The sequence below is a fragment of the Nyctereutes procyonoides genome, unplaced genomic scaffold, assembly GCF_905146905.1.
Source record: "Nyctereutes procyonoides isolate TBG_1078 unplaced genomic scaffold, NYPRO_anot_genome, whole genome shotgun sequence".
In the NCBI taxonomy this organism is placed as follows: domain Eukaryota; kingdom Metazoa; phylum Chordata; class Mammalia; order Carnivora; family Canidae; genus Nyctereutes; species Nyctereutes procyonoides.
The window spans coordinates 48,175,975-48,228,757 of NW_026575131.1; the positions used below are offsets into that span (position 1 = coordinate 48,175,975).

At 53.0% G+C, this 52,783-nt stretch overlaps 4 protein-coding genes across 7 annotated transcripts in view; 2 read left to right on the top strand and 2 right to left on the bottom strand.

The window, feature by feature from the left end:
• The window catches only part of CLEC17A (C-type lectin domain containing 17A), a 10,511-nt gene extending 10,200 nt beyond the window's left edge, over positions 1-311 (bottom strand). The window contains exons 1-2 of the mRNA XM_055344336.1: positions 272-311; positions 49-129 (exon numbers count right to left, since the gene is read on the bottom strand). Of these exons, the coding sequence (XP_055200311.1) occupies positions 49-129; positions 272-311 (121 nt within the window). The remainder of the gene's footprint in view (positions 1-48; positions 130-271) is intronic.
• A 10,926-nt stretch (positions 312-11,237) lies between these two features.
• NDUFB7 (NADH:ubiquinone oxidoreductase subunit B7) lies at positions 11,238-15,250 on the top strand. Its single transcript, XM_055344727.1, has 3 exons — positions 11,238-11,419; positions 14,489-14,657; positions 15,055-15,250. Exons 1-3 carry the CDS (start codon positions 11,308-11,310, stop codon positions 15,185-15,187), a joined length of 414 nt encoding a protein of 137 aa, XP_055200702.1. The 5' UTR covers positions 11,238-11,307; the 3' UTR covers positions 15,188-15,250.
• Positions 15,251-15,317: 67 nt separating this feature from the next.
• Positions 15,318-40,953, bottom strand: TECR (trans-2,3-enoyl-CoA reductase). 4 transcript variants are annotated; one of them, XM_055344725.1, is made up of 14 exons: positions 40,815-40,936; positions 33,885-33,972; positions 18,396-18,446; positions 17,646-17,697; positions 17,285-17,329; positions 17,089-17,192; positions 16,897-17,012; positions 16,705-16,810; positions 16,494-16,566; positions 16,353-16,396; positions 16,223-16,280; positions 16,051-16,139; positions 15,635-15,680; positions 15,318-15,554 (listed from the first exon to the last, which is right to left on the bottom strand). In XM_055344725.1, exons 1-14 carry the CDS (start codon positions 40,817-40,819, stop codon positions 15,427-15,429), a joined length of 1,005 nt encoding a protein of 334 aa, XP_055200700.1. In that variant the 5' UTR covers positions 40,820-40,936; the 3' UTR covers positions 15,318-15,426. The 4 variants fall into 4 exon arrangements, with proteins under 4 accessions (XP_055200700.1, XP_055200699.1, XP_055200698.1 ...); XM_055344724.1 differs by lacking the exon at positions 40,815-40,936 and adding an exon at positions 39,801-39,829; XM_055344723.1 differs by lacking the exon at positions 40,815-40,936 and adding an exon at positions 34,889-34,974.
• A 6,938-nt stretch (positions 40,954-47,891) lies between these two features.
• DNAJB1 (DnaJ heat shock protein family (Hsp40) member B1) lies at positions 47,892-51,680 on the top strand. The gene is made up of 3 exons (XM_055344728.1): positions 47,892-48,160; positions 49,361-49,941; positions 50,252-51,680. The coding sequence occupies exons 1-3, from the start codon at positions 47,950-47,952 to the stop codon at positions 50,480-50,482; spliced, it is 1,023 nt and encodes a 340-aa protein (XP_055200703.1). The 5' UTR covers positions 47,892-47,949; the 3' UTR covers positions 50,483-51,680.
• Positions 51,681-52,783: the final 1,103 nt, after the last annotated feature.

Consider the following 52,783-nt stretch of genomic DNA (forward strand, 5'->3'; position numbering starts at 1 on the left):
GCCACAGGCCACACAACCCTTCTCCTGGCTTCCGAGAAGTCCTCTTACCTGGCTTGGGAGGAAGGTCCTTATAGGGTGGTGCCATGTTTTCATAATCATCACCATCATCATTGTCCTCCTCTCTGGTCCCTTCCAGAGGAAAGGCAAATGAGAGCCCAGCCCATTCCCTCCTCTGTCCCTCAGGCCCCAGGTTCCAGCCACAGAGTGGGGATACTGTAATCTGGGTCCCGATCATCCCTGGCCCCCAGCTCAAGACTAGCCAGGACCATACCTTGCAGGTCCTGGCACCCAGAGTTGGTGTACATGTACATGGCTGCAGCTAACACAGGAGCCTGAGAAGGGAGAACCAGAGCTTGGCAGCTTCTACCTCCTAAGCCTCCAGCTCAGGTGCCTGAGGCTTCTCTCAGTTCCCTTTTTCGTCAAAAGTCAAGTACATGCAAATCCACTTTGAGGGGAACCACCCAAACCACACACACACACACACACACACACACACACACCTTTCTTCCAGTTTGGATTCATACACAGAAGTGACAATGACAGTAACCCCTGCATTCTATCAGGCCCCAGGTGGAAAAGATGGATAAGCTCCTTCCTTCATGGAAATTTCCATCAATACAGGACAGACACTGAACTAGTATAAATATGGAAATAAACAATATGGTTTGGGTTTTTATCGTATTTCCGATAGTCACTAAGCATTATTTAAAACACAGTAAGATAGGAGCGCCGGGGTGGCTCAGTTTGTTGAGCACCTGAATTCAGTTCAGGTCAAGATCCCAGGGTCCTGGAATAGAGTCCCATATCAGGATCCCTGCTGAGTAGGGAGCCTTCTTCTCCCTCTCCCTCTGCTGTTGCCTTGCCTGTGCTCTCTCGCTCTCTCTGACAAATAGATAAAATCTTTGTAAAAAGTAAAAAACAATGAAATAAAACAGAGTAATGGGAGAGGTTGGGGCTAACGTATAGAGAGATAAAGAGGGAGGGCCTCCTGGAAGTGACATTTGCAACAAAATGTTAAAGTGATAGGTGCTCAGGGCTCTCTCCTTCCACAGTGAAGTGCTGGGACACTGGTTCAGTTATCCCTGGCTGAATAATGATAGCAAGCTCTTATTATCTCGAAGTCTCTCTGGCTCTGAGTTCAAGAGCAGCTTAGCTGGGTAGTTCTGCCTCAGGACCTCTCATATGCACTCAAGAGGCTCCCTGGGGCTGCAGTCTCTGACGGCTGGGCTGAGGCTGGAGGATCTGCTTCCAAGATGAAGCGCTCTCTCCGAGGGCTGATCAAGTGTCCCTCAATGTGGCAGAGGCCAAGGTGGAAGCCTCTGCACCTTTTATGATTTTGCCATGCAAGTCACAAACTGTGATCCTTTTTTCACATGAATCAGCTCAGTCATGGAGGGAGGGGACAACACGAGGATGTGAACAAGAAGATGTAAGGGTCATTGGGGGCTGGTCACCACAGTCACATACACAGAACTTGCAAAGGAAGGTTTTTCGTGTGAGCTTGACATGGACTGGAAGCTATTTAAAAAGTGAAAATTAAAGACAGAAGTCTGTCCACCCCACAGGTAAAGCAAGGGATGAGGATCTGGCTCGTAACCAAAACAGCAAGAAGCAAAAGCATGGATTTAGGGGAAGGGGCTGCAGGAGGAGTGGTTGCATGTTTCGATTCAGCACAGATGTGGGAGTTTCCTGTGAGCCAACTGAAGGCGGTAAAACAACCAGGCTGGAGCCATTTGGAGAACTCATCTGGAGGGCAGCCTGCCTGTGGACCCCAGAGGACCACCATCAGCCTTTGGGGCCAACGGCCTCAGAATCATCCATGACTCCTCTCTTCTCTCATTCCATGACTCTGGCAAATTGAATTTTCAAAAGATGACAGCAACAGTATCTCTTTCTGCCACGTGTTCTTACGTGATGTGACCTTCCCATTCCATCAGAAAGTAGAGTCTGGGGGCTTCCCTGGTGGCTCAGTCGGTTGAACATCCCCAACTCTTGATCTCAGCTCCAGTCTCGATCTCAGAGTTTTGAGTTCAGGCCCACGTTGGGCTCCATGCTGGGTGTAGGTCCTACTTTAAAAAAAAATTTTTTTTATTTTTTAAAAGATTTATTTATTTATTTATTTATTTATTTATTTATTTATTTATGGGGGGGGGGCAGAGACACAGGAGGAGGGAGAAGCAGGCTCCATGCCAGGAGCCCGACATGGGACTCAATTCCGGGACTCCAGGATTGTGCCCTGGGCCAAAGGCAGGTGCTAAACTGCTGAGCCACCCAGGGATCCCCAAAAATATCTTTTTTAAATAAAAACAAGTAGAATCCAATTCTCCTTCCCTTGAATCTGGGATGGTGTTAGTGATTCCCTTATAACCAAGAGAATGTGTCAGATGTGACAGTGGCCGTGCAGCTTCCACCTGGTTCAGTCAGAACACTTGCTCCCTGCCTTCATGTTGTGAGGAAACCCCAGCCACATGGAGGTGACCCACTCAACAGTCCCAGCTCAGGCTAGACTTCAAGTCATCCCAACCCAGGTGCTAGACATATGCGTGAAGGCACCTCCTGATGTTTCTACCCCTCAGAATAGTAGAGGCACATCCAGCCTGCTGAGCCTTCCCATCTCAGACCCCAGACATCATGGAACAGAAACCAGGTGTCCCTACCAGACCCTGTCCCAGGGAATCTGTGAGCATACTGAAGTGACTTTTTTTTTTTTTTTGCCATTAAGTTTGGGGTGGTTTGTTCAATACCGTAGAGATTGGAAATCTGGCAAACCTGTTAGAAATTTTGGTCAGCTCTACTTTCATGATATACCCAACATCTGAGCTGAGCTCACCTCCCAGTCTGACCATCAGCAGCTTTCACCAGGATTACAGTAATAGCCTCCTCCTGGTCTGCCTGCTTCTGCCCTTGCCCTCATATCATGGAACCCATAGAAGCAGAGAGGTGGTTGCCAGGGGCTGGAGGAGGAGAAACTTAAGGGGTACAATGTTTTAGTTATGTAAGATGAATAAGTTCTGGAGGCTTGATGTACAACAATGTGACTATCGTTGACAGTATTGTAGTGTGTACTTGAAATTTGCTATGAGGGTAGATCTTGGGTTCTCTCCACACAAGAAAGAAAAGAAGAAAAGAAGAGAAAAGAAAAGAAAAGAAAGAAAAGAAAAAAAGAGAAGAGAAGGGGAGAGAAAAGAAAAGAAAAAAAGAAAAGAAAAAACAAAAGAAAAAGAAAGGAAGAAGAAAGAAAGAAAGAAAGAAAGAAAGAAAGAAAGAAAGAAAGAAAGAAAGAAAGAAAGAAAGAAAGAAAGAAAGAAAGAAAGAAAGAAAGTCACCTGAGTGGCTCAGTGGTTGAATGTCTGCCTTTGGCTCAGGGCGTGATCCTGGGGTCCTGGGATCGAGTCCCACATCGGGCTTCCTGCATGGAGCCTGCTTCTCCCTCTACCTATGTCTCTGCCTCTTTCTGTATGTCTCTCATGAATAAATAAATAAAATCTTTATTTTTTTTTAATAAAATCTTTAAAAGAAAAAAGGAAGTGGTAACTATCAGGTGATGGATATATTGATTGGCTCAGTTGTGGTGAATATTTCACAATGTCCATGTATATCAGATCATCAGTTTGTACATCTTAAATACGCATGTAATATCTAATTTATCTTGGGGGCATAAAAGAAGTCCGAAGTCAAGGTGTTGGCACAAGCACACTCTTTCCAGAAGCTCTAGGGGAGAATCCTTTCTTGCCTCTTCCCCAGGCTCCTGGTTATTCCCTGGCTGGGGCCACGTCCCTCTGATGTCTGCCTCTGTGGCCACCCCGCCTTTCCCTGTGTATGTCTGGGTCTCAAGCCTCTTTCTTCTTTCTCTGAAGCTTTATACCATGCTGGTGGCTTTGAAGATGCAGGAAGTGGCCACGAGCCAAGGAATGCAGCTCTAGAAGCTTGAAAGGGCAAGAAGACGGATTCTCCCACTAGATCCTCTGGGGGAACGTGGCCCTGCTGATGGCCAGTTTGGGCCCCATCAAACAATTTGAACTTCTGACCTCGAGAATGATAAAAGAGTCCGTTACTGTTGTGTTAAGCCACTAAATTTGTGGTGATTTGTGACAGTAACCACAGGAAACGATTCCATACCGTAAGGGGCAAGACCCCAATTCTCCCTCTAAAGGGGCTTTCCTGCTAAAAGTAAAAGGAATCGCAATTCAAATTGGGCCTGAGAAACAAGGAAATCCCGCCAGGCCTGTATACACGTTAAAATATCAGGCTGGGCTGCTGTAACAAGTTTAGAATAAGAGCAGCCTTAAATAGAATTTCTTGCCTCACAGATCAATATAAGCAACCCACAGTCTCCACAAGCGGAAAATCTTCGTAAGCACGTGGGGAAGGAGTGAGGCATGAGGTAGCCGACCAGCCTCCCTCTCCAGAGAAAACTCACCCCAGGGGCTGGGCTTTCCCCTGATAACACCTCATAACATAATGTGCACAGCCTCCGCAGCCCACCTGATGGGTAGGTGCAGCCATCCCCATTCCACACGTGGAGAAATGGAGACATCTGAGAAAGACGCATCCTGTCTGCTGAGCACACACACAGGACCATCAGGCTCCAGATGGATAAGTGGGGTCAGAGGGGAGGGAGAGGACGGAGGTGGGGTTACACCAGCCAAGTGCACGGATGATGGCATCTCTGCCCAGCAAGGCCGCCCCTTGAGGTGAGTGGGCCTAGGGCAAGGAAGTGCAGTGATGGCCAGATAGTCTCACTGTGAGGGGGTGATGGCCACAGCCAAGGCCATCCTTCAGGACCTGCCACATAGTAGGTGCTCAGGAACTATAGTAGAGCAATCCGGTCCCATCAACTAGGTATCACATAAGGCTGACCCAGCTCTGACCCCAGCTCTGCCCCATTCTTGCTGTGTGACCTCAGGGGAGTAGAATAACATTTCTGAGCAAGGGCCTCCTGATACGTCCAATGGGGAATGGGGATTCAGTTGTTCATTCACCCACTCAACAGACAGGTACCGATAACCTGCTATGTGTTAAGCTACGTTCTAGGTACCAGGGATATATTGCTGAACAACGACACCAGCAAAAAAATCCCTTGCATAAAAAGGAAGATCACAGAGTGGAAATCTTACCAAGCATGTCCTCAGACTAGAACCGAATTAAATTAGAAATCACAGAATGATATCTGGAAAATCCACAGGTATTTGGAAATTAAATCACACCCACAGGTCAAAGAAGAAGTCAAAAATCAAAAATATTTTCACCAGTAAAAAAAAAATTTTTAAATATAGATATTTTTTCAACTGGGGGCACGTGGGTGGCTCAGTCAGTTAAGCGTCTGACTCTTGATTTTGGCTCAGGTCAGGATCTTGCCTTGCATTGGGCTCTTCACTGGGCGTGGAGCCTGCTTAAGATTCTCTCTCTCCCTCCCCCCTCCCCGCCCCTCCTTGCCCCCCCTGCCAGCTCGTGTGGATGCTCTTGTTTTCTCTCTCTAAAAAAAAAAAAAAATGTATATTTTTTTAATTGAATGAAAGTGAAAGTGCACTATATGAAAACGTGGCATGCAGCCAAAGCAGAGCTAAGGAAGCGACATAGGACTCTTAAGTGCTTATGTTTAAGCAGGTGATGGAGTATATTCAAAAGTTACCAAGAGTCTTAGAAGCATTTTTTTTCAATATTTTATTTATTTATTCATGAAAGAAACAGAGAGAGAGGCAGAGATATAGGCAGAGGGAGAAGCAGGCTCCCTGCAGGGAGCCCGATGTGGGACTCAATCCTAGGACCCCAGGATCACGCCCTGAGCTGAAGCCAAGCGCCCAACTGCTGAGCCATCCAGGCATCCCAGAAGCATCTCTTTTCACATGTGTTTCTCGAGGATTCTCTACATTCATTACAGAATTGTCTACACATCCATTCACAAACACAGTTCACAGCTAGTCGAATAGGGAACACTCATAAAAACATGTCTTTTCCCATGTGTCGTACACCTCTCCATGAATTATAAAATGGTCAGCACATGCATTGGCTCATGTGATGCTCCTTCTGTGTTCCCTGAACAATTAATGCTTTCAGAGGCACCTTTATTTTTTTTATTTTATTTTTATTATTATTATTTATAATAATAGAGAGACACACACAGAGAGAGAGGCAGAGACACAGGCAGAGGGAGAAGCAGGCTCCATGCAGGGAGCCCGACGTGGGACTCGATCCTGAGACTCCAGCGCCATACCCTGGGCTGAAGGCAGGCACGAAACTGCTGAGCCATCCAGGGATCCCCAGAGGCACCTTTATTTATGTTCTCAGAGGCTCCCTATGTCCGTTACAGAATGTACGCCCAACTCATGCCCTGAAATAATTCTGCGTTCAGAGACTAGATCTTAAAAATTCTTGGGCACCTGGGTGGCTCGCATGGTTTACCATCTGCCTTTGGCTCAGATCGTGATTTCAGGGTCCTGGGATTGAGCCCCGCATTGGGCTCCCAGCTCAGCAGATAGTCTGTTCCTCCCTCTCCTTCTGCCTCTCCCCCCTCCCACGTGTGCTGTCTCTCTCTCTCTCTCTCTCAAATGAAATAAATAAAAATCTTCAAAAAAAATTCTCATCACAAGAACAAAAACTGTAACTCTGCATGGACGTTAACTAGACTTATTGTGGTGATCATTTTGCAGTATAAATATGTGTGGAATCATTATGTTGTACACCTGAAACTAATATAATGTCATATGTCATTTATATCTCGATTTTTAAAAGGAAGAAAATGGTGATTGGGAACAGCCTGACAATTGAAATAGACTGAAGGAGGTGGAGGCAGGTCATGGATAATATCTGCGCATCTGGAGGAAGAGTGTTCTTGGCTGTGCAAAGGCCCTGAGGACAGCAAACTCCCGGTGTGTTCAAAAAATAGGAAATGTCTCCTTCTCCATGAGACTTTCTAAAACAACCCGCCCTTCTCCATATACTCCATTCGTTATAATTCTCCTTAATAGTTACCACCGTCTGACATTCCATATATCTCACTTCTTTATCTTCTCCATTGCCTGCCCGTTAGCAGCTCAGCTCCACTACCCGGCACACAGTAGGTGTCCAGTGGGTGTTTGTTGAATGAATGTGTGACTGACTGGCCTGCCAAGCCCTGACTAAGGCCACCCCAAGGCAAAGCCCCTCCAGGCTCACTCAACCCTCCAACACCAACCAACCAACCTCAAAGCAGGCAGCTGCATCCCACGACAGCTCACGAGCTAGACTAGAGACACCGACTTGTCTGCCCCATAGGCAGATTAAGGCCTTCCCCAGGGACTTTCTAGGCCGCACTGCCGTTGTTTTTTCTCCTCCCTCTGAGCTGAAGTACCCAGGGCTTCCAATCTCCCATCCAGCAGACCATGGCAAGGAGCAGATGCCACACAGAATTTCCTTCTCCGCCCCCAGGCCTACTCGGGCCTCTGAGGCTTTTCTGCTCACAAAATGTTAACAAAGCACCTGCCTGGGGACAGGCCAGATGGGGCCAGAGAGGACCGTGAGGGAAGGAGGAAGGAGGGATGGGTAAACTGTGAGCAGTGAACCAGGGCATGTGGCGGGTGTGGGCAGGGGACACCGGAAAGCCTCCTTGTCAAATGATTGGTAGAGAAAAAACAGGAAGGTTGTGTGGCACTGGTGACCAAGGCCCAGCCTCTTCCTTCCCACCCCGGCACGGGCTGCCTAAAACCACCCTCACCCGGCACACTTGATGGGATGAGCACTGGGTGTTATTCTATATGTTGACAAATTGAACACCAATAAAAAATAAATTTATAAAAAAAATAAATTTATAAAAAAATAAAAATAATAAATATAAAAATAATAAAAATAAAAATAAATAATAAAACCACCCTCACCCTAATATCATCTCCTCCAGGTCCCAACTCTTGAGTATGGACCTCAGGACAAAATGGGCCACCTCTCCCGACCCACCCGGAATCATCCTCGGCTTGGACCCCTTCAGCCTGTACTAAAATGACTGGTCCCAGGAGTCCCGTGTTGTCTCTGCTTGCCCTTTGTTAACCCGAAAAACAAAACAGCCAGTTATCATTCTACCAGGAAACTGAGTGTGTTTGGGGATAGCAAACAATTGCAATCCAGGACTAGCGGGCTGTGGCCCAACCATAAGCAAGTCCAGAGAACCAAGTTTCCTTTATAAAGGAAAGAGGGGGAGTCCTTGGGAGAGGGGTTGTTAGAAACAAAAGAGTCCACTTGGAAGGAAGTGGGAGTTCAAAGTGTAGTGGCTTCTCAGTGGCTGAGTCGTGACTGCTTGGCTGGGCCATTGCCTCCAAGGAAAAATCTTTCATCCTCCTGCTGGGGTGGTGAAGCCAGGGGCCCCCAGACAGGAATGCAAGGGTCCTCTTTCCCTGCAGGATCTGCAATTGACAAAAGGATGCTAGGGCAGGAGTGCTCCCCCTTCTGGCCTCCCTTTCTCTCTTTTCCTTTTTTAAAAGGTTTTTTTTTTTTTTTTTTTTTTTTTTTACTTCCAGTTAGTCTTTTGTTTTTTTAAGATTTTATTTATTTATTCATGAGAGACACACAGAGAGAAGCAGAGACACAGGCAGAAGGAGAAGCAGGCTCCATGCAGGGAGCCCGATGTGGGACTCAATCCTGGGACTTGAGGATCATGACATGGGCCGAAGGCAGGTGCTAAACGGCTGAGCACCCACACATCCCTACTTCCAGTTAACACAGTGTAATAGTAGTTTCAGGCGTACAATAGACTAATTCAACACTTTCTTTAAAAACCCAGTGCTCATCACAAGTACACTTGTTTTTTTTTTAATCCAATTTGCCAGCATATAGTATAACACCCAGTGCTCAACCCATCACGTGCCCTCCTTAATGCCCATCACCCAGCCACCCCATCCCCCGACCCCCCCTCCCCTTCTGCAACCCTTTGTTTATTCCCCAGGGTCTCTCATGGTTTGTCTTCCCGTCAGTTTTTCACCACTTGGTTTCCCCCCCTTCCTTTATGAACCTTTCACTATTTCTTATATTCTGCATATGAGTGAAACCATATAATTACCTCTCTCCAGTTGACTTATTCACTCAGCATAATACCCTCCAGTTCCATCCATGTCGATGTAAATAGGTATTCATCCTTCCTGATGGCTGAGTAATATTCCAGTGTATATATACACCACCTCTTCTTTATCCATTCATCTGTTGAAGGACATAGTGGCTCATTCCACACTTTGGCTTTTATGGACATTGCTGCTGTGAACATTGGGGTGCAGTAAATGAGGTCTCCTTATTCAGCCTCATAGCTTCTAGTGAGAGACCAGCTAGACAAGAGTAACAATAACCAGCGTGTATTGGGCCCCTACTATATGCCAGGCAGTAGGCACTTTTCATGCAACCACCTCACTGACTCCTCCAAACCACTCTATTCATTTATTCATTCGTTGATTTGATAAGTACTTACAAAGCCCTTCCTGTGTGCCAGGCGCAGGAATACAGAAGCAAAGAAGACAAAATTCCCCAATCCGTGGAGCTGACATTCAAGAGAGACTAACAATAAACGAGATAAGTCAAAGGGATCTCAGGTTAAATGACACTAGTATTACTGATCCCATTTTACAGATGAGTCAACTGAGTTTCTGAGAAGGGGACGTCACTTCCCAAGGTCGTACAGAGACAGTGAGCTGGGATAGTAATCTGCAGCCCTGGGCCTCCTCCCAACTCTGACCTCTGCAGCTGAAGCACACAGAAACAGAGGGGGAAGAAAGACATCCAGAACAAGGCAAGGCTGCCTGGTACAGCTGCGCAGATCATGCACTGCACAATTCCAGGAGCGCCATTCAGAAAGACTAGAATGTGAATGCTGCCCCCTGGAGTCAGAAGGAGCACTTAATACTATCCAGGTCTCTGTGTCCCCACGTGAAAACCTCGCTCAGCGTTTCTCCCAAGGGTGGTCCCCAGGCCAGCAACACCGCCATCACCTGGAAGCTTGTTAGAAATGCAGATTTGGGGATCCCTGGGTGGCGCAACGGTTTGGCGCCTGCCTTTGGCCCAGGGCGCGATCCTGGAGACCCGGGATTGAATCCCACATCGGGCTCCCGGTGCATGGAGCCTGCTTCTCCCTCTGCCTGTGTCTCTTCCCCTCTCTCTCATCTCTCTCTGTGTGACTATCATAAATAAATAAATAAATAAATAAATAAATAAATAAATAAATAAATAAATAAATAAATAAAAAGAAATGCAGATTTGGGGGCCCTACCCTATACCACCTGAGCCAGACACTTTCAGGCTGGGTCCAGCTTTTAGTCCATATGAACTGGGGACCCAGGGGAGGGTTTCAGCCAAGGAATGATCTAATTCCCTTTCTGACAGGTGCACTCAACTGAAGGGGTGGGCTCTTGGGTGCACCTTTCTGACAGGTGCACCCAAGAGAGCCCACTGAATGGCTTTTCTTTGTGTTCCCGTGCAGGTTTCCAAAGAGTAACAAATTAGCACAGCATTTGTTACCGCTGAACCTTGAGTCCAAGAAGTATGTGGCAGCACTAAACAATGTACGATACTCTTAAAATTTGCATATATGCAAGCCCGAATGTAACAAGTGTGAAAGGTAATACCGATTCTCACGGTGGCAATTAGAGGGATAGCAGAATAGAATCTTATTTTAGTTTTACAAAAGTACTCAATAGGATTCATTTAAAATTTCACCTTTATGGGCACTTGATGAGATGAGCACTGGGTATTATTCCGTATGTTGGAAAACTGAACACCAATAGAAAATAAATTTATTTAAATACATAAATACATAAATAAAATTAAAAAATAAAATAAAATTTCACCTTTAAGTAGCTTTATTTATAAATAGCTTTGCTATTTAAATTAAATTTAATCAATTAAAATCTTTATTTTGAATTATTGCATTTAAACTCGATGTTCCATAATTATATCATCAGTACTGTGCAAGGTTGTTGATTTTTTTGTTTTTTTTTTTAAGACAAATTCGACTGTTTTAAAAGAAAAACGGGTTTTCGGAAACACCCTATGCAAAATAATTTTCCTGTGTGCCCAAGGAGGGTAGGGAGAGGCCCCCGGCCCGCCCAAACTAAACCAGAAGCCAGACCTCCTCTGGGGTCCACCTGACGCCGCGAGGGGACGCGCTGCGCCCGCGCGGCCTCCGCCTGACCGCCAGGTGGCGCCAGAGAAAGCGGGAGGCCTCCGGAGTCGACCGCCTATCTCCCTGATCCCGGCAGCAGCCAGCGCGACCCGGAAGCCGTGGCTGGCGAAGAGGGAGTGCTTCCGGGTAGGAGCGAGGTGACCCCGGCCGCTGCGGGAACCTGCGGCGCTGCAGCCATGGGGGCGCATCTGGCGCGGCGCTATGTGACCGATCCATCGGGGGAGCCCGACCCCAAGCGGATGCCCACCTTCCCCGCGGACTACGGCTTCCCGGGGCGCAAGGAGCGCGGTGAGGCCCCGTGCGCAGGCGCGGCCGGCGGGAGTGGGGCGCGGACGCCCGAACCCCGGAGCCCCGGGGCCCCCGGGCCCCCGGGGTTGGGCTCGGGCTCCCGCGCCGGGTCGAGGCTCGGCCCCGACGTCGGCCCGGAAGAGTCCGGAGGACACGCGCGAGCCTGCCTGCGTGTGGGGGCAGCCGAGGCCGAAGTCGCGGTCGGAGCGGAAAGCCCGGGGGCAGCAGCGGCCGCCGGGGGCTGAGGCGGCGGAGCGCGGCCGGCGCGGTTAGTCCGCAGGGGCGCGCCCGCCGCACCTCTGCCCGCGGAGCCCTGCGCACGCGCCGTCCTGCTCGTTGCTCCTCGCGTGTGGTAGCCTCGCAAGCGTATCGACAGCCACGCAGGCCGAGTGCCGGGGGCACCGCGCCTGCGGCGGGCTCCGACCACAGGGGACGCCGGCCCGCGCGATCAGGCCTCCGCGGGGCTCGGGGGCGGCCCCCGGGGGCGGCGCGGCGCGGCGCGGCAGGCTTCCGGGAGGCGGTGGCCGGGAGCGAGGTGTGAGACCGGGAGAGGGAGGGGCGGGGCTTCCCCAGCTGGGCGCCGGGCCGTGACTGACCTGCCCGGGGTCGGGAGGCGCTGGCTCCGGGTGGGCGGCGACAGGGAGACCGAGCGGACGGCGTGCGCAGAGGTCGGATCCGAGGGAACCGGGCGGGCGGCCCCAAGTCCCAGCCCCCCACCTCCTCATCGCGGGAATCCTTCGCCCACGATGGCACAGGCCCCTGCGCCTCTTTCTAGCTGGGCTCTCCTTGGCGTCCGTCCCGGTGCAGCCCCGCACCCGCCGTGGCTCCCCTCTGACCCTTCCTGCTGCCTTCCCGGGCACTGGGCCCACTCTCGTGCCCTCCTACTGTCCCGCACTTCTGACTCCAGCTCGTCACTTACATCCTCTTAAGAAACCGGAAGCAACCAGAAGGGCTCAGCCGGGCTCCCTGTGTCGCCGGGACCTGGCCCTGCTCGGGTCGGGCCCTTCTGTGGCCCCTCCACATGCCCCCGCCTGTGGGCTGGCCCCGCCGTCCCGTGCAGACCCACGTACTTCTGCCGTCTCAGAATCCCCTCGAGCAGTCACCCCACCGCGTCACGTGAGGAAGGGGCTCCTGCCCAGCTTCCCGTGCGCCCCCACTCCGTATCCCTGGACCCCGTCGTCAGTTCTAACTGACCCACTGCAGGCGGCATCCGAGTTGATGGCCACCACCTCCTGGAAACCCCTCATCAGCTGGTTCCCACGCCCCCACACGCCCCCCCACCTCCCTGTCTGTAAATGTTGAGGGCCTCACTGCTTGGGCCTTGTGTCTCCACTCACCCCCCCCTCAGGGAGGGTCTCTGCTCGACCCCTGGCTTCAGGTGCCTCATGCTGCTCCCCAGTTTTTTATCTCCAGCTGGGCCTGGACCCTCAACTCCAGACTCGTGGGCCCACTGCCTGTTTGGCGTCACCCACTCAGCAGGTCCAAAACAGAGTTCCTTTTTTTTAAGGTTTTATTTATGTGTTCATAAGAGACACAGGCAGGGGGGGGAAATCAGGCTCCATGCAGGAAGCCTGAGGTGGGACTCGATCCCAGGTCTCCAGGATCACACCCTGGGCTGAAGGCAGCACTACTCTGCCTCTGGCTTCTGCCACATGCTCAGGCTGAGATCCCTGGGGTATCCTGAACCTCTCTTCTCACCTCAGGGCCTTTGCATCTGCTGTCCCACCACCAGGAATGCTCTTCCCCCAGGTGTCTGTGTAACTCACTTGCTCACCTTCAGTTGCCTTTCTGGGGGATCTCTCCATCTAAAGTTGTGACCCGTTCCCCAACACTGCCTCTCTCTCCCTTGCTGTACTCCTCTCCCTAATATTGGGCATTGTCAGGCATTATCTAATACTCTGGTTCCACCTGTTGATGTGTCTGCCTTCAAGGGCAGGCATTCATGTCTGGCATGTTCCAGCCACACTACCCTGACAGGGGGCTGCAGGTGGATACTCTGGCCTGGGGCTCATCCACCTGTGGAGTGGCGATCAAAGCCACGGATTAGAATGAGCAGAAGGCTCCTAGCAAGAACCACCAGAAGCCAACATGTAATGTTTGGGCGGCTAGTGGGAAGGAGAACGTTTGAGAAAGCAGCAGGCAGGAAGCATGGAGTCCTGGCATTTCAGGAGGCCGGGTGAGAACCGTGGATGGGCAGTGCTGGAGTGGAGCCAGAAAAGTGTGGGGTGCAGGGGCAGGCAATGAGGAAATGGGACTGGGCCTGGGAAGCAGAGGGGAGGGAAGCCAGCCAGGGGAAGGTACCAGATCACTGTGGACACATTTTGGTGCTGATAGGAAGGAATTGGGACCAAGATGTCGAGGGCAGTGGGGGCACCCTGAACTGCAGGACGGCTGGGTTCTGGGCACCCCTGCTGAGCTGAGGGGAGTGGGCAAGAAGCCAAGAAAGGAATGCAGGTCACCCACGGGGCACAGTGGGTGCAGGCTAGGGTATGTGCCCGGTTCCTCACAGCCCTGGTCAGCCTCTTGAAAGATGATTTCATCCACAGTCAGTCAGGTGGACATGGCACCAGGACCAGGAGCCAGTTCAGCTCTCTCTGAGGCACAGGCCTAAGGCCTTCACACGTATTCACTTGGGCGACAGACGCTCACTGCTGATTCAAGCTGGGCCCCATCATTCCATTTAGCAGAGGGTGGAGGCAGCAGGCCTGACACTGGGATATGGCCAGCAGGGGGACACACTGGGAGCTTGGGCTCAGTGGTTTCTGAGCTTGGGCTCTGCAGGTTGGGGCATCTGGAGTTGAAGACCCAGGGAAGGGGAGGCATCTGGGGGTGATGGGGAGAAAGGGACCCTTCCTCTGTCTGGGCCTCAGTGTCCGGAGTGGCCTTTGTGCACATTAGGAAAGGACACTGTCGGGGTGGCCATAACCCAGGCCCCACGTCCCAGTGGGGGCCCCTGAACCGTGGCTCCCAGTTGCACAGCACCTGCTGGGTCTCCCAGGAATCAGGTGTTGAGGGTGGGCGACAAATCTCTGGCAGTTCAAGCCCAACAAGCCCACCCACTCCCTGCAGAGATGGTGGCCACACAGCAGCAGATGAACGACGCACAGCTGGTGCTCCAGCAGCGAGACTACTGTGCCCACTACCTCATCCGGCTGCTCAAGTGCAAGCGTGACAGCTTCCCCAATATCCTGGCCTGCAAGCACGAGCAGCACGACTGGGACTACTGCGAGCACCTTGAGTGAGCCCCAGACCCGCCCCCACACCCCCAGCCCTGGCCTGGCCCCCGCAGGACACTGCCCCAGAGGCAGAACACAGTGAACTAGCACCGAGTTTCCAGCCAAGCTCCACCTTGGTTGAAAGAGGAATCTCAGGGGGCCTGCTGGGTGAGCCACGTGGCTTTGAGGCCACCTGAAGGAATGGCCAGGCCCGGGTTCTGGATAGGAGGCCCAGCTTCTGCCCTGGACTCACTGGTGTCCACTTGGGCAGACCCCAGACTTAAACCAGGCACACAGGTCTTTCCTACTCAGAGGCCTCCCAGAAAGCTGTGGGGCACCCACTCCTGTCCCTTTGGCTTCCTGGGGCTCGGGAGGGCCTGGCCAGGGAGCCGGACTCCCATTTGTGCGCTCTTCCTGCAGCTACGTGATGCGCATGAAGGAGTTTGAGCGGGAACGGCGGCTGCTCCAGCGGAAGAAGCGGCGGGAACAGAGGGAGGCGGATGTGGCCAGAGGCCAGGGGGCCGGTGAGGTGGCCCCCGAGGTAGCCCTGTAGTGGACCCGCCCCCACCCTATGGACCAGTTGATAAATAAAAGCCTCCAGGCCCATCAGCCAGAACCAAGCCTCTGTCTGTGGTGTCCTGGTCACCAAACCACCCCTACCCCAAAGAGAGCCAGAGTCCAAGTTTGGCAGGGACAGGCAGGTTTTATTCCAAGCCCTGGAGAGTGGCAGTCCCCTCTCCCCCAGAATGACCCTGGGACAGAGGGAAGAGAGCCTGGGAGGTGGGCAGCAGCTCAGAGCAGGAAGGGGATGATGGGCATGCGCAGGGGTGGGTAGTCTCGGAACTCCTTCAGGTAGCTGCGGTGCTTGCCCTTGGCCCAGATGGTCATCTGAGTGAAGCCCACCAGGGAGAAGAGGGCCACTGTGGGACAGAGCAGGGGCATCAGGGGCTGCACAGCCTGGATGGGCTGGGTCCCACAGAGGAAGGGACAGCGGGCTCACCTGGGAGACATTGTGTCATGATGGCAAAGCCAATCCAGGACCCCACCTGTGGGGAGAGCAGGCAGGGGTAAAGGTGGGCAGGGCTGGGCTGTGCCTACATTTCTACAGAGGCCTCGCCCACGCCCCAGAGCCACCCCCCTCCTCAAACCCTTTCAGAGTGAGGGGGTAGAAATTGGACTCCAGCGCCAGAGAGCCCTTGAGTACACCAGGGCATGAGGAAGCTGCCCCTGCAGCCCCCTACAGCTGCAAGCCTGGCCTGACACACCCAACTCCCAGAAAGGCTGGCCTTTCCATCTCCAAATGCTCCAAACTGCTAAAGCAGCCGCTGAGCCAGGCACCCCTATTAGGGGCTGGCCCCTCCATGTGGGGCCCCCACCTCTGGAGGAAGAACAGAGGAGAGAAGGGCAGACCCTCACCTCGTAGGTATAGTTGGGGCAGGACACCAGCAGGAAGAGCCACGTGAAGGGGTTCTTGGTGGGGTATGGGATCTTCCTGGTCTTGGACCCTGGCAGGCAAGACAGGAGGGGCAAGTGAGACCTGTCCCTCACCAGCCTGCCCACCTCCCCTCGTCTGGGACAGGCCACTCACCCGCTGGCCGCAGGTCTCGCAGGGCCATGTGGATGGAGAAGTTGCCAAGCTGGCAGATCTGTCAGAGCAGCAGGGTCAGCCCAGAGCCCCCAGACTCCCCGCCCCATTCCCCTCCTCCCAGCCTGCTTACCACGAAGATGGCCAGTGCCAGTTTAACCTGCTGAGCTCCATAGGCTGAAGGGGAAGTGAAAAGGGAGGCCCATGAGGGGAGAGCCAGGCGCAGGGGGAGGCTCATGGCAGGGGGAACAGGGTAGGGCCCAAGGCCACTTACTAGGGGGCGTGTAGAGAGGATGGTTGATGTAATAAGCCATCCAGGCGGCAAAGCCCCAGTAGTAGGTGCAGTTCTGAAAGTGAGCAAGGCTGGGATGAGGCCTGGCCTGGCAGAGGGTGGCACCAGGGATGTGCAGGGTCCGGGGATGCATCCGAGTGGGTCGGGCTGGGAGGAGGCCAGGGTCTGGGTGGACGCACCCCAGGGCGCTCACCTTGAAGATGTTGCGCAAGGGCATGGTGCCATGGGAGAAGCGGTGCACGAAGAGTGTCTCCAGCAGACGCTTGACGTAGTGGAATGAGTGGCAGATGCAGGCGAGGCTGGGGGGGGAGCCGGCTCAGCTGGGGCAAGTCCAGCAGGCCTTCCCCCCTCCCCCCACCGCCCCCTTCCACCTGGCCCCACTCACTGCACCACCGTGTGCCGGCTGGACGTGAAGTCGTATTTGTGGCCATAGATGAAGGGGACGCGGAAGTAGAAGAGCAGATAGATAAAGAGGGGCCCTGCGTACTCAGTCAGGAAGACCTAGGGCACGAGGAGCAGGTGAGTTACCCCAATGTGGCTGATGGGAAAGGAGTCCCCAGAAAGGGCTAGGACTCACCGTCACCCAGCTGATCTGGGCCCCCAGGTCCCGGAAGTAGAGTGTGGCCGTGGTGCCCACGGGCAGCTTCTGCAGAATGTCCTCATCCTTCAGGGACTTGCCCTCTGCAGAGACCGGCCAGGACTCAGTGCTGCCCGGACCTTTGCCCACCGCCACCCAGGAGCTTAGGGGTGGCTGAGCGGACAGCTATACTCACTGGGGTCCAGGCGGAGGGACTGGCGAGCAGGGTACCACTGCGGATCTGTGGGGGAGAGGAGGGCGTCACAGCACACAGCCTAACAGCCCAGGGACCCCACATCTCCAGCGCATGGACGAGGCCTCTGACGTCTGTGCCTCCAGGACACAGCCGAGAACAGCCCAAGTAGAGGCGGGATATTGTCCTTCTGAAAGCCCAGCAAGGGCAGGCCCACCTGCCCCAGGCAAGCCAAGAGAAGCCTGAGCCACAGGGAAGGCATCACTGCAGGACCTGGGGGGAGAGGCATGCAGGAAGGGGTACCACCCTGAGGCCCCTGCCCATAGGGGTCATGGAGGGCAGGGCAAATGGGCCCTGGACTTACGGGTCTTGGTGAAAAGGTTCTTGATCTCGGCAATGGTGGCATGGGGCTCCACCTGGGGGAAGCACAGGCCGCAAAGAAGTCAGGGCAGGGTGGGGCATGATCGAAGACCTGTCCTGGTGAGGGGGGATGGACGGGGGACCTGGGCAGCTGCTATGGGAAGGGGAAGGCTGGAGCTCAGGCCCCCCACCTACATGCCCAAAAGGAGCAGCCAGGGCCCTGCCCGAGTGGGAACAGCTGTAGGCCTGAGGTCCCGGTTTTACCAGGACACCCCTGGCCTAGCTGGGAGACAGCTGGAGCATGGGAAGCTGGGCCCGCTTCTCTGCCTCTCCTCCTCGCCCCGCTACAGCTCCCCTCAGAGTGAAGGCCCTCTCGGGGCCAGAACTCCCTGGGACAGGAGCCCTTTCCCCCTTCCTGGCCTTGACAAGGGGCAGGTCTCAGAACTCCCACCTTCTGCCCAGGCCCCAAAGCCCTGCAGGGTCCACAGAGGCTACTTCACCTCCTCCCACCAGGAGGCCAGCTCTTGGCCACACCCAAGGCCCATCGCTGCCCACTCTACCCCAAGCCGGCAGCGACAGGCCTGGGGACGGTACCCTTCATACTCCTGAGCGGTAGGTGGGGTGTCAGGACACAGGTTGGAGGAACACAGTCCAGCTGGACAGCTCCCATGTCCTCAGAACCAGAAGCCCCAGGAAGGCATAGGGTCTCAGGCCCAGTGCCCTTGGCCCAGTACAGCTGGCGCCACAGTCCTACCTTGTCCAGGAAGCACAGCTTCTCCCGCGTCTTTGCGTCCAGAATCTCCACCTCGAAGAAGAGAACGGCCTTTTTAGGTTTTTTGGTCGCTTTGGCGGGTGCGATCCGGGGGAGGCCGTTGAGGCCGAGACTAGGGCCAGGGCCGAGGCCCTGGCTGGCCTCCCGGGCCACCATGCTCATGTTCAGGTCCATGCTGCCCCGCTCTGCCCGCCGCAGCCAGCGGCCCCAGCTGCCGGCCCTCAGCCCCCACCGCAGACCTCCCCACGCGAAGCAGCTCTGGGCCGGGCCGGCGCGATCAAATTCTGCCGCGGTGCTGGAAAGGAGCCCGCGCCTGCCCTGGCACCGCCGTCTTCTGTGCAGATGTAACCCGAGTGCCCCGCAGCCATGGCCCAGCTAAATATAAAACTGCCCCAGACTGAGCCCCCCCAGGAGCCGTGCCACAGACCTCCCAGGGGCGACCCCCAGGGGGCTGGGTCCCCCCAAAAGTGAGGCTTTCTGGTGGACACAGCCCCCAAACAGCCCAGGGAGGCAGGGATACCTCCCCTGCGGCGGACACCAAGGTGCCTCCAGCCCAGGCCCCATGCAAGGCGGGGTCAGCCACTGGAGGAGGGTGAGCGGCCCACGAGCCACCCAAGCCCCGGCGCCCAGCTCAGGCCCGCCATGTTCACTGGGCTTGGAGAAATCCCAGCTATTTTGAGAATCCGAGAGATAGATCATCCATTTCCCCTCCTGAGCTGTAAGAGACTCTGCGGATTACTTTCCTTGTGCATTTATGTTCCCAGGGAGGTGACAGATTCCGGACTTATTGGTGCAGAGAGCCTCTAAGCGTGTAAAGGGTCAGGAAACCAAGTCTCCAGCTGCATCCTCAGCCTGCACTGATGAGCCCTTGGCCCTTGCCTCCCTACCCTGCCTCTCCACTCACTTCTCACTGGTAGGTCCATGCAGACCTCACTCAAGGCCACCTCTAGGGCAGTGTTCCCACTGCGTCCGCCCAACATAGCACCCTTGCCTAGGCCCTGAGCCCCACAAAGCCCAGAGCACACCGCCTGGCCGCCCCCACCCCACGGCTCTGCCTGAGTCCCCACACAGTGGCCAGACAGGAGCAGAACAGCAGGGCAGACTGGGAGGGATGGCGGCCTCAGGGAGGATGTGGCCCACCCGTCCCAAGCAGGTCAGAGAAGGTACCTGGAAGAGCAGTGAGTACATGAACTGCTGGAGCTGGATGGAGGCCCAGCAGGGGTCAGCTGATCCCAAAAGGCCCAAGTGCTCCCATGGGGGGCTTGGCCCAGATGCTCTTAGACATGGGGCCGTGGCAGGCAGCGCTGGCTCTAACCTCAAGTCAGCCCCTGGCCAGCAGGTGCTGAGAATCCTTCCCACCCCCTGGTAGACCCTTGGTCAGAGGCAGATGGGGAAAGGAGCAGAATAAGAACCCCAGGGCAGGACCCCAGCCAGGGCTCTTTGAGGACACAGCCACCCACCTGCAGCCCAGGCAGACGGGTCCACTGCAGCCAGCACCCTCCATGCGTCCCCCAATAATGGGGCATGGTGGGCAGCACCCAGGACTGAGTCTGGCCCCACCATGCAGTCACTGGGTGACCAGCCCCTCACTTCTCTCTCAGCCTCTGCTGGGGGGCAGGTAGGAAGGCATGGACCTCAAGGAGCCATAAAGGTCGTGAGGCAGTGCAAGCGAAGCACCAGCACGGTGCCTGCCAGTGCCCCAAAACCTGAGGCCATGAGGCTGGGCACGAGCCAGCGGGAAGGGCAGAGGCCTGGGTGCAGATCCTGCAGCACAGAGGCCCATTTGCCGATGTACGCTATGCCCGCTCCACACCACCTACAGGAGATGGCCCAACACCCATCCCTGGCCTACGCCGCCTACTGATGCTGCGCTAGACAGAGGGGGCCTGCTGCCGGCGGCAGGCTCTGCCCAGCTGTGTGGACTTGGGGGGCAGGTGACTGAGTCCCTCTGAGCCAAAGAGAAGGACCAGAAAAATGAAGCCGGTCCCACTGCCCATAGTGCCGGGCCCCACCAAGAGGACTTGTAGGAGAGGGAAGAGGCACATGCAGAATGTGCCAGAAAGGGCTAGAATAGCAGGGCCATGGGCAGGCAAAGGGCCTGCCCCGTGGCAGCAGGTATATTAATAGTTCCTGGGTCCCAGGGGGGCAGTGCCCACATGCCTCCAGAGCCCTTGTGGGGCAGGAAGGCAGCACCGCGCCTCTTGGGAGAGGAGGCCTCTGAGTTCCTGCTGAACCACTCAATAGCTTAAAATACAACCGGCCCCTCTCCCTGCTGGCCAGCTGCTGAGGGAGGGCTGAAATCCTACTCCTCTCCCCCAACCTGGGCACCAGACCAGGGTCCCGGGGAGAGTCGGGGGCCCCCGACTGGCTGCCGGGAGAGGAAGCTGGTGGCGGGAGGGGCGGCCAGTATAGGGGCACACTCCCAGTAGCCAGAACCACGGACGCACCCAGGCGGATCCCAGGCTGGAAGAGAGGAGCCCGCGCCCTCCCACAGGTAAGCCTGGCCCTAGGGGAAGCACCCAGGGGCCCAGCCCGGCAGGGTGGGGGCTGCCTCAGCTCAGGGCCACTCTTCTGCCCCCAAATCCCAGGACCCAGCAGCCTTCATTATGAGAGAGGTCTGAAAGGCCCTGAGGGGTGAGGGCGATGTGGGACACAGGACCTCTCTGTACTATTTCTGTAATTCTCCATACGTCTGTAATTATTGCAAAATAAAAAGCGAAATAAAAGTTATGCTAGATGGCATAAGGGAAAAAAAAGTATACTAAGGAAAAGAAGCCAGACACAAAGAATCACATATTTATGTAAAATGTCTGGAATAGGCAAATGCAAGGAGGCAGAAAGGTGGCACTGCCAGAGGCTGGGAAGGGGAGTGAGCACCCTGCCTAATGGGAATCTGGCATCTTTTAGGGACAATGGAAATACTCTGGAACTAAACCAAAGTGTGGCTGCAGCGGGGCAGAGTGTGAATGTACTCAATGCTGCTAAACTGTTCATTTTTAAATGGTTACTTTTATGTGGATTTCACCTCAATCAATTATTTTCAGGGGGGTGGCTAACAGGCAGGCCCCAATTACCCATCAAGAAAAGGTCCCAAGGCAGGGAGCAGCCAGGGCTCACCACTCCCATCCATCCCCCTATACTGAGGGCCTAAACACAGGGACCCAGCTGGTCGTGTGCTTCCCAGTCTCTGGCCCCAGAACCCACCCACCCACCGCGCCCCTCCCCAGCCCACACCACCCCACACTGCTGTGCTTCCCTCTCCTTCCCTCCCTCTCTCCTTCCCTCTCCTTCCCTCTCTCTCTCTCTCTCTCTCTCTTTCACACACACACACACACACACACACACACGCCTGCCAGGCCACCAGCCTGGGGTGGGGCCCAGGGTAGGCCTAGACCAGGTCAGAGGGTACAGACAGCTGCCAAGCACAGCTCACAGGCAGGGTTCCTGAGCACAGGGTAGGCAGCAGGCCCAGGCCTCATCCCTGGGGAGAAGACAGGCCAGCAGAAGGGAGGAGAGGTTAGCCCTTCTAAGGGAGCTAGAAGCAGGGGAAGGGCTGGGAGGGGTGTTACATTCGATGGATGGGTGAGGGGGGGCCCCTGGCCCTAGGTCCCAGCACTGACCACAAGCAGGGGGTGTGGCACCACAGCCTCAAGCACAATGGACACAGAGGACAAGGACAGACACGCTGGCCTGAGACCCGGGAGCGTGGCGTTGCGATGACAGTTCCACTAGCCTGGGAGGAATTCTCACCCAGGCGCCTGAGATTCCAGGGTCTGGCCAACAGCAACTCGTGGCATGCCACGAGGTCAAGGCATGGGGGTGGGGGGAAGGGCAGGACAGAGGGTGGGGCCGCAGCCCACCCTGAAAGAGGGGTGGGGGCCAGGCTGCAGCCTTCCCCAGCCTGGAGAGGAGTGACCAGAGCCAGTGCTGAGCAGCAGGGCCTCTGGCCTTCACTGTCTTCGTGGAAATACACTGCAGATCAACACAGCACCAGTGGAAAAGGGGGTGATGTTTTCTGAGGACTGTTCTGAGCCAGTGCCAGTGCCCAGAGCAAGGCTCTAGGGATGAACCCCATCTGGCGGATGAGAAAACCAGAGCAATGGGAAAGCAGAGCAGTTATGCAACTACATGAGAGGCCCAGGGCCTTTGCACATGCTGTTCCCACTGCCTGGTCCACTCTCCCCCAGACCCCTCAGGGCTCCTTCCTTCATGTCCTTGGGCCTTTAGATAAATTCTCAGTGAGGCCCTTCCTGACTCAAAAATAGCAACCCCCAGATAGCAGCTTCTGAGGGCAAAGACTGTCCTGTTCTCAACAATTTCCCAGCACTCAGAACAGCCCAGCAAGAAGGCGTGCTCAGTAAACACCTGCATGAGGCAACTGGGCTTGCCCAAGGTCACACACATCAGGACCTAAAGCTCCCTCGCCACTACCCTCTGAGCCAAGGCCCTGCCCTGCTCCTCCTGCACCACACGCCAGGGGGCCCTGCTCACCTTGCCAAACCCCAGGGCAACAACAGGGTGGAGGCTGCTGCCTGGAGCTCTCCCTATCCTGGGCCGGGACCTAGCTCCAAGGAAGCCTCTCTGAGGCCTACAGACATGCCCACCTGCTCCAGTGACCCCGGGGGGTCCAGCATTCTGGCAGCTGGACCCTCCTGCCAGCTCTGGGGCACTGCTCACCAAGGGAAAGGGTCAGTGACCAAGCCAGCTCCAGTTCCCGGGGAAACTCGCTGTCTTTCTTCACCAGCAATCCCAACCCAGAAGGGGCTCCATGCTGACAGGCTCTACGTGGCCAAGGTCCTCAGAGGCACTACCACAGGCCCAGCGGCCCCCTCACAAGAAGGGCTCAAGGGCCTCCACAACCACGTGCACATCCCCCAGGCTCTGAGGTCAAGGGGACCCACTTACTTCCTGGCTGTGTGGCCTTGGACAAGTAACTCAACCTCTCTGAGCCTCCATTTTCTCATCTCTAAAGTGAGCTGCCCCCACCTGCCATCCTACAGGATTACTATAAGACTTACAGAGATAACAACCAAAAAAAGTACGTAAACGTGCCCGTGCCCGGCCTAAAAGTGATCCCCCTAAAGAAAGAGTAAATGCGATTAAACCGATACTGGCAAAATAGTACTGGCAGGTAAGCAGGGCGCCTGGCCCTTTCTCCCCAAGTCCGAGCACTGCCATGAAGGAGCCCAACCACCGGGCACCAAGATCAGAAAGGTGGTGCCATGATGCTCCATCCAGCTGGTGACCGCGCAGCCCCAACCCTAATAGCAAGACACGTGCGGGTGGGAGGAGCGGGGCTGCAGTGCCGTCCCCCCCGCACTTCACCGCCCTTCACCGCCGGCCAGCGGGGCGGCCTCGCCTCTCCACTGCCCCCTCGTGGCCGCGCCCTGCACTCCCCCCGCGGGAAGACACCCTGGTCACCCAGGCAACTCAGGCAGCGTGGGGTGGGACCAGGATGGGACCAAGAGAGCGAGCACTGCCTCGGGCTCTGCCACCTGCCAGCCAAGACGCCTTGAGAGCAGGGCCCCACATCCATCCATTCCTTCCTTCCTTCCTTCATCCACTCCTGCCTGCCTCCCTCCCTCCCCCATCTCAGGGGCTGCAGCGAACCTTCACAGGACAGCGCCCCCAGCCTGCCCCAGCCAGCATGCGCTGTGGGGGAGGGGGGATAGGCAACAGTGACATGGTTTGTGGTCAAGAGTTATGGGGAAAAACAGAAAGGGGAGAGGGCAGGTGGGGGAGGAAACCGATTTTCAAGGGAGTGGTCATGGAAAGCCTCCCTGAGGAAGGGGCATCTGAGCAAAGGCCAGAGGGACATGAGGGAATGGAACATGTGCAGCAGGCAGAGGGAACAGCAAGTACAAAGGCCCTGCAGCAGCACTGACCTCAGCATATCTGAGGAGCAGGAGGGCCCTGTGGACAGAACAGAGTGAGTGAGGGGGGAGGGAAGGGACAGGGCAGGTCATGCAGGGCCTTGTGGGCCATGGGGAGGGCTCCGGCTTTTACCCCGAGTGAGGGGGGCGCCAGGAAGGGTTTGGGAGTAGAGCAGGGGTGGGATCACGTGCTCACAGGCACCTCCTGGGAATCAGACTAGGGCAGAGGCAATAATGGGGGGTGGAAGCAGGGATGTGGCCACAGAGGAGTGAAAAGTGCTGGAAATCTGGACAGACTATAAAGGCAAAAAGCACAGGGTCTGCTGAAGGTCTGAAGGAGGTGGGGGCGGGGAAGGGAGTCTGAAGTTTCTGACCTGAGCCCCAGAAGGGAGCAGTGGCAGGAGTAGGCACCATGAAGGCCAGGTGTGAAGAGCCAAGTTTGTGACTGCTGATCCTGCCGGAGCTGCCGGACAGCCATGGCCCACAGGACCCAGGCCCCCTGCAAGGCCTCCAGGCGGGAGCCCAGCCCCCTCTTGAGCCTCAGCGTCCCCATCTTCACCAACACATCCAGGCCCAGTGCTCACCAGACCCCTCCCATCTGTGAACAAGACTCAGCGGCCACATCCCAGGGCCCCCTGGGACAAAGGGTAGGGAGAGGCCTGAGAGTCGGCTTGGCTTCCAGGTCACCCTCATCAGCTCGCACTTATGCACCTGGAATTTCTGTGCATCCTAATATGGGACCTGCCCATGGGGATACGTCCAGAACAGCAGGCCCGGAGCTGCAGCACAGACCCCTTTCCTTATCCTCCCCTTTCAGCTGCACAACAACCGAGGGAGCAGGGGCTGTTAGCTCCATTTCTCAGATGAGGAAGCTGAGGTCCAAAGGTTGATGAGCACACCCAGCCCCCCACCCAGGCCTCTGGGGCCCCACCCCAGCCACCATGTACCCTGCAGAGGTCCCTGCAGAGACAGCATGAGGCAGCACACCCTACCTCCAGCAGGCTCTCTGGGACCCCACAGGGGTCTGCTTGCCAGGAAAAGGCCTCGCAAGTGGGCCACCTTGTGTGGAGCCACCAGGGCTGTGGGGGAGTGTGACCTTGGTGGGCAACATCTTCTCCTGGGGCACAAAAGGCCTGCTGTGGGTGCCAGCCCTGCTCTGTGCAGCCTGGGACTCTAGGCTGGGCAAAGGCCCTGACACATTCTTTGGCCAAATGGCCCCCAAGACCCCCACTCAGGGCCTGAGGGGATGGAGGCCTGGCCTTGAGCAGCAGGGCACCCAGCCAGCTTACCCACTTCATGGGTGCAGAGGTTTGGGCACAGTCGCCTGGACTCAGCAACTAAGCACTTGCAGCTCCGTTTCCCTTCCACTTTCCAGAAATATCGAAATCACTCTGCTCATGCCAGGGTGGCTGAGAAGATCTTGGGCTCAGCTGCCAGGAAGCCAGCACAGGCCGCACCTGCTCCGCCAGAAATACCTCCTTCCCCAGTGGCCTCAGCTCGTGACCCCATTTCTCTGAGGTGCCTGGGGCAGTTGCACCAGCCTCCCCAATGTGCCATGGTGGGGGCAGAATGTCACCAAGGCTGGAAGGGCTGGGAGACACTAATGACCCACTCCCAGGCTCTCACCAGCCAGTTCCTACCTCCCACCCTGCTGGCCAGACAAGAGGAGCTAGTGTCTGCCAACGTCCCTAGGCTCTGGGATGGGGGCCAGAGGCTGGCGGAGCACCATGCAGCCGAGCAGCATCCTGGAGAACATTCTCTGGGTGCTCCTGTGACCCCGGGTTGGTCACTGTGATCACAGGAAGCCCAACCTGAAGGGGACACTGAACCAACATGGCAGGGACTCAGGGTCTCAGGCCTATTGACCTGCTACTCACTGGCACCCACAGCCCACGCACGTCCCACCCGTCCCGGGGCTGGCACAGGCCTTATCTCCCTGGCCTCCAGGGAACGCTGTCCCACCCAGAGCAGAGCTGCCGGGGCCTATGCCATCTGAAAGTGCCTCTGCGAGTAACATCTATCACATGCCTACCTTGTGCCAAGGACTGTGCTAAGGCCTTCACCTGCATAACTCACCTAGCCTCCCCTGGGTCTGTAAGCTAACTGTGACCCCAGTTAGGCAGCTCCAAAATGAGGGGGCCCTCACCCAAGGCTCATGGCCAGGAAGTGCCAGAGCCAGTGCCAACCCGCCTGCTAGGATCCAAAGGCCCTGCTCACCACCATGATGCGATACCACGGCCACTCCGAGGAGGAGAGTTGAATGCCAACATGAAAAGAAGTGAAGGACAGGCCCCTGGATCTGATTATCTGGAAGGCACTCCCCTCCCTGCTGATACTCCAACTCCAGCACACTCGTCTTGGAGGGTCCAAACTCTGCAGAACATGTCACCCCCACAGGGAGTGCCTTGCAGGGGAGCCCAAGGGCTGAGCCGGCTCCCCCACCAGGCCTCAGCCTCTAGAGGCCCCAGCACACTCAGGTACCAAAGATGAAAGGCCTGTCACCTCCCGACACCACACAGAGGGGCCTAGGCAGGCTCAGCAGCGGCCGGCCGCACTTCCTGTCGTGGCCACCGCAGGCAAAACAGCGGGGGGGGGGGGGGGGGGGGGCGGGGACACGACACACGACAGCTGGCGACACTGACATGGACACCAACACTGAGTGAGCGGCAGCGCTGCAGAGGCCGGACTCAGACCAGCCTTCCCTGCCTAAGCCTTAGCTTCTCCACCTGCTCAATGGGAATGTTCGGAAGAGGACCTAACACAGATGATGCTCCATGCTCGCGGCCCCAAACCCTGCCTGCTCACTAGACCCCGCTGAAGAGCCCTGGCCTGGGCAACCTAGGAGGGAGCCCAGGGTCTCCGAAGGGGGAGCTGGCACCCACAGCTGCACAAGCTCCTGGGTGACAGATGGGGACAGCCACCTCAACCAGGGCTGCCTTCCTCAAACGGGCCCTGCCCTCTGGAAGAAGCCCAACATCATCCCCCTGATGGACTCCAGCGGCCCAGACCCTCCCAATAGGGCCTCAGCCATTCCCTGGGGTGATTCCCCACCTCGTCCTTGCCCTACCCCCTGGGGGGCCATGAACACCAAGCACCCAGCCACCACCAGCTTACACTGACCCTGTTGGACTGGCACTGTTACCCCATTTTACAGACAGGGAGGATAAGGCTCAGGAGCATAAGTCACAGCCCAACAACACCTGGCCACAAGCTCCCGGGGCAGGACCCCATCTGGTTTGGCTTAGAACTGAATGCTCTTCCTCCAGGGCTGTCCCTGGCCCTAGACCCTCTAGGGATGGCCCAGCTCTGCCCCCTCTGCACCCCTGTACGACCTGGCCAGGTCGAGGTTGTGATCATGTGTGGTCTCTGCATCTCTGAGCAGGAAGGTGCCATGAGGCCAAGAAGGGGGAAGAGCCAGGAGACACTGAGCCCTGCAAACACAGGCTGATGGGAGCAGCAGGAGAAGCTCATCCAGGCTGACCACCCACCTGCGTCCAGCACTTCCGGCCCACTGTGGCAGGCAGGTTAGTCCACCCTGGAAGTTCTCCCAGAACAGCCCACCCTGGGAGCCCCGTGGCCAGCCTTAAATATACGCACAGCCAACAGCTAATGCCTCCCGTACTCACAGTGTGCCAGGCACATTCTTTTTTTTTTTTTTTTTTTTTTTTTTGCCGGACACATTCTCAACACATTCTCAACAAATTATCTTTGACTATTAATCCCCTCTTGGGGAAACTGAGGCTCATTTCATTCACCGCATATTGACTGAACACCCACTCCATGCTAGGTGCTGTTAAAGACTCTGGGGATTCGATTCAGCTGTGGAGAGAGAGAAACAGAAATCCTTGCCCACATGCAGATGACATTTTAGCGGGAGTGGGGAAGAAAGACAAAGTTATACCTAATGTTAGAAGATGCCATGTGCTACAGGAAAAGCAGAGCAGGAAAAGGAGACAGGCAGTGGAAGGGGAAGGGGGAGTATGCAGTTTTATATCAAGTGGTCAAGAAAGGCCTCCCGAGGAGATGCTGAGACAGGCTCTGAATGCAGTGGAGGAAAGAGCTATTGAGAAATCTGAGGAGAACATCCAGGCAGAGGAAGTGCCTGTGCAAAGGCCCTGAGGTGCAGCATTCTTGGTGTGTTCAAGCAACAGTGCAGAGGCCTGTGAGGCTGGAGGGAGGAAGGGAGAAAGGGACTGGGGGGTGGTGACAGGTTGTGCAGGGTCTCAGAGGCCACATGAAGATTTTGGCTTCTATTCCAAGTGAAGTGGAAACCCTGGAGGGTTCTGGGGGAGTGTAGGGATAAGACCTGACTTGGGTTCTTAAAGAATTCTTCTGGACCACAGGGGAATAGGTTGGAAACAGAGAGCCCAATTCTGTCAAGATAGAAGATGGCTTACACCAAGGGGCTGGCAAACTATGGCCCATAGGTCAATTTTGGTTCACCGCCCGTTTTTGTATAAGGTAAGATGGTCTTTTACATTTTGAAATGGTTGGAAAAAATTAGAAGAAGCCTGTTTCATGACATGTGGAAATTACATGAAATTCAAATTTCAGGATCCACGAAGTTGTATTGAATGTGGCCACACTCGTTGGTTAATGTGTCATCTATGGCTGCTTTTCTCCAACGGTTGAGTTGAGAAGTTGTCACAGGGGCTGTATGGCCCACAAAGGCCAAAATATTGACTCTCTGGCTGTTCACAGATAAAGCTTGCCGACCCTGGGCCTGGGCCTGGTGATGGTGGGGGTGCTGATGAGAAGTGGCTGCAGAAGTACTCTGAAGGCTTAGCTACAGATTTGCTGACTTTGGGATGCAAGGTGTGGGAGAATAAGCAAACAGCCTAGGAGCTGGGTGACTGGAAGGCTGGAAGTGCCATAACTGGAGTGGGGAAATGCAAGTTTGAGGGAAAATCTGGAGCTCAGGTTTGGATATTAAATCTGAAATGCCCTTCAACAGCCTTAAGGAGAGCTCCAGCTCACTGAGAAAGCACATAAGGCAGAGATGGGGGGATGCCTCTGGAAGCTCCACCAGCCTTTTCTGCTGACTGAGGAGTTCCCGATCTTTCTCTCAGGAAACGCTTACTGAGCCCCTCAATGTGCTGGGCCCGTGCTAGGTGCTGAGCTTGATGAATGGAAAGACCTATGTGTGACAGCAGTATGCTGGGCAATGTTCCAGGTGCTGGGATAGAATGGTGGGCACAGCTCAGAGGCCATGCTCCCCCACCAGGCCTGCTCACACTCAAAGGGAACAGGGGCAAAGCATCTATCACCTAGCTATCATCTATCACGTGGTCAGGATATACCAGGTGCTATGAAAAGAAAGCAGGACAGGGGGCCCAGAGCACCACAGGAGGTGGTCAGGGAAAGCCCCTCTAAAGAAGTGTAATTTGAGCCACAGCCAGAATGAAGCCAAAGAGGGAGCACCAGCATGAGGCTCCCTGTGGGAAGTGCAAAGGCCCTGAGGCAGCACACAGTTTGGCAGGGCTCTGGAACATGCAGAGGCTGGAGCAGAATGGACTTGAGAGTGAGCAGTTGAGGAGAAGGGTGGAGTGGAGGGAGACCCAGACAAGTACTTTAGGAAGTCACCACAACCTGCTCTGGTTTTGAGAAAGATCCCTCTCGCTGCCAGGGGCAAATGTGGAAGCAGACACAGCGGTGAGTCTCAGAAACAACACAGACCAGAGACCTCAATGGGGCCTGGACTAGAGCACAGAGGTGCCAAGTTGGGGAAAAGACACTCTAATTCCTGGATTTTTTTTAAAGATTTTATTTATTCATGAGAGACACACACACACACAGAGAGAGAGAGAGAGAGAGAGAGAGAGAGAGAAAGGCAGAGACACAGGCAGAGGGAGATGCAGGCTCCACACAGGGAGCCCAACACAGAACTCGATCCCGGGACCCCAGGATCACGCCCTGGGGTTGAAGGCAGGCACCAAACTGCCGAGCCACCCAGGGATCCCTAATTCCTGGATCTTGAGACACCACTGATTCAAACCAAGTCACCAATTTGAGGGAGGGGGGACTACCTACACAAATATAGGATATATACGTATATCTCAATCAACTTAAGGAACATGAAAACACCAAGGGGGAAGACTGTGCATGCTGGGATGGAAGGAGGAGGACAGCTGAGGAGAGCAGGATTTCTGGAATGTTTATTAGGCCTGTGTCTTTTTTTTTTTTTAATAGGCCTACCTGTGTCTTTTTTTTTTTTAAGATTTTATTTATTTATTCATGAGAGACAGAGAGAGAGGGGCAGAGACACAGGCAGAGGGAGAAGCAGGCTCCTTGCGGGGAGCCTGACTTGGGACTCAGGTCTCTAGGATCACACCTTAGGCTGAAGGTGGCGCTAAACCACTGGGCCACCAGGGCTGTCCCCTACCTGTGTCTTTAAAGGGAATGGTGAAGTAAGAGGAAAAGCCTGGCTCTCACAGTTAAGGAAGGGGTCCCGGAAGATGCCCTTGGCCATGTTCCACCTGCAGTATTACCTGTGAGCAGCACCCTGAGCCCCACAGGCCTGGGGCTCTCTGGTCGACAGTAAAATGAAGCAAGGGAAAATGAACCCAGGAATTCTGTATGCACATCCTTCCCGGTGCCTTCTCTCTCTGGCATACATGGTCACTTGTTTCACAGCATCTACTGAAGCCCCTGCCAGGGGCCAAGGCTTACAGAAGGTGCTAAGTCTTATGTGCAGAGAACTAAAACAGAAGAGGCACCAGGGTCATGAGTGTGGCATGCAGGGTCATGTGAATCTCTCAGAGGAGGTGGCATGCAAGCTGAGCCCTGAATGATGGCATTCCAAGATGGGAAGGGCAAAGCCACCTCTCCTGAAATACTGTTATTTAGGACAGGGGTTGCTCGGCTCAACACAGCCCTGTCCTGAACAGGGACAGTGACAGTGGTTGACAGTGGCTCTCCATCCCCAGCCAGAAGATTTTGTTAGACTTTAGTCCCTGGAGTGAATAGTATTCAACAACATACTGTTTCAGACTGCACACATCCCTCCCAAGAATTCTGATACTCTCCTCAGACCCCACAAACAGCTATGTTCCCCCAAGCCCACCACCCCCCACCTGAGTCAGACTCCTGAGGGGTCATAGGAAACAGCTTCTCCCCACAAGAAGAGTGGAGGCTCCAGTTCTTTGAGCTCTGTCCTGCTTCCTGATGATCTATGACGCTCCAGTGACAGTTGCTAAACTACCCTCCCCCAAATTTGGCCGACCTGCCCTCACCCGGAGGACAGACACCATTCCCACGGGCCCCACCACAAAACTGGCATGAACCCAGCCAGTGCTCCCTGGCCCCATTATAAAGGAAAAACAGAGTTCAGAAGGACCTGGACAATGGCACAAGCCCTGCAGTCTGCAGGGCCCACTGAATGGCCTGGGGACATGCTTACATAAGAGCCTGGTTCGAGCAGGGACAGGGACAGGGCTGTGCCAGCCTGCCAGTCACCATGACCTACTGAGAGGCCCTTTATCCCTCAGAGGGCTGGGAAAAGCTCGTGGCCCATCTCTAACTAACCACGGGACTGGAAGCGGGGGGAGACCCAAACACCATCCACCACCCACTAGTCAGTAATAAGAAACAACTACTCTGTGCATTTATGTAACAAACACCTAAAACAAGAAGAGCCCCTCAAGAACCTAAAAATAAACCGCCTCTTAAAGTTTAACTGTTAGGACAAATCAACAGAAAAGGGACTTCATCACTCTCAGGAAAAAGTCCATGGGTCTCTCTATCCAGTCGGCCTCATCACTCAACATGGGACACCCACAAAGTCTGGCCTCCAGGCCTTGGCACCAACTGCCCCCCTGCCCCTGTCATCCCTTCCCTAAAACCCCTGTCCTCAGGCCTCAGTTTAGATGAAAAGACCTTGAGGGCAAAGGCTGTGGTTAGTTCACCCCAGTATTCCTGAGGTAGGACGGGTACAGAGAAGAACGTTGAACGAATGAACTAATGAGTCAATGACAGACAAAAACAGTGGATCGCCACAACAGGAGGACGATTGGATGAGGACAACCTGTCAGGATCCTACAAGGCCAAGGGCAGGTGCTATGCTGGAAGCTTGTGGTGAGACCAAGTGTGAGGAGGAGCAGGATGATATGGAACAGGCTGACCACGGCTGGGCTGGACCTGGGGCTCCTGACCAAGGAACCATAAGAAGCCAGCTTCCCTCGATCAGGATCACTAAGGACTAGCTCAGCCCAACACATGAGATAGTTCTCAGCCAGGTCCCAGCAGCAGCCCCACAATCACCCTTCTGCTCTCCAGGAGCCTGACCACAGGAGATGCATTTATTCATCAAATTGTTCATTTCAACAAGGAGGCCCTGGCCAGATGCTGGGGAAGCTGCAGGAAAGAGATACAAAAAAGAGTCCCTCCCCTCATGGAGCTCAGTCTGACCATGAAGTACCCAAATGAAAATGCAACCACAGCCAGAGGGGGGCCAGAAGGAGAGGAACAGGGTGCTGGGGGACGAGGCGGGGGTCCTACTCCAGGTAGGATGGTCCAGGAAGGCCTCTCCACATGACTTTAAAGCTGAGCTCTCAATAATAAGAAGGGACCCGACAGAAGGAGGGGAGGGTACTCAGATTAAGCCTCTGCCTTCAGCTCAGGTCATGATCCCGTGGTCTTGGGATCAAGTCCCTCATTTCCCTCTCCTCCCCACTTGTGCTCTCTCTCACTGCCTCTCTCTCTCAAATAAATTAAAGATTTTATTTATTTGAGAGAGAGAGAGATAGCCAGACAGAGCATGAACGGGGGGAGAGGGAGAAGCTGGCTCCTCACTGAGTAGGGAGCCTGACACGGGCCAATCCCAGAACCCTGGGAACATGACCTGAGCTGAAGGCAGACTCCCAACTGACTGAGCCACCCAGACACCCCCATAAATAAAATCTTAAAGAAAGAAAGAAAGAAAGAAAGAAAGAAAGAAAGAAAGAAAGAAAGAAAGAAAGAAAGAGGGATCCCTGGGTGGCGCAGCGGTTTGGCGCCTGCCTTTGGCCCAGGGCGCGATCCTGGAGACCCGGGATCGAATCCCACGTCGGGCTCCCGGTGCATGGAGCCTGCTTCTCCCTCTGCCTGTGTCTCTGCCTCTCTCTCTCTCTCTCACTGTGTGCCTATCATAAATAAATTAAAAAAAATTTTTTTTAAATAAAAAAATAAAAAAAGAAAGAAAGAAAAAAGAAAAGAAAGAAAAGAAAAGAAAAGAAAAGAAAAGAAAAGAAAAGAAAAGAAAAGAAAAGAAAAGAAAAGAAAAAAGAAGGGACCAAGGAAAAACGAGGAAGAGCGTTTCTGGCTGAGGAACCAGCATGTGCTCAGGGCAGGAGCATGGCTGCTGGTGTTTGAGGAGATGAAAAACAGAAGTTTAGGGATGAATGAGGAAAGCAGGGGACAGAGGATGACAAGAAGTCTCTGAGGGATGGTTTTGAGCCACAAGTGCTAAGATCTTTCCATTTACATGAGAAAAGACCCTTTGGCCGCTGTTGGGTGGGAAACATGGCCAGGAGGGACAAGAACAGAGGCTGCCCCGCTTCTGAGTGACTAGGGAACGCTTCTGAGTGACTAGGGAACAGTAACATCAGAAGACCAGGCTCACCTGAAGCACCCACTTCTTGGGACGATTTTTTATCACAATAAGGCAAAAAGTAGGTTCTGACTGTGCTCCCACTTCACCAAGGATCTTCCTGTGGAGAAAAAGTAGATCCCAAAATCTGACTTCCAATGTGTGTGGCAGTGTATCAAGACTGATCACGGGCTTCTTCCTCCATCTTCTGGGCCTATTGTTTAGCATGAATCCATCTCTAGCAGCATGTCCAATGAATCAAGCCTCCATGGCCTTGTTCACAGGCAACTTTTAAGGCATTCAAAAGAGACCACGCACAGAAAGCATTTCTAATAACTTGACTGACTGGTCATCTGTCCAACAATTTGTCCTTAACCACCTAATGCTCTGTATCTTGACTGTGGGCCACGAAGCGTGCTGGACACTCTACACCCCCCGTGGTCCTCTGAGACAGGTGTCTTTATCCTGGCTTCACGGCTGGGAACATTGAAGCTCAAGCAGGTAAAGTGCCTGGCCCAAGGGCAGACCCAGTGGCCTCCAAAGATCATGTCCTTCACGACCACAGACTTCATTCTTCCCTCAGTGCACAAGGACCTGGGCCCACCCACAGGGAAGCCCCCCTCTGGTCTAGCAGAACCCTGGCTCTGCCACTCACCATGGGATCAAGGGCGCATCGCTTCCCTTTTTGTGGCCCAGTTTCCCCACCTGTCAAACAGAGACAAGAACAGTCCCTCCCTCACAGATGTATTATGAGGATTAAGTGAGTTAACAGATAAATAGCACTAAGAATAAGTATAACATCAGTAGTGTACTGATGACGAGGACGATGCTCTGGCTGTCCCCGGGTATTAAGACATCCTCAGCTGCCACTGGCAACAGCAGCAAGAAGGTATTAAGACGTAGGCTGAACTCAACCAGCCCAACGTCTCCGGCCAAACCGGTCGGTGAGAGTGCAGAGATTCCCGACCAAACTCAACTGTGTCATCGAGTCCCTTCCTAGCACAGTCCCCACTCAGGGCTGTCAACTCTCCACTTACCTCTCCTCAAGGAACGAGCTATTCAAGAGGCTCTGCGCAGCTCGCAGCTCAGGGGAGCTCCGGAGTCCCATCCTGCGCTCACCCACTCCTGCCACTAAGATCCTCCTACTCACCGACGCCCCCTCAGCCCCGCCTCCACCCCGCCTGCTCGCCTAGGCCCCGCCCACTCCTAAGTCCCGCCCCGCCATCCCACCCCGGCCCCGCCCTCTACTTAAGCACGGCTTTTCCCATCCCACCCAAACCCAGGCTCCCAGCCTGAGGCACACCAACACGAGGAAGGTCTTTACGCCTCACGGTGGCATTCCTGGCTTGCCAGTCCCAATCGGGCTCTCACTTCTAGAATTCCGAGGGGCAAGCAAGCCCATCCAACCCTAGAGCAAGGGAGACCGTCCGCCAGCAGTCCACGCTGACCCACGGAGCCCCTCCCACGCTCCCTCCTGGGATGCTCCCATGCTCCCTCCCTGGGAACAATGGAACAGCACAGCCCACCTGGCCACCAGCAGCCTCTGGAAGCATCAGCTCGGCCAAAAACAACATAAGCAAACCCAGGGCTAAAGTCCGGCTACACTGCTTCCTGACTCTGTGACCTTCTGCAACTTAATTTGCTTCTCTTAGCCTCCGTTTCTTTATATGTAAAGTAGAATACTCGTGCCCACCTGATTCCTCTTCTCTGGATTAGGAACCAGACAGACCTAGGTCTGGATCCTGTCTCTGCCACGACGTGACCTTGGTCAAGTTCCCTCGCCTTTCTCAGCCTCGGGTTCCTTATCCACAAATGCGGGGACAGAGTACTCCACCTCTCAGGTTTTCGGATGGACACAATAAAAGTGACCTGTCCCTGCTATTAACCCAGCAGGACTATCCAGCCCAAGACAAGATACCAACCAGCATCCCAGCCTATCTACAAATGCAAAATCAAAGCCAAAGAAAGGCATTTTGGGAAGGCCTATTCTTTTGCTACAGCACACAGAAGGGGGTTTAGAGTGAAGAGACCAAGCAATCCCTGTGTCAGAACACAACACCTTTCTGCAAACAGGCACCAAATTTAAGGTACAAAAGTCAAAGGGATCAACATATTAAAATAGAGGCTCAGGGATGCCTGGATGGCTCAGCGGTTGGGTGTCTCCCTTCGGCTCCGGATGTGATCCCAGGACTCCAGGATCTGTTCCACATTGGGCTCCTGCATGGAGCCTGCTTCTCCCTCTACCTGTGTCTCTGCCTCTCTGTCTCCCATGAATAAAAAGAATCTTTAAAAATAATAAAAATAATAAAATAAAAGCTCAATAGCCAGAAAAACCCTAACTACCCCTCACCTATTCCAAAAGGACAAGAATTCAGAAGAAAAAATACAAAAAATAGCAGACACCCAGATCCCACCTCCCAGATTTAACAGATATTTATATTAGATTCCTTTTTTTTTTTTTTAATAAAACGGACAGAGCTAAAGCCTTCCCCAACCCCTCTATCTCCAAGCAATGGTTCCTCTGTGTAATTCCCACACATTTCTGACCTCTAACTGCAATTTATCCTTTTACTATATACATATCCATGAGCAATATAAGTCTCATTCGGTACTTTTTTAAATCTATCGAACCTTTTCCAATGTGTTTTTTTCCACTCAACAGGATGTCTGGAGATTTACTGAAGGACTGGGTAATCAAACTAGATTTTCTTTCACAGAACGGAACTGTGCACAACAGTAAAAAGAAATGAACCAGAGCTACATGTAGCACCTCCCCTTTTATGCATATCCTTTGATGATATATTTCCAGCAATTTCGTAACATTCTTTAATATTAGCCTTTGCTTTCACAGTAGGTTTCATTTGCCCCCAAGGAGCAGCCTCAGAAAGGCTCAAAGAGGTTAATCAAGCTGTCCTGGTCACACAATTATTTACTGAGTGGCAGAGCCAGGATTCAGCCCCAGGCCTGTCTACAGCCCACACATGTACAACACCATGACAGGCTGGTCAACTTTCTCCTTAATTTTCACCTTCCTGTCTAGTTTTCTGGCTCTACACAATTGCCTCCAGACCAGAACTCTACTTTCAGAACTTTCACATACTTATGCCTGTGGAGGAAGCTGAAGCAAAACTTGCCTGTGGCAAGGTACTATGTTGGCCTAGGATTATTTGCAAAACAAGCACCAACTGAATGACCCTCTTTTGTGGGAGTGGAGGATCCTAAATGAGGGCAGTGGGGACCCCAAGAGGATGAGGCTTCCTCAGCTGCAGGCACCCAGCTGGGAGGTACTGATCTTCCCAGGAATTAACAAGCTCATTTACAAGATGCAGCAGCTGTTTTTCCAGTTAATACTGGGATCATTCCTTTGACCTTTCATTTGTAATGGCAAAAACAGCAATGAAAAAAAAAAAATCCTGTAGCCTTGGATAAGCAGGATAAGCAGTTCTCTTATCAACCCTGATCTAACCCCAAGACAATTCCAAGGCCTGCTCTGGTCTTCCAAGGAAACTACTTCAGCCAGGACCCAAGAGTGATCTACCCTATCTGCTTCATCTCAATTAGGCCACTGCAGGGATACTTTTTCCTCCTGGATCACAGAGGGAACTCGGGCAGTGACAGTAAACTGTTATTGAAACAGCAACAAATCCCCCCTCCAGCCAGAACCCTACCTGCCATAATATCAGCCATCAGCCCTCATTAATAAGCAGCGTGACACTCGGGTGCTTCTCACACCTTTCTGAGCATCACGTCTATCCTTTTTAAACTGCACTTCGAGTCTCTCTCAGAGCCACAAAGGTCTTTTGAGGGAGGCTATCCCCTCAGTGGACTGGGGGTCACTTGGGGTGAAAGGATGGACTCAGTCCAAAATAGAAATATATTCTTTGATCTAGATCATTGGAACCTTTACTCAAACTTTGTTAAATGGGACTGAAAGCATCCCTGCTATTTTTATTGATCTACAACAAACACTTGGATTAAAACTTAATCTGCTGTGAAAATGGGCCAGGAGACAAAGGCTCCTCCCACACAGAAACTGTAGCTATCACCTCAGAGGGTACTTGGCAAATGTTCACAAAGAATAATAGATAACACAGCAAAATACCTTTTTTTCCCCTCCACGGTCACTTTGGGGTTTTTGTTTGTTGAATACATTTTTTTCTTTTTTTCTTTTTTTTTTTTAAGATTTTCTCCACTTATTTATGAGAGAGAGAGAGCAGGGGGAGGAACAGAGGGCCAGGGACAAACAGACTTCACACTGAGCAGACAGCCAGATGCAGGGGGCTGATCCCACAACACTGAGATCACAACTGAGCCAAAACCAAAACTCAGATGACCAACTGAATGACCACTCAGGTGCCCCTCCCAGGTTACTTTGAACAGTGGGTTTAAAGCTCACCTTTCCTTCTGGGAGGAAAAAGATTGCAGTGAGGTAGAACATGTTCTCCAGTCCAAACAATGGTGTCAGGCCGTGCCCAGCTTCTGGAAGAAAAGTGCTCACCCCAAGTGTCCTCAGAGGCCTACTTTATCTAGCTGCTAACTAAGAAAACTAAAATTAACTCTATTTTGCAAAATGACACATGGAGGGATCCCTGAGTGGCTCAGCGGTTTAGTGCCTGCCTTCCGCCTGGGGCTTGATCCTGGAATCCCAGGATTGAATCCCATGTCGGGCTCCCTGCATGGAGTCTGCTTCTCCCTCTGCCTGTGTCCCTGCCACTCTTGCTCTCTCTCTCTGTGTCTCATGACTAAATAAATAAATTAAATAAATAAATAAAATCTTAAGAAAAAAAAATGCCACATGGATCTTCCATCTGCATCGTTTGAACTGTGGCCTTTTCTCCAAGATTGTAAGAAGGTTTGAGAGGGAAAACTAGATTAGAACTTTATCTATAATCATAAAGTTTAATGAGGCATCAGAGATTATAGAATCCTACCTCCTCATTCTTGGTACTAGGTCAAAAATGAGTGTGGACTTCTTCTGGGGTAAAGTTTTCAAAGACTCTGGGTTAATTACCAAAAATAAGAACAAAAGGGACAGATGCAGCTAGCAGTATTCAACTGGTAAATAAAAACAAGGACTGTCTTTCACTTATATGTGAGGTACCTCATGTGGTCAACTTTCATAGAGATAGAAGGTAGTATGGGGGGGGGCACCTGGGTGGCTCATTCAGTTAAGCCTCTGACTCCTGATCTCAGCTCAGGTCTTGATATCAGGGTCATAAGTTCATACTCCATACCGCGTAGTCAAAAAAAAAAAAGAGAAGAAGAAAGAAGAAGAAGAAAGAAGAAGAAGAAGAAGAAGAAGAAGAAGAAGAAGAAGAAGAAGAAGAAGAAGAAGAAAGAAGAAGAAAGAAGAAGAAGAAGAAGAAGAAGAAGAAGAAGAAGAAGAAGAAGAAGAAGAAAGAGAAGAAGAAAGAAGAAGAAGAAGAAGAAGAAGAAGAAGAAGAAAGGAAAGGAAAGGAAAGGAAAGGAAAGGAAAGGAAAGGAAAGGAAAGGAAAGGAAAGGAAAGGAAAGGAAAGGGAAGGAAAGGAAAGGAAAGGGAAGGGAAGGGAAGGGAAGGGAAGGAAAGGAGGAAGGAAGGGAGGAAGGAAGAGGGAGGGAAAAGAAAAGTAAGAAAAGAAAAAAGAAAAGAGAAGAAGAAAAAGAAAAAGGAGAAAAAGAAAAAGGAGAAAAAGAAAAAGAAAAAGAAAGAGGAAAAGAAAGCAGTATTATGGTTGCCAGGGACCGGGAGGAATGGGGAATAGGTAGTTCTTGTTTAATTGGGACAGAGTTTCAGTTTTGCAAAATCAAAAGGAAAGAGTTCTGGAGGTGGATGGTGGTGATGGTTGCACAATGTGAATGTACTTAATGCCACTGAACAGGAACTTCCAATGGTTAGATGGTAAATTTCATGTTTTGTGTATTTTGCCACAATTTTTTAAATTGAGGAGAAAAAAAAATGATACTTCTACCTGCTGGTTTTCATTTGGGGACCAGTGTGTGGCCTAGGAGCTGGCAACTAAGACTCTGTTGTCCTGAGTTCCTCTCTCTGTCCTGCATTTACCATCCGGGGGCCTTTGGGCAAGTCATTTGACATCTGAGACTATTTCTTCACCTATAAAAATGGAAATAATAATAGTCTCCGACCTCAGAGGCCTATGAGGATAACAAAATAAGGTAACAGAATCTCATAGCACAAGAGTAATCTGACGCTAAATTACTAGTATGCGTTTTAACAATAAACTAGTTTATTACTTAATGTTATATAAAAGTCAGTAATGACCAAATAATTAAATTATGAATATTATATTGTCAACTTAGGTCGCTAGGCACATCGGAAGACTTCGTTTTAAGGGAAAAAGCAGCCCAAGTTAGGAGTCAGAAGACCTGGGCTTCCAGAACGGCTGCGGCAATGAGATTTCTCCGTGGTGACACGCAGGGGTTGACAAGAAATGATCTCTTGTATTACCAAAGAGCAAGATCAGCTTTGCTGCTCGGCGGGAGCCAGCCCTGAAACTGCACCTCCCTCACCGCCTAAGCTTCCCCGGGACGTCCGGGTCGAGGGAAGGGGTCCAAAGGTCGTGCCCGAGCAGGCTGACTGCAAAGCCCCTTCCTAAACCTGAGAGGTGGCACGGTGCAAGCTTGTGCAAGACACCCCCGAATCGGGAGCGAGCGTCCCGCACCTTTGTTCCTCCCCGCCCGCTGGGGGAACTGCAAGGAACCTGCCAGCTTCCCAGATCCTGCAGAGACCCCCAAGAAAAGGCATCCCCAAAACAGCCTGGGTAGCAGAATTATAAATACCCCTCTGCACATGCGCACTGCGACTTACGAGTGGCCCCGGGGCACAACGAGCGGCCACTGCGCGTGCGCCGTCCCATTCGCCCTTTGGGGCGCAGGAGCAGAAAGGGGGGGTCCCGTGGTCCCGCGAAGAAGAAAAACGAATGAGTCTGCAGCGGCCGCTCGGTGCAGGTTTCCTCGTTCCTTACCTCATAGTGCTTCATGGCTCCCTCACACGGCCCCCTACTGCTCCTGCTGCTGCCGCTGTCTACCCGCGCGCGACAAGAAACAGGGTCCCTCACGCGCTCGCGACGGCCGCGCGAGACTAACCTCGGTTCCGCGTCGGCCCCTCCCCTCCCTGCCGCGCGCGTCCCTACAGCCAATCAGCGCGTGGGGCGCTCACCTTCGACCCCGCCCCACGAGGATGGTCTTGAGCGAGGACTCGCCACGAGGCTGGCCAATCAGCTTGCGGCACACACCGAGGGGGCGGAGCGCAGGCTGGACTGGACGAGCGGAAAGGTGCTTGGCCACCCACCAATCAAAATGAGGCCTCAGCGCCGCGCGCCCCTTCCCCGCCCCTTGGTGGCGTCGCTGTGGAAACCAAGGGAAGCGACGGTTACCTTAAAGCTGGGGGCGGGAGCAAAAAGTTGAGTGACAGGAAGGGCAGCATCCACCAGAGCAGCATCCGCCCAGCGGGAGGCGTGGCTGTGTGAATTCCCAGGTGGGCAGCCCCCTGGGTAATGGGGAGCAACCTGAAAGGGCTAGGTGCTGGGGGCGTGTGCTGGGGGGCCTGGATGGAGAGGGGGCCCCTATCCCGCGAGGGGGCCCCCATCTGTCATGAATGGGAGGGAAAGAAAGGGGAAATGAATGACGGAAAGCCCCCTGGGGGGCGTCCCCCAACTTGCAACCTGAACCCTGACCCCATTCAGGGGGGTGCAAGCCCCGCTCGTAGGCCTGGGGTGGGGAGGAGGCCCACGCTTGTCTACCTGTGTTGTCCAGTTTGGTCACCACTGGCCACTGGCCACATGTGGCTACTGAGCCTTTGAATTGTGGCCAGTGCAGATTAAGATGTGCCGTAAATGTAAAACAGTATGAAAGGGAGAATGTAAAAAAAAAAAAAAAAAAAATCATTAATAACCTTTTATGTTAATTGCAAGTTGAAATGATAATATTTTGGATATATTAGATTAACATGGATTATTACAATTAAGTTCCCCTGTTTCCTTTTACTTTTTTAACATGCCTATTAGAACATTTAATATCACAGACCTGGCTTGCATTTGTGGTTGGCAGTTGTGCCTGACCCTGGCTTTACTGGACACTGCTGGTCTGTGATCATGCCATGCTTTTGCTCCTTTGATTGTCATGAGCAGGCTGGGGAAGTTGGATGCCACTACACACACCCCTGCACACACTGAAGATTTCAGGATGGGGTACAGAGTGAGTAGCACCTGGCACACTCCCTTACCTTCCCTCTTTCTCCTGGTTCCAGCCCCCGGCCCAAGCCTTCATCAACTGTGGAATCCTCTGGAACTTAGAGGCCTGACATCAGCAACTTGGTCAGAAGTCCTCAAAGGTAAATCCCTGATTCACAGCAGAGCAGGGTGGGGCAAGGTGAGTCAGTGCTTAGCATTTAGTCATACAGGTTCAGTTCTGGAAACTTCTGAAGCTATAGTTTTGGGGGACCTGTGATTTCCAGTAAAGGAAGCCAAGGCCGTGGTCTTCAGAAACTATCTTTTTCAGCAGGCCTATCTGGGCAAAGGAGATGAAAACATAAAAGTGTTTTATAATTGTGCTTTCAAAAAGACAGATCTTTTTCTGTTAGCTGGTATAGGGCTTATAGTATCTTGAGATCCTTTGTGATCTGGACAGGCTTCACTACCTGCCCTCATTGATGGGGACAGGAGGAGTAATCATTTAGAAACCAAAAGTTAAAATCCTACCAAGTTGAGTTACTTGAGACATCTAAGTGTGAAGTGCTGAGGGGCACAGCTGAACCCCTGAAATCTAGCCAGGTTTTGCTACTTTGCCCTGTCAACTTCCAGCTTCTCTAATGTGGGCTGGGTCGGCATGTCTTCTGTATTACTGCATTCCAGCTAGGTAATGTGTGTGCAGTCCAAATGGATGTCATTTTGGGCAGAGTCCACATCCACTCCTACGGTCTCAGAACATCCCGGAATTTACCTTTCAAGGCTGTTTCCCTGAGCCCCACACTCACTCAATAGGCACCAAATCATTTTGTGAACCTACTCTATTGCGTGCCAACAAGGGATTATCTCCACCCTCTCCTCACCCGCAAGAAGCTCATAGAAAGGCAGGATCCAGCCCAAAAAAGGACAATTCCTCTTTGTTTTTGACGGATATTGAAGATGCCAGGACCCCTTGTAGGCTTCATCTGGCTTCCAATAACCAGGCTGTCAGCAGAAATAATACCCACCTTCAAAATTAAGACTGGCCACGTTGAAACGATTCATGATACCGTACTGAGGCTCTGACTGTGCCTGTCAGTTAGGGACAGCTAGACCCTGCTTCTGTCCCCAGCACCCCCAGCACAGTGGCTAATTTATAACAGCCACAACTAGATACACTTAGTGGTTGCTGACAAGCAAACAAGCGCCTTAAGACAATGTCTGAAGGGGAAATTCCAGAAAGGTCTTGTGCTGTGGCAGCACTAAAGTTTGAGTGGTGGCTCCTTGGATCTCATATTTGGGGGAACCCATGGCCATTTGAATGTTGAAGTTCTGGTGTGTCTATCTGTCTCACAAGCTCCTTTTGTATTTCCCCTGGGTAGGTAAGGTAGGATCTTGATTTCTTTGGGAACCTGGCTTGGCTGGTTTTGGGGTATGTGCTGGAGCTGGTTCCAACTGTGTGAGAGAAGGTGAAGCCTAGAGCAGACAAGCCAGGGCTGGTTAGCAACTTTCCACTGTGTCAGGATCCCCAGAGAGAGGCTTCCCAAGTCCCATATCTTGCCTTTGTTATTTGTTTTTAAGTCCATAGAATTTTCTTTTTATTGAGCTTATTATAACTTACATACAGTAAAATTTACCTTTTTTTAATGTATAGGTCTGAATATATATAGTTTTGTAACTAACATCAGCGTCCAGATATATAGCATTTCCATCATCCCCCCAAATTCTCTTGTATCTCTTTATAACACATTCCAGCCCCCAGCAACCAGCAATCTGCTTTCTTCCCTAATACTTTTACCTTTTCCAGAATCCCTTATAAAATGGAATCACAACACTACGACTCAGAGAGCCTTTGAGTCTGGCTGCTTTCACTAACATAATGCATTTGAAGTTCATCAGCACTGTCTTCTGTACCAGTAGCTCCATCCTTTCTTATGGCTGAATAGTGTTCCACCATGTGGCTGGACCACAGTTTATTTATCCATTCTCCCATTGAAGGACATTTAGGTTTTTACAATTTTTTAAGATTTCATTTATTTATTCACAAGACACACACAGAGAGAGGCAGAGACATAGGCATAGGCAGAAGCAGGCTCCCCATGGGGAGGCTGATGTGGGACTTGATCCCAGGACCCCAGGATCCCAGGATCAGGACCTGAGCCAAAGGCAGGTGCTCAATCACTGAGCCACCCAAGTGCCCCAGGACATTTAGGTTTTAAAGGCGGTTGATAATTACAAATCAACCTTTGATAAACATTCATTCATGAGCTTTTTTTTTTAATTTATTTATTTATGATAGTCACAGAGAGAGAGAGAGAGGCAGAGACACAGGCAGAGGGAGGAGCAGGCTCCATGCACTGGGAGCCCGATGTGGGATTTGATCCCTGGTCTCCAGGATCGCGCCCTGGGCCAAAGGCAGGCGCTAAACCGCTGAGCCACCCAGGGATCCCCCATTCATGAGCTTTTCTGTGAACATAGGTTTTTATTTCACATAGGTATTCCAGCAGGGGTGAGATTGTTGGCTTATACAGCTGTAGAGGTCTTTTTGACGATGAGAAGCAGAGTTGAAAAGAGTAGTGATGCATCTTTTTAAAAAAAAACAAAGGCTTTATCATCATCCTCTGAATCGCACTGTACAGTAGCTGAGTGCTTACCATACACACTGAGTGTGCTAAACACGTTACACTTCAGCATTTTGCTCACTGGGTGACCTCAGGCAAGTCACATGACCTCTCAGAGCCTCGATTTTCCCACCTGCAAAATGCAGTCCAACCCCATACATAGGACTATAGCAAGGATTAAGCGAGTTCATACACATGGAGCATTCAGAGCCGGCTTGGCACATAGTAGGGCCATATCGGTGTCAGCTGTTATTACAATATTCATTTCCTGGCCCCTCTCAATTTCATCCTCATAGCAACTCTAGGAGTTAAGATCTATTCTTATCTCCATTTATAGAGGACACACCTAATGCTCCAAGAGATTGAGCAAGTTCTGCAAGATCACACAGGCAGTAAATAAATAAATAGTAGGTCCAAGATTTCAGCTGAGGCTGACTGATTTCAAACTCACCTGCTTAGTTCCTCCATCAGCCAGGGTTCTCCCAAAAAAAACAGAACCAGGGTATATGTGTTTGTGAGTGTGTGTGTGTGTGTGTGTGTGTGTGTGTGTGAATTATTTATTTTTTTAAAAAGAGGGGATCCCTGATGGCTCAGAAGTTTAGCGCCTGCCTTTGGCCCAGGGCATGATCCTGGAGTCCTGGGATCGAGTCCCACACCAGGCTCCATGCATGCAGCCTGCTTCTCCCTCTGCCTGCCTCTGTGTGTGTGTGTCTCTCATGAATAAATAAGTAAAATCTTTTAAAGATTTTATTTATTCATGACACACACACACACAGAGGCAGAGACACAGGCAGAGGGAGAGGGAGAAGCAGTTTTCATGCAGGAAGCCCAGTGTGGGACTCAATCCCAGGGACCCCAGGATCATGCCCTGGGCCAAAGGCAGACACTCAACCGCTGAGCCACCCAGGCATCACCTGTGTGTGTGACTTAAAAGATGTATTTCAAGGCACAGGCTTACATATCTGTGGGCACTGGCTAGGCAAGTCTGAAATCTGTAGGGCAGACCAGCAGGCCAGAAACTCTTGGCCAGGAGCTGACACTTCTTCTTCCTAGAAACCTCCATCTTATTTGCTTTTAAAGCCTTCCAACTTATTGGACGAGACCCATCCACATTATACAGGGTCATCTCCTATACTTAAGTCAACTGATTATAGATGTTGACTTAACCACATCTACAAAATACTTTTACAGCAACAGACTAGTGTTTAATTGAACATCTGGGTACCATAGCCCGGCCAAACTGATGCATAAAATTACCCCATTTTCTCTGAGTTGAGAGCTCAAGATTTGCTGAAGTTTCTGTGGAGGTCACCTTTCCAGTAAGATTTTGAAGTGTCCAGTGAGTGTCCAGGTCAAAAAATCTTAAGGACAGGTTTTGGAGTTATTTTGTGTATTTTGGGAGGCAGACAAAAATTTCTGAACGTAACCCAGGCTTACTCAGGGAAGGGGGGGGGAGTCCCCAGCCCTAGGTTTGCCTGCAATTACAAAGACACCCAAAGCCATGTGAAAGGCCTTTGGAGATGGCCACATCTGTATCTCTAAATCTATACTATAAAATACTAGCATAGAAGCGTGAGGAAGTCCAAGAGCGCTGGATCTTCCTTCCTGATGAGAACTCTCCTACTATTTACTTGCATAACTTTTTAAAAATTGAATTATTTCCCCCCTTTGATGGTTCAGGACCCCTGCTGTACCATACTCATGGATGCCTAGCCCAGACCAGTCCTCCCAGGTTGGCAGTATGTGCACTAATCCAGACCAGACCTTTCTGATACAGTTACCCTTGGTGGGGTCAGTGAGTGGCCAAGGATGGCCAGCATGACTCAACTGGAAGGCAGGGGAAAGCCATGATCTTCTTTCTCAGAAGTCTCAGCTTATACCAGGGCAGCAGTCACAAGAAGTGTTTTGCTGTGGTGCTGCCAGGAAGGGGGTGGCTCAGCAGCCCATTATTCACCAAGATGGTTAGTCACCCCTTTAAAAGTACTTCCTCTGTGCCAGGTCAGTCCTGCACACCTTGACTTACAAGGCAGGTACAACTGCTACCCCCATTGTACAGATGAGGAAACTGAGGCCCCAGCTGGCTCAGTAACCAGCCCAAGGTCATGCAGCCAGGAAGTGCTAAAAGTGGGAAGGAAATCTGCTGCTGGCTCCAGAGCCGGTGTCACACATCCTGACCTCCCAAGCAGTTCTCCTAGGAAACTTCCACCTCAGCCACCACAACTGCCTACCCCTTCTCAGGTGGTACCCCATTCTGAGCCTCCCTTCCCCATCAGCCCTTTGACCACAAGCACCCCAGACTCTTGGAGCCAAAGGGGATCATATTGCCCACAAGTGAGGAAACAGAGGCCCTGAGAGGTATATAACACACCCGTGTCCCCCCAAATCATAAATGTAGGGGGGAGAAAAATAAATCAGGTGCATTAAAAACAGGCAGGAATATTTATGAAGCGTCCACTGCGACTGGGTTCCAGATACTGGCAACTGCAGGCTGGGAGGGAGGTGGATTTAGCAAGAAAACCAAAGAACAAGATAATTTTGGATTTCAGTGGCAGGTGTTCTTAAGAGAATACTAAAGTGAAAGGCATGAGGAGCCTTTTTCCCTGGAGGGACGATCTCTCCAGGGCGGTGAGCTTTGGTCCTGGGGCCTCACCTTGCTTTGTAGGAACCTGTATGGTGAGGACAGGCACAGTCCTGGGGCTCCTAATTGTATTCTCCCCATAGCCAGGAAAAGAGGGTGGGTAGGTATTTTTATTCCCCTGTTACAGAAGTCGGGGTGGGGGGTACCTAGGGCACCGCAAGGTTAGTCAGCTTGCTTAGAATCCCCGGGAGGGGGGTGCTCCGTGAGAAGTGGGCGAGCAGCTCTGTCACCTGGGGAAGGGCGGGGCAGCCTTGAGGGGCGGGGCCGCACGCAGCCCCGCCCCTTCCCGAGCCGCGTGTTGTAACCTGTTGACCCAGGCTCGTCCGGCCTGGTCCGAGAGGGCAATGAAAGAAGGTCGCGATTGGCTCCCCGCAAAGTGGGCGGGGCCTCCGTAGCTCGGTGCGCGCGCCGCGGGGAGGCGTTGCCGAGGACGGGGCGGGAAGGGGCGTGGCCGCGCGCGGGCGGCCGTTGGCGGCGCGGCCCCGCCCCGGACGTCGCGCGTCTCGGACTGGGCGGCGGCGATTGGTCGGAGCGGTGCGGGGGGCGGGGCGGAAGGTTCTGGAGGGGGCTGGCGGGCTCTGGAAGCTTCCGCCGGACGGGTATATAGGGTCCGGGACGGGGCGGCGGCGAAGCCGGGGTACGGCGACAGCTGGGCGGCGGGCCGCAGGCGGGGGCTATGGGCAAGGACTATTACCAGACGCTGGGCCTAGCCCGCGGCGCGTCGGACGAGGAAATCAAGCGGGCTTACCGCCGCCAGGCGCTACGCTACCACCCGGACAAGAACAAGGAGCCCGGCGCCGAGGAGAAGTTCAAGGAGATCGCCGAGGCCTACGACGTGCTCAGCGACCCGCGCAAGCGCGAGATCTTTGACCGCTACGGGGAAGAAGGTGCGTGCGCGCGCGGCCAGGGGCGCGCCCCGCCGTTTGACAGGAGAGGAAACCGAGGCCCGGCGGCCGGGCTGTGGCAGCCCCGGGGGACGCCCCGGGCCCGGTGGGCGAGCGGCCCCCGCCCTCCGGCCACGCGGGCCTCCGCCCTCGGATTGGCGGCCGTCCGATGGGAGGAGGAGTCCTGGCCGCGCTGCTTGCCCAGAAGCTTCTAGCACGTCTGCGGTCGCCCCTCCCTAGGCTTCTCCACCCACGTCCCCGAGCAGTGCTGGGGGTGCAGTGCGGACGGAGGGGGGCACTGAGGCTGAGCCGGCCCGTAGCACCGCGCCCTAGCGGTCCGGGGCGCACCTGGGCGGAGGTGGCAGGCCGGGGCGTGCAGGGGGGTCGGGGGGGCCTCTGGCTGCGCGCCGGGCACGACCTGCGAGTGGCGAGCCTGCGGGTGAGCGCGCCGATTAGCGCGGACCTCGCTCCGGGGCCCCTGCGAGGGCGGAGTGAGGTAATCCCCGTAAAGTGCTTACCTAACCTGGTGCCAGACACGTAGATGGCAGCCAGCGCCCGAGCGCAGTCCAGGTGCAGGGAGCGGCGGGACCCGCCTCTGCCCGGCCTCCTCGGCGCAGGCCTCTCAGGCCAAGGGAAGGAAGCTGTCTTGTCCAGTTGCCCGTGGATGACTCAGACTGGTTTCTGGGCTGGGTCTTAAGAAATGAAGTGGCTTTTTATGTAAGGATGGTGGCAATTAGTGCCAGGGTGTGAGAATTTGAAAAGCTGCATTTATGGTTTGGCTTTCACTTGTGCTCCGCACACATCCTTAGCTCCCAAGTATTTCTAAGAGTAAACACTGAGCACAGATCCAGGAGGGGGTTTCTTTTTAATCTGATCTTTTAATGAATTTTTGGTAAGTTTTCATATCCTTGAGGGGAGGATAGGGCAGTCAAGAAGTGGCAGGAATTTGGTGGCCCCTAGAGAGGGCACTTGAGCCCTTTGCCACTGTCCTGGCACAGTGAAGTACTTGGAGGGGGGAGTCCCAACTCTGTTGCTGCAGTGGGGGGTAAAACCTTAGGGTTTTTCCTTACTCTTTTCTGATAGACTAATAAAATTCCTCCCCCTCCTCCCCATCTTTTATGGTTCTCAAGCTTTTTTCTCTTAGTGAGAGAAAGAGAGAGGCTCACTGCCAACCATTTCATTTCTCCTGATTTTGCCTTTCAGGCCTAAAGGGTGGTGGCCCCAGTGGTGGCAGCAGCGGTGGTGCTAATGGTACCTCTTTCAGCTACACATTCCATGGAGACCCTCATGCCATGTTTGCTGAGTTCTTCGGTGGCCGAAATCCCTTTGACACCTTTTTTGGGCAGCGGAATGGGGAGGAAGGCATGGACATTGATGACCCATTTTCTAGCTTCCCCATGGGCATGGGTGGCTTCACCAACATGAACTTTGGCCGTTCCCGTCCTGCTCAAGAGCCCACCCGAAAGAAGCAAGATCCCCCCGTCACCCACGACCTTAGGGTCTCGCTTGAAGAGATCTATAGCGGCTGTACCAAGAAGATGAAAATCTCCCACAAGCGACTGAACCCCGATGGAAAGAGCATTCGCAACGAAGACAAGATCTTGACCATCGAAGTGAAGCGGGGGTGGAAAGAAGGGACCAAAATCACCTTCCCTAAGGAAGGCGACCAGACCTCCAACAACATTCCAGCTGATATTGTCTTTGTTTTAAAGGACAAGCCACACAATATCTTTAAGAGAGATGGTTCTGATGTCATTTACCCAGCCAGGATCAGCCTTCGGGAGGTAGGCTACTAATTAGTAGGGGACAGTGTATGGAGGGAGATGGTTGGTTTTTGAAGCTGTTGGGTATCTGCTTGACAGATCTTTCTGAGCACTTTGGAGCCAGGCTTGAAGGGTAAAATAAGGGCAAAAATAAGACTAACCAGGGTTCTGTTTTTCCAGAGCTTAACATGCTAGCTAGTGACCTGGGTAGATCTGGGGCAGGGTCTTAGCTGCAGGGGCCTGATGGCACTTCCCCTCCATCAAACAGCTTCTGGGCAGGAGTTGAGCATCCTAAGCTATTTTTCATCTAATGTTCTCTTTGCTCTTCAAGGCTCTGTGTGGCTGCACGGTGAATGTACCCACTCTGGACGGCAGGAGTATCCCCGTCGTGTTTAAAGATGTCATCAGGCCTGGCATGCGGCGAAAAGTTCCTGGAGAAGGCCTCCCCCTCCCCAAAACACCCGAGAAACGCGGGGACCTCATTATTGAGTTTGAAGTAATCTTCCCCGAAAGGATTCCCCAGACATCAAGAACCGTACTTGAGCAGGTTCTTCCAATATAGAGCCACCTGTGTCTCCCAAGGACTAACCAGGGACCTTTCTAGAGCTCAAGGATTTCCGGACCGTTCCACCAGTTGTGGACCCGTGAGAGGGCGGGAGGGCCCAGGGAGGGCTTTCGTACTGCTGAATGTTTTCCAGAGAATATATTACAATCTTTCAAAGTCGTGCACTAGACTTAAGTGGTTTTTCGAGCGATAGGGCTGCAGGTGGTGGGGACAGCAGGAAAAGGCATTCCAGTCTGTCCCACTGGGTCCTGCAGCCCTCCCAGGATGGGCGCACACCCTCCCCCAGGCCCTGCCCATGGACCAGAGGCAGACCCACAGCTGGACTTGATGCGTCTGCAGTCCCTTTCCTTGTGGCCCATAGGTGGTGTTAATCTGCCTCTTGGTTATCAGACCCTGTACACTCCTCAGTTTCTGTTGTGAGATCAGTTCGTGTTTTATTCTGTATTTGTCTCCCATGTCTTGCTCTTCCCCTGAAGAATACTATTTTCTCTTTTGCCATCTCAAATTGAGAACCAACTTAAGATTATTTTTGCAAAACTGCCTGGCCGGCACCCACAAGCAATACCTCTTGTTCCAGCAGGACCAAGGGAGCCAGCCTCGTGTGAATGAGTTGCACAGACGCTTCTCCCTGAAGGGTCAGGGGCCCTGGACAGAACAGGGGACTTTCTCCACCCCTGACTCTGAGACCCAAGTGCACTCATTTATGGGTCACACACTTTTTTTTTTTTTTTCCTTTTTTTCTGTAAGGCAATCTTTTAGCACGCCTGGGACTTAACCAGTGGCCCAGGTAATTTTTCATTTAATGGACTCTGGACTCTCAAAAGGATCTGATCCTTTTGAATTTTGCACAGCTCTAGATATAATCCCTTTTGATAAAAGGGTCTTTGCTTCTGATTACAGGAGCACTGTGGAATGACTGTAAATATGTTTTTATAATTGTGTGTAATGTTGGTGTGCCCTCAAAGGAAACTAGTCCACGGCAGCTGCTGCTCTCTGTACAGGGCCACGATGGAATTCAGAAGGAACCTTGGGAGTTGGGGAGGGTGCCGGGTTGGAACAACTGTCTGTTCCCCACAGGCCAGTCTGGTGCTCAGACCTTTAGACTCATTGTAAGTTGCCACTGCCAACACGAGACCAAAGCGTGTGACTTGTCAATGTGCAGCACGACAGCATTAAAGACTGATGCTAAACCTCAGGGGAGCGGTCCTGCGACTCTGTTTGAGGGTTTTGCTAATGGGCTGGGGTGGTGGCTGGGCATCCCTCCAGATGCAGTCAGGGTGGAAGGGAAGGGCTGTGGAAGGGGGTGTGGTTACAGAGGCAGAAGTCCTCTGCAAGAGAGAGATAAGTCTCCTTCCCTAGGCTGCATGCAGAGTAGAAAAGATCATCCCACCTGGACTTGATCCGGGCACCCGAAGAGCCCTGTGGGTTTCAGAGCTGATTTCAGGAAGATTGGGCCAGAGTTTAGCAATTCCCTTACAGGTCTTCCAGTTGCTGGGGCCCAGGGGAGGTGCATGGTCTGCCCTTATGATCCCCCCTCCACTCCTTCCTTGCTAAGACAGGCTGGGTGTCAGGCAGGCCCTGGCCAAACCGGACTGGAATTCCAGCCCAGAGCTGACCCCGCCCTGGAGAAGACCCATTTCCTGCCCTGGCTTCATTGGCAGGCCACTGAAGCTGCTTTTCCTTTGTAACTCTTTTAAGGAACTGGTTTTATTACAAGGTAAGTAATTACATAGGCTTAAAACAACGTATTGCTACTTTGCTACAAAATGTCTTAAACTAAAAACAGTGTGTTTAAAATCACAGGAGAAGTGGCTTTCCCTTCCTACTGAAACAATCTAACCACTGAAAACGGTGTAGGAGCTGTGCTGTCCAAGAGAGAGTCCATAAAATAAATTCAGTTTCTCCATTGCCATCACATTGCAAGTGCTCAGCAACAGTCACAGCTGGTGGTCAGCACAAATCCAGAGGACTTTTCCCCCCAGTGTAAGATGTGGCTTTCTTCTTAGAGCAAACGCAGTGAGCCCAGAGGACACCGTCCTAGTTGGAAGGTGACCCTGCATGTCTGAGCCAAAAGAGACTTACTGAACTTGTAGAAAGAACCTACCTAGAGCTGTGCAGGAGACTCTGGGTTTCTTTAGGAAAACCACCTGGTGAAGAGGGTAGAGGGCTTGGGTGGACGGAAGGCCTGCCTCCCAGATAAGCATTCTTTTGTCATACTGGACTGAGTTGTGGGTGTCCAGAGGTGTCTGGTGTGTGTGCTGGCAGACCTTCCTAGCTTCCTTGGCCTCCCTTTAATGA

What these genes read in the sequence shown, in the direction of transcription:
- TECR (XM_055344723.1), bottom strand. Translation starts at nt 34,959, where the DNA reads ATGGGACTCCGGAGCTCCCCTGAGCTGCGAGCTGCGCAGAGCCTCTTG. An exon ending in AGCTCGTTCCTTGAGGAGAG is followed by an intron (nt 33,973 to 34,888) that starts GTAAGTGGAGAG and finishes TTTTCTCCACAG; the next exon opens with GAAGATCCTTGGTGAAGTGG. An exon ending in CCTTGCGCAACATCTTCAAG is followed by an intron (nt 16,567 to 16,704) that starts GTGAGCGCCCTG and finishes GCTCACTTTCAG; the next exon opens with AACTGCACCTACTACTGGGG.
- NDUFB7 (XM_055344727.1), top strand. Translation starts at nt 11,308, where the DNA reads ATGGGGGCGCATCTGGCGCGGCGCTATGTGACCGATCCATCGGGGGAG. An exon ending in CCCGGGGCGCAAGGAGCGCG is followed by an intron (nt 11,420 to 14,488) that starts GTGAGGCCCCGT and finishes CACTCCCTGCAG; the next exon opens with AGATGGTGGCCACACAGCAG. An exon ending in GACTACTGCGAGCACCTTGA is followed by an intron (nt 14,658 to 15,054) that starts GTGAGCCCCAGA and finishes CTCTTCCTGCAG; the next exon opens with CTACGTGATGCGCATGAAGG.
- DNAJB1 (XM_055344728.1), top strand. Translation starts at nt 47,950, where the DNA reads ATGGGCAAGGACTATTACCAGACGCTGGGCCTAGCCCGCGGCGCGTCG. An exon ending in TGACCGCTACGGGGAAGAAG is followed by an intron (nt 48,161 to 49,360) that starts GTGCGTGCGCGC and finishes TTTGCCTTTCAG; the next exon opens with GCCTAAAGGGTGGTGGCCCC. An exon ending in CCAGGATCAGCCTTCGGGAG is followed by an intron (nt 49,942 to 50,251) that starts GTAGGCTACTAA and finishes TTGCTCTTCAAG; the next exon opens with GCTCTGTGTGGCTGCACGGT.